Raw genomic sequence first — 72,089 nt, 5'->3', positions numbered from 1 at the left:
AGATCATGGGACTATCATCCCGGACTAGACACTAGATAAGTTAATGTATATAGCTACATATAGATTGAAACCATGGGATCATTATCCCGTATAAGATATAGTTGAAGACACAAAACCTTGGGATCATTATCCCGTATAAGATATAGATTTAGAAAGCCATGGAATCATTATCCCGTATAAGTTATAGATACGAAACCATGGGATCATTATCCCGTATAAGATATAGTTTAAGACCATGGGGAAAGACATCCCGTACAAGTTGTAAATACAAACCATGGGATCACTATCCCGAACTAGATTCAAAATAGTTTGATTAATACCATGGGATCACTATCCCGAAAGAGATATAGAAATAAACCATGGGATCACTATCCCGAACGAGACGTAGTCTCTGAACCCAAACTGTGAATAAGCTGATATTAATACATATTGTGAGTCAGGTAACCATACTAATACGACAACGTGACCTCCTTGATGTTTGTCAAATGTCGAACGATATCCAGAAATTTGTCACCCTAGGCGTGCCCGCCTAACTGTAGCTAGGAGTTAAGGTGTGGGATTGTCAGCCCCGAATAGATCTATTCACAAATTCCGTGCTCTCCCTCCAGGAGACTCTAGTTACACTTCCGGGGAGGATTTACTGATCATCCATAAAGGGTAGTGACTATCTCACAAACTAGTACTAAACTATTCACAGGGTTCTTGTAAGATATCGACATACAAAAGATTATGAAACATAGTACCGTAAAGTATAGATACATACATGAAATTATCTGACAAGACATTAAAATGATATGGAGATAAACTGAATCAGACATAGTTTATCTCATATCTTGATATAGACATCAGTATACGATAGAAAGAACAGTAAAGACCCCCAAATTATTCCCATAATAATTTGATTTGTTTGATTGTTTCCTTAACTAAAATCCATTTAGTTGAAATCGAATAGTCATTCCTTATGCTCATCATAATACATAAGGAGTAAGAGAGTTTATAAGTTTATCAGATATTGTTTGAAACATATCAATGTTGTGATTGGAAAACAGTTTTAGTTTGCTTGTATTCCCCCCTGAAAACATTGAAAACAGTGAAAAAGCCGTAGGGGTATGAACTCACCGAACGAGGTACGAGACGGTTTGGATGCTAAGAGCTGATCCGGAACTTGTAAACACATGAGGTTCCTAATTATCATGTAAAGATACACATTTGTATCTAATTAGGACTTAGTTTATTCATATGATAGGGACACTTGCTTCAAGTCGCGATAACACTCCGATACAAGTGTTTGGAGTGACCCGGGTGGCGTTTAGGGACATGAGTGACACAAGGGACTTGGTAAATGAGTTGGGACATCAAAGGAACACTCCCCATATGGGATTTTACGGCCTAAACACCCATCCCCATGAGTTTACGGCCGTAAACTCATGATGGGTGGTTTATGGTGCAAAGTTGACTTCCAACACTTAGGGGATAATTTCTAGACTTGGTTTAAGGACTTGGAATGATTACTAAACATCAAATAGATCCCTTTTATGGGAGTTTACGGCCTAGCTTAGCTCCATGGCCGTACACCCCTATTTTTCCAAGAAAATGATGTTAAATGGTGCTAGAACAAATCACATGTGATTGGTAGAATTAATCCAAGGCCTAACATGAGTTTGCAAGGGACTTTTGGGGTGTTTGTGGAGTTTACGGCCCATGAAACCCCCCTTCATGGCCGTAAACTCTAATACATGGTGCTCCAAGGTGTTTCAAGGTCTAGAACTTGCATAGAAGGACTTCTAAAATTCATCTAAGGGCATTAGGGGTGTTTAGTTTGCATTCTAACACCAAAAATTTTGGAGTTTACGGCCCAAGAACATGCCTTGGCCGTAAACTCTTAGAAACCCCATGAATGATGTGTTTTAGGCCCTTAAAGTATTTTTGGTTGGTCCCTTGATTTATTCCAAGGCTTTTGGTGGTGTTGGATGGCTTTCTAACACCTTAGAATAGGATTTATGTCAAGTTTTGGGGAGTTTACGGCCCAAGAACTCTCCTTGGCCGTAAACTCATCTAAATCCCCCAAAATTCATGTTTCAAGTGTCCAAATGCTAGAATCAAGGTCCTATAATTCATATCTAAGCCATAGAAGTGATTTGGAAGGGTTTAAGGGCATGAAAACCCTAATTATATGAGTTTACAGCCCAAGAATGATCCTTGGCCGTAAACTCCTTCAAACATCACAAAAATTATGTTTTACATGTTTAGAGTCCATATCTTGAAGTCCCATAGCCATATCTAAAGTCCAAACTAGTCAAGGAGGGGTTTAAGGGCTCAAAACCCTTCATTTTTGGTGTTTACGGCCTAAGCACCTTCTTAGGCCGTAAACTCATACATTGTGTCCCATTTCATGTTTAAATATCGAATTTGGAAGCTAAACAAGCTATAGATTAAGGCTAGGAAGGTACCTTAAGGATTTGAAGCCTTAAAATTGAGTTTTGGACACTAAATCTTTGGATTTTTGGAGAGAGGTTAGAGAGAGAGTAGTGAGAGAAGGAAAAATCTTCAAATGAAAGTTGAAACACGTTTATATAGTCCCTAAAATTTGCACGCGGTGGAATTCTACCCGATACCGACGCTAAACGCGGCTTTTGGTCGCCCCCGATTGAGTTTCCGTCACCCGACGGGAAGATTTTTAAAACTTGTGAAATAATTGTTTTTGGGCAAATAACATAAGTTCCTGAGTGATTTAGACACTCATTAGAATAAAATAAACATATAAGTTTATACAATTAATTCCAAAGAGAAGACGGAACGAATCCGATAACGGTGACTTTCCGGGTAGAACGGGTTTTGGCGACGAACAAATTTCGGGTTGTTACACACAAGTCCATGTTAGCGTGCCGGTTAACCACACGCGCTCCACTAACGACTTTTGAAAATGCAAATAATACAATTGATATCTACGTAAAATCTACTTAGTGAAAGCGTTTCCTCACCATCATTTTCATGAATCGGAGAGAAACTTTATGACACTTAGATTTTATAGTGTATGAGTTCCTATCCATGTGAATTTGTCAAAACCATAATCACAAGATAAGGTTAGTGATAAATTCAGCCTTACATGGATTAAACTTGTTCAATCTTAGTTTCTTGTCACCTTGGTAGCACAAGGCCCACCAATGCTTCCGAGTTGAACTCTGATAACTCACATGCAAATTCAACTTATTTGAAGTAGGTACAGAAATAAGAATTATGTCAACACTGATAGGTTGCAAACCTTAAGTCGTGTGCTAGTGATAAATTACAGGTTTTTACTCTTGATTAAATCTTGAAACTCTTTCAGGATCTTTAAGGCTCCCACTGTCCCCTTGACATATAAGTTTCCCCAGTCAAGAATCATTCCTTGACAAAACAAATATTCAAGGGATAGTGCGGATTCTTATCAAGACTAACACTTCACACAATTGGTCTTAGTTGGTCTTTGTCTCATCCAAGACATCACAACTTACCAACTTCAAATGAACAAGAGTAGGAAACTTTTACTCTTGATTTGACACGTGTTTTAAACCTTCTTAAAGACATGTCACTCAAATTACAATCTTGGAGTATGACTCTAAGACTTGTATTGGCACTAAGTATGACTCATCTTCTTGATTTAACCATTTCAACAATTCAAGATCCCTTCTTCTTAGTCATAAGAATTCACTAAGACTTCCTTAGAGAACAAATTTTGATATGGTTTCTTAATCATTAAGATGATCACAAAACTGATACTAAAGTACTCTCCCATCTTTTCAGATTTGAGGAACTTCTATCCTTCTACCTAATTTGATTCTTCTTATTCGCTCTGCCATGCATTGGAACCTTTTCCAATGTCTCAGAGTTACACTTAAGCTTGTAAGTATAATCATATTTAATGAGCTTTAGTAAACTATGACAAATAGTCTTATCAATCTTTTGTGGTGGACTTAATCAGTGCACAAGACTATGTACTCGATCCCTTAGTCCATTACTTGACTCACACATCCATGTGAACAAGTAATTAGTCTTAATTTTTCCAATACTTGAAAGTTCTCATTCATCATGCTATAGAACTTGCATGATTCCAAGTCCCGGTCCAATTGAGACTTTGGATGATGAGAATCTTTCCTTATTTGGTAAATTTAGACATTACCACAAATGAAGGAATCAATTTCATATTTCCACTCTTGCTATTAATGGAATCATATAAGCAACAATTTTTCCTCAAATGCCATTGTAAGGATATTTTAAAATAAATAAAATCAAAAATTTTCTTTTATTTTAAAACTTTGCGTAAAAACTTATCCTTACAATCCATATGAAAACTTGTTGTTATCTATTCCTAAGAAACATCTCATAACTCCTAATAAGTAGCTCAAGAATCCGATCTTCAAACTACGCGATAGAAATCCATCTATGCTATCAGATTCAACATATTCTTTCTTTAAGTTTCTTCACTTTTCTTTGATTCTTAAAACATCACCATGTGACCGAGTCACATCATGTATCAAGAATCTCAGAATTGAAACTTAGCAGAGTTAGATAGTGGAGTTTACCTGAAGTAGAGTCAAACTTATTGACTTTAACATCCTTAGGTAAATTTGGCAGCTTCGCAACTAATGACCCTTTCTTTGGCAATATAAACATATGGACCCTTTGATAATGGTACACGGGACTATCAAAGACTTAGCTTTTCTCTTTACCATTTGTTCAACCGAGTTGACTATGGCCGATCCCTTTCCATTGGGAAGAGAATGCTTTTCTGGATTTCCTGTGTCACTATTGTCAATGTCCATCAAGTTTTGAGGAAGTTGATCTTAACAAATAGATAAGATCATTAAGGGTCTTGTCATAGTCTGTTTCATAGGTGTTACAAAAGAACTCACTATATGACTTAGAAAGTAGTTAAACCTACAACTTTCTCAAGACTTTGACACCCAACTCTCCCGGCTTGTCAATATGTGACTACGTCTCCAAGATGTGACCACACCTAGACCTTCACTTGCCAATAGGGTTTGAGTGACTTTGAACTTTGTGGGTTAGGAGAATAATTTGAGGAGGTGAAAGAAGTATGATTTCCATGGGACATCATCTTCATTTATGAAGGCTTGTTTCAAGAGATTTGGGAAGATCATAAATGTCTAAACCAGCCATGTTTTGGGAGATATTCAAGATAGTTGATTTATAGTCCTTAATATGACACCCAATATGAAATATTAAGGCTAGGACCCAACAAACTATTTTATAACTTCGAAGAGGTATGCCGTAATCCAAGCTATAAAATATTTAAAGGTAGGTGAATGACGATTCACCAATTTCCACCATGAAAAACGAAATTAATAATTAGGTTTTTTTTTTAATTGGATTTGAAACTCCTAGATCTTTTGAGATTCATTGAACTGTTCAATGGCATGTTTCAATCTCGAGTGTGCCCTTCAGGTTTTGTGATTGGGATGCCGAGGATCACAAAACAAGGTGTGAAGTAACCATGCAAATTACTTGGTACCCTTAAGTGTTTACCCCTCAATCGATGTGCCGGTTAACCACACACGCTCCATCGATACTATGATAAACATTAAGTTACCCTTTGCCTACCTTGTTAAATACGAGTTAGTGTGCCAGTTAACCATACACGCTCCACTAACCGACTTAAACAAAGTGCAAAGTGTAATTTCATGGATTAGCACCTTATTCACATTTTCCTAAGTAACTAAGATTGGGTATTATTAAGAGTTTAGTTAATTAGTATTTATCATTAATACTTTTAATTAAGGGAGAATTATAGTCTTTTCAAACCCGTTTGGCTAACGATCCTCCACCAGTCAAGCAAGCGGTGGGTGAGAGTGGACACCCATTAAGTTGCCATTTTATAGGCAACAACCTTATACCCACCTTATAGACCGGCTTCGTGAATGAGGCGTACTAGTGGTAAGACTGACTTTACTCTTATACATATATATATATTATTAACTTATAATATTATAAAGTATAAGGGTTGAATTTTAACTCTTAAAATTCTAAGGGCTAACTTGGAATTAAAGTATTCATAAGAGAAAACTTTACAAATTCCAAAACTTGAGGGCAAGTTTTGAAAGTATTCAAAACTAATTAATTCCATAACTTATGTGTTTAAAGTAGTTTTAATCCAAAAACTTTCCAAGTTCCATAACTTATGGAAGACTTTAAACTAATAAAATAATTAACTTTTCTTTATTTTTATAACTTATGGAATTAATTAAGGTTACATTATTTTTTTTATTTATTTAATTAAGAGACTCTTGGTCCTCCATAACTTGAGGACAAATTATGGAGTCATAACTCCAATTAATTAGAACTAGACTCTTCATTTTTTGTAACCTTTGCCAATTTTATGAGTTTTATGAGTCTTTAATGTGATTCTTTATGTAACTTGAGGACAAGTTACACAAACATATTTTATACTAAACTCTTAGATTAAAATGGATTGAAAACAACTATTTCAATTAACTTTTCTATTAATCTAAGAAACTCATAAGAACAAGATAATTCAAATCAAACTTTTTCATGTAATTAGTCTAACCTTTAAACTAATACAAAACATGAATCTATTGACAAATATCTTTGAAAATGGATTATCATGAACATTACCACATTAAAAAACAAGTTTATAAGTTCAAAAACAACTTAGGGTAATGTTCCTAGTCCATTTCTAGCCAAAAACCTCGAAGATATGCTGTCTGGGGTCCAACTCGTCGAGTGCATGAACAAAACTCGGCGAGTTGGATACATTTTGCCTTGGACTCATCGAGTCCCTTCATGGACTCGGCGAGTCTGCTAGGCTGACAACATCAAAACTCGATTTTTCAGCTCCATTTGCAAGTATAACAAGAAAACAAGCCTAGGCTCTGATACCACTGTTGGGTTTTGAGCATTCTAACACTCCTAAGTGTACATGCAACCCTAAATACCTTGGATCTATGTTTTCTCTATTATACATGCAAATAAGAACTTCCAAGGTATTATCCTAATCTAGCATACAAAACTATCAATATAACAAGATAGAATACATACCTCTTGATGTAGAAAGTCTTCATGAATCTTGAGTGCCTAGTGCCCCAAGTGTGACACCTCAAATGGTTCACACAACACCAAATACACTTGGAATAACTTGAGAGAATTCTACACTTCATGAAATCGGCTAGCCCTCTCTAGAATAATCTAGTGGCCGATTTTCCTCAAGAATAAGATGCTTATATAGTTATACAATTAGGGTAAACTCTAATTGTCATGACTTTCCATTTCCTTGGATCCATGGGTTCAAATACACCATGGAGAATCCATGGAGCATCATATGGGTTTTGGCCCAACTAGATAATCCATGGAGCATTAGCCCACTATACAAGTATGGATGATTTACACAATCAACCCATATATTTAATTAGTATTCTTTTGATCACTTAATTAATCCTAGATTAATTCTTGATCAATACTAATTAATTAATCTTATTATTCTTATTATTAATATACTAGAACTTATAATATATTAATAACCATAAGTGTCTTATTTCTCTCATTATATTCTATCCAAGTGCATGATGCCATGCAACCCAAATGGACCATGCCGGGTCGGGTCAAGTCTTACCAATTATAGTTATGGACTTAGACATCAATCCAACAGTATCCAGGGTTGGTTAACTGTTTAGATTTATCAGTGTTGTTAGCCAAGAGTGTGGCATGATTGGAGCAAGTGATAGAAAAGTGGGGCAGGGAACAGACCATGGTTTCAGGGAAGGTGGTTGATCGATGTGAGGCCTGGGTTAGGCCACAGAATGCATTCCGGGAACAGAATGGGAGTTTGGAACCCCTAGAGGGCTAGAACAGACAGAATGTGAGAGATTCCTGGGAAGAATGGTTTAGGGCGACGTACATCGATTTTGAGCGGTCCGGATAGAATGAAGGTCGGGAGGCGTACCAGTCAGGCCGAAGGCTTAGGGAACGGTCCAGACAGGCTGAAGGCCCAGGAGGGCGGTCCACATATGTTAAAGGTTCTGAGAGTGATCCAGATAGGTTGAAGGCCTGGAAAGGCGGTCTAGTCATGCTGAAGACTCTGTATGTGTTAGTGGATCGATATGAGGAGAACGAGTAAATATGTCGACATGCAATAGTAATCGATATGGTCTGGCCCCAGGTATTGATCATGATGATGGAGTTAGCTGGTGGTCGTGCATGGGCCTAGTTAGTTATGTGAACGGATTCGGTGTATATGGGAGTTCAAAAATAGTAGTTTATATACATGGATAATGTAGAGCAGGGTTTATCTCAGTGGCACTTATAGGTACGGTAAGGGTTATTGAGTATATTTCCAGGAAGGGAAAGGTATGTAGCTCCGGAAGGAGTGTGGGTCCTCTGAAAGGGGAGGAGATGGAGTAGATGGATGACCGAAGTGCGTCAGTTATTGGTAGTAAGCACCGGGATTGTACCAGATATATGAACTCACATACGGGTTGGATGCCCGTTGAGGTTATGGCAATGTTGGATGATGCGCAGGCATGTTTTCAGTCTACTTGGAGAAGGAAGAGGTTTGTGGTTCCAGAAAGGAGATTAGGACAGAGGAAGATGAGACAGTAGGTTAACAGACTTGGGAGTAGTTTGGACCGGTGCTGAGGACTGTATAAGGATATTACAGTCGGAGGTCAAGGACCTAGAGATTGTGATAGGAAAGTGTAGGTGGGTTCCACTCCGTCGTATTGAACCGAAGGGTTCAAGGGTGACGCAAGGATAAGATCCATGGTTCTGAGTATAGTTGTGGTCATGAGCTATGGATGTAGTGGTGTTCCATCCTAGGGATGGCTGGACCATCGTAGGCGTGCTTGGTTTTCCAGCCCGATGTTGATTTGCTTAGATACGATGTGAACGAACATTATAGTTGGGTGTTCAGGAGGGTTGCTCAGAAGCTGTGAATTGTTTCATCATGTCAGCATGATAAGGGATTTGATCCAGGGAGGAAACGGGATGAGTTTCCATCGGTGCAAGTTGATAAAGGTAGCGCCAGTTGGTCGAAAGATAGTCAGCTAATACTGGATCGAGACCCTGTGGCTTAGAATGGTATCCAGTTTTTTCTGGTGGCAAATGAATGCGTAAGTCAGAAGTAAGGTAATGTCTTATGGTGGCATTTAGTCGATGAGTGTTGTTATCAGGGAAAGGAAGCCGGTGGCCGGCTTGAAGCGGTTATCAGGACCCTACAAGGGAAGAGATAAATTTTAAGTATTCGTAGTAGTGTTTGATGGAATCTGGGTTGGTTAACATCAGTGTATGGATTTTGGGAGCATCATCCGGAAGTTTGTGTTGCCTCAGGCTTCGAGGATGAAGCCTAATTTAAGTGGGGGAGAATTGTAACATCCCGTGTTCGGAACAAGAAGTGAAGTGTGCTAAGTGTAAACAAAGGACAAGACTCGACAAGTAGGTACGCTTACTCACCGAGTCGGAGCGGGTTTGGATCGCGAATTAAGTAACCAACTCGCCGAGTTGGATGCTGGACTCGATGAGTTGGTGCTGGAATGAGAAAACACTAATCTTAGGGTTTGCACCCTATTTAATACACTTTATGTCCTTCTCCCAGCCTCCTAATCCCCCTGAGAGTTCCAGAAACCCTAACCTTCGTGTGAGACTTCATTATTTAGGAGATTGGAACTTAGAAGAGGAAATTGGTGGGAAAGCCCTTGGGGAATTAAAGGCTTGCTGCAAAGAAGTGGTGTAGATCTAGGATCTACTTCAGTTGGAGCATATATTGTAGGTAATAATTTATTGCTTGAGCTCTTTTGTATCTAGATCTATTATCATTTGAGATTTGGGGAATTTTTTGTATGATTAAGAGCTATTTCGAGTTAGAGGCTTATATATGAGGTTGCTACTTCAGATGTAGGCTTGTGATGGTCCATAATGTCATAAAGTTTTAGTCATTGAGTTGTTGGTGAAGCCCCTTTGTCTAAAATCCAAGTCGTAGTGTGTTTTGAGCCTATATCTCCTTGGTTTCTCGTAAAGTTTGCACCATTATGTGAGGGTTAGATTGTAGAAGGGTGGATCTATGGATTGGAGCCCCTGCATGACACGAAAAGCACCTAAATGGCTTGAAAACTAGAGAGACTCGGTGAGTCATATGGGTGTACTCGACGAGTTGTATGAACATGTGCATGCACACGACGAGTGGGAAGAACAACTCGGCGAGTCTATTGAAGATTGCCTTGGACTCAACGAGTCTGTTCTGGGACTCGGCGAGTCGGGGCGCAGAACCCCAAACTCTTTTGGTTAAAGCCTTGGATTAAGTGAGTCGATCGGCAACTCAGTGAGTCGGACATGAAGGGACTCAAGGATCGTTGGACTCGACGATTCTTGGGGAGACTTAGCGAGTTAAGTTGTGTTATGAGAGTTTTCTGTGAATGGGAACTCGGCGAGTCGACGGGTTGACTCAGTGAGTAGAATCAACCAGGAAGGTTGACTTTGACTTTGACCAAGAGTTGATCAGTCTGACTTCCAAGGGTATTTTGGTAATTTTGGGTATTTATGGAATTGGTTCTTTGGTAGTGTTCTGTCGGGAAGATCGTGTCGGTGATCGGAGCAGCTTGGTTTTATCTCTTAAGTCGGCAATTGCAGGTGAGTTATCCTCAGTATATCGACATGGTCAATGGCACCAAGGGGCCCTTTATCAGATGGAAATCTGGGTATTGTTTGTTATGTTATTGCTTTGCTAGATCTGCATCCTGGTTTTTGGGATGGTATTTTGTTAGTGACCTGGTTAAGGTCGGTACCCTGTATTTAGGGAAATGCTATGTTAGTGACCTGGTTATGGTCGGTACCTAGTCTATAGGGTAATGTTATGCTAGTGACCGGTTAGGTTGGAATCCTGGTTAAGATGTTGATATGCTATGTAATCTGTTGGATTGTTTGTCTGGTTAAGGATTTGTTATGTGGTTAATTGTTGAATGTGCACATGGTTGTTTGACGGGGGTTGGGTTGAGGCAGGTCCTGCTTTGTGCTGTAGGCCAATATACCCAAGGCGGACCGGATATTCTGAAGGCCCAGCGAGCAGTCCGGATAGGCTGAAGGCCCCAAGAGGGCGGACCAGATGTGCCAAGGCTCGGAGAGTGGACCAGGCCGACTGAAGGCCTGGTGTGGGCGGACCGGTCATACTGTAGACTGAGAGAGTGGACCAGGTGGATTGAAGGCTTGCTGTGGGCGGACCAATCACACTTTAGACTCGATGTGCATGGTTATTCTATTTGTGATATGTTATGAGTATGCTTATGTGTGGTTGGTATTTTGGGGGTAACTCACTAAGCTTTCGGGCCTATAGTTTAGTGTATTGTTTCAGGTACTTTCGGAGATCGTGGCAAGGCAAAGGGGTGATCGTATTGTTGGATTATTGTCTAAGTCCATAACTATATTTGGTATGTACTTGACCCGACCCAGCATGGTCCGTTTGGGTTTCACTTCACCGACACAATTTACGTAGATAGTCTTTTGAAAATACTATATTTATGATTTATATTAAAATATTATAAGTTCTAATATATTAATATGGAATCATATTATTTAATTAGTATTTATCAAGACTTAATTTAGAATTAATTAAGTGATCAAAATGAACTAATTAAATATGGACTCTTATATATATGGAATGGGCCAAGTTCATTTAGGTTTGGCTAAGCTTTCATGGATAGTCCATGGAGTATTTAACCCATCGACATTCTGAGGTAATAAGACCATAATTGTATACAATTTTTAAAACATACACATAGCAAGATTCATGCGGTTATCATAACTCAAATAGTAGTATAACATGGCTAACATATTGGGGAACTACTTACTTGGTCGGTCGATCACGCGTATTACACTCTCCTCTTTTCCATTTTAAGAAGTTTATAACTTTTATATTTGAAAACAATTTTACCATTTCCTTAGTTTGGGTCCTGACGCACCCAAGAGTGTGCCTGAATCCCTTAAACCAAGGTTCTGATGCCAACTTTTAACAACCCAAATTTTCAAAAGTTAATTTTCATTTTTAATTAACCAAATCATTCTCACAAAATATGAAATATCAATCAAAATTGTTTTCAAAATCCATAATATTCATATTTTATTCCAGATATTAGAGTGTCCCATCAAAATAAATGTCGAAGAGTGTATGTCCGGTCATCAAGCCTTGCCCTTTCCCTTGGGCTCAGATGTACCTGAAACAAATCAACAAACTGTAAGTTAATTCTTAGTGAGTTCCCTAGAGCATACCCCACACAATCCACGTAATCACATAATCCATACTAGCTATAGAAGGTACATAAACCATATATGTCATGCATATCAACATATAAGGATGTTGTGGAAACCCTCCAAGGTCTTACTCAGGGTGCCACTGGAACCCCCGTGTGGTCTTTACCCACTGCCATGGGGACCCCCACATGGTCTTAACTGTCTTCCATTGAAACCCCTATATGGTCTTCTCTAACAAATAAAATATCATATAACTAAACATATAAACATAGTAGGATGTCATGGAAACCCTCCAAGGTCTTACATCGAATGTCATGGGAACCCCCGCATGGTCTTAGCCTACTACCACGGGAACCCCTCGGGGTATTCCATACTCGTATCATAAAGATAACTATCATATCACATATTGTAACGCCCCGATCTCAAGTTTGGATTTAAATAAAAGGTTCTTTGCTTGTAAGTCTTACTCGACGAGTTGGTTGCTCTACTCGTCGAGTAGCAGCGGGGTGGGACCGTGTGTTTAGTGACCTACTCGCCGAGTCCTGGGAGGGACTCGACGAGTAGGAGCTGGTAGAGGAAACCCTAAATCTCAGGGTTTTGCACCCTATTTAAGGAGGCCTAAGCATCTTTTGGCATCTTTACACTTTGTGAGAGCTCAGTAAAACCTTAATTCGTGTGGTACTCTTTTTGGTGTGTTTTATGCCTTGGAAAGAAGGTTGGCTAGGAAAGAAAATATTGAAGAGAAAAAGGGGTTGAAGCAAGGAAGGTGTGGGAAACAAAACATACCTTAGCTAGCATCTTTTGGAGGTATCAAGTTGCAATCTTTACTCCCGTTCTCTTCTAGATCTCTTTGTGGTTGAGTTTTGAGGTTTTATGGATTTGGGGAGTCAATTTGGTGAGATATGGGCTAGATCTGAAGTTGTAACTTCAGATCTGGACCCTTCTCAAGTTCTAGATTCATAAAGTTTCTGTTTTGGTTGTGGATGAGGCCCTCTTTGTGCATGAAACCCCATTAATAACTTAGATTTGGCATTAAGAGCCTTTTTAGTCATGCATGCACGTAAAGTCAACAACTTTTTGTGAAAAGCATGCCCTAGAAGCTTGGATCTACAATTTGGAGCCATTGCATGGCTTAAATGAGTCCGTATGGCTTAAGGACTGCAGGAACTCACCGAGTCGCAAGGTTTACTCGGTGAGTCACATGAAGATGGTCATGAACTCGAAGAGTTAGATGAACAACTCAGCGAGTCCGATGAAGATTGCTATAGACTCGACGATTTGTATGAACAACTTGGCGAGTCGGATGAGTTTTCCCCAAGTTATGAATGCGTGTATATCCTTCTTGTTTCCGGAAGAAAACTCGACGGGTGGCCTTAGGGTTTCGATCGAAAATCATAGGAACTCGACAAGTCACTCCGGTGACTCAGCGAGTAGGAAAGAAATTCAAGGAACTCGGCGAGTAGCCGAGGGTACTCGGCGAGTTAGGGTCAACATGGACTGTTGACCTTGACTGAGGACTTTGACTTTGACTAGGGGTTGTTTAGCTGGTTTATGGAGTACCTTGTGAGGTTGAGGACTTATGAGTATATTCGTACTATGCTAATAGGTGGTGGAGTCTTTGGCAAGTGATCCGAGAGTTGGGATTTATCTACCGAGTCGACATCTGCGAGGTGAGTTATCCTCATTGTATGAAAAGGGTCTAAGGCACCAAGGTCGACCTTGTAGTTGTTATGGTTATGATATGATATATACGATTATGATCTAATAAATCGAAATCAGGATAGACATTATGTTATGTTATGTGATCCTTAGGGGTTGGTATGTTAGTAGCCTGTTGTTATGATTGATGATCCGTAAGATAAATATATTTGATGTCTATATATGCCTGTATATGTTAGTTATGCGCACATGATTACTTGCTTGCTGGTTGGGTTGAGGCGGTCCTGCTTTGTGCTGAAGGCCAACATACCCTATAAGCGGTCCAGGGAGACTGTAGGCCCACATGGCGGCCCAGTCATGCTGAAGGCTCGGTATAGTTTCAGTTAGACTGTAGGTCCTATAGGGCGGTTCAATTAGGTCGATCACTCAGTATGCATATTGATTGATTGATTATTACTGATATGATATTATCAGCATGGTATTGGTATTTTGGGGGTAGCTCACTAAGCCCTCGGGCTTACAATTTACAGTTATTGTTTCATGTACTTCAGGAGATCATGGCAAGGAGAAGGCCTGACCATACCGCTCCTCATCCTTATGATATGACTTTTGGAACACTCAGATTGAATAATGATTTGAAAACATTTGTTCGTAAACAATACTATTGGGGTTTTATTTATGATTGAAAAGTTTAAATTTAGCGTAAAATTTATGGATGTTACAAGTTGGTATCACAGCCTTGGTTTGAGTGAATTGGAGGAACACTCGTGTGAATCCAGTCTCAAACCAAGGGAATTTTCGGAAAATGATTTTTTTTTAAAATGGTTTTCAAGGTAGAGGATGGAGGATGCAGAGGGTACGATCAGTTGGAGCCTGTAAGTAAACCCCAAAATACCATAAAGTTATTTGATATTATGATATGTTAAAACAACATGCTAGTGCTAGGCTAGGGATCTTCAGGAATCACATGATAGACTTGCCTGGTCATATGATGCCTACTAGCCTAGGGTTTGTTGTATATGGTATTGACATCATTAATGTAGTTGTTAGTGTATGCATCACGGTTGTGCTTAATCAAGATCTTATAGCCTGAGAATGTTGGATTCAGTCTTCGGATAGGACTGGATATTCGAAAGTCTATTGGGTCTAGTGTTACATGCGACTAGCATCCACTAGCGCTGCAGGGGTTGATGGAAGTTCCTTGGATGTGTGAGTTGAGGGAGCAGTGAGGACAGTTGCGAGGTAGGCAATGCTCCCCTAGGAGCGAGGGTTGAGTGCATATTATGTTGATGATAGTATTAGGGTGTTGTGGTGATACTTGAGACAAATATGGGTATGTGTTCAAGGTAGTATGGGCCCGTACTACTGAAAGCACATGACCCGTACGCGTAGCAAGGAAGTCACAACCCCTAGGGTTTGTGGTTTCTGTCTCCCGATATTATGTTTTTTATCTGATGTCTTGAGTGTATCTTTCAGTATGGTTGATATGTGCATAATTAGTTAATTATTTAGTATACATTTTTAATCATTTTTAATTAATTATGTTAATAATGTGGACAAAAGGTACTTAAAATGGTTTGAATTTTGTTTTCAGTCTAGAAGACATGCTTGGGAGTGAAAGGGAGCAAGGGAAAGCAATTGAATACCAAAGAATAAAGATGACGGACAAAAGCCCATCTACTCGGCAAGTACACAAGACTACTCGGCGAGTACACGAGAATATTCCAGAAGATAGTTACGATTCCTGATTCAAGACGGATAACTATGCACCGACTCGGCGAGTTGGTCCTACTACTCGCCGAGTACACCCTGTTTTGAGATATCTATAAAAACCGAGTCTTTATCCAATGGGACAACTTTCCTGGTGATTTTTGAAGGTCAAGCTGCGATTAAGAGGCCTAGAAGACGCTGAGGAATCCTAATCTTCAATCTTTTGAAGATTTCAAACAACTAGGTTAATCCTACCACGTAGATTTAGGAATTGAATATGTTTGATCTAGTTAAACTTGTTTTTGTGTTTGTTTCTACTGCAACTATGAACTAAATACGTTTTTGTTTCTGTTTGGGGAATACCAAGGAACTCCTATGGTTTAATTCTTAGTTTTTGTTTGATTGTTTATCTATTAAAGTAAGTTTGTTAAAGAACCTTATGCATTAATCACTACTATTTTCTGTTAATTGGAAGCCAATTAGGCTGCATGAACATCTCTTAGTTGTTAACCTCATATGTCTATGTGAACACTAAACCATATGCTTAGGAGTAATGATTATGAAACTAAGATTAATAAGACAATAGCAAGATTACTGTGTGAGCTTGTTTGAGAAACCATCAAACAAGAGGTTAATTTAGTAACTTAATTGACCACTACAAATCGTATTTAATCCAAATCATTAATCTAGGGAATTAATTAGTTTAAACACTTGATCACCGCTTAAATTAGTTAATTGTCTAAGGGTTAGGAGTAATGAACATGAACCTAACCACTATAACTGGTAGCCAATAACAATTAATCTATCATAAATACAAATAACCATAGGAGTGAATTGGTTGAACCTAAATAGAAACATCTTTATCAAATTTGGTGAATTAGTTGTTTGCTTTAGTTATTTAGTTAATTAAGTGTGCCTAAGTTTCTAGTCTTGCAAATCTAGAAGAAACCCCTTTTACTTTTATTAATTATTTTAGTTAAAATTAGTTATTAGTTTAATTTTCCGTCCCCTGAGTTCGACACCTTACTTACTAATCTATACCACTAAAAGACAGGTTCACTGCCTTTGTGTGCTAAATTTATTAACAAAAAGTAGGGATAAAACAAGTGCATTTTATACACATCAAGTTTTTGGCGTCGTTGCCGGGGAACGGTTCTAAATAATTAATCGAATTCCTAATTTTTTCGATCCTTTGTGTGAGTTTACTTGCATTGAGTTCATTTATTCCAATTTAGTATTTAGTAATTAGGTTTTAGCATCTGTTTTAGTTTTAATATTAAGTTTAGAATTTTTCAAAATCACACTGATACTCGCCAAGTGCAGTCGCACCTACTCGGCGAGTACCAGTTTATTTAGCAGTTAATTTTCATTTTTTTTAGTACATTTTTTTTGTTCTTTTTACGCTTTTATTCTATTTATTTCAGGACTTTCATGACCAGAGGATCAAACACCCCACTGGTACCCCCGTTTGAAGATCCCGAATCCGCATTGAAAAGGATCAAAGGAAAGGACGTGGAGAGTTCAAGTACACCAACGAAGTCGCCTTTGTCCAATTTGAAGACTGTTTTTGGGAAAAAGAAGAGCAGTAAATCAGGAGCATCCAGTGCCTCTTTGATAATCGAAGATCCAATTCAAGAAGATATCGAGTACGAGACCGAGGAAGAAGAGGAGCCTACATACGAGCACGAAATCGAGTCCGAGGAAGAGTTAGCTTTCACAATGGCTAACATTGATGAAATCCCCATGGGAGAATGGAAGAAGAGGATGCGCGACGACACTGGCCCGGGACTTGTGCAACCCGCAATTCCCGCGACTGCCACCTTCGAGCTAAAGGGTCATATCCTAGCTTCACTCAAAGAAATACCTTTTTATGGAAAACATCATGAAGATGCCTACAAGCATTTGGATGAAGTCAATGATGTAGCTAATTACTTCAATATTCCAAATGTAACCCGCGAGACTCAACTACTTCGTATGCTTCCGGTGACATTCAAGGGTGCTGCAAAAGACTGGCTCAAGTCACTCCCCCCCCCCCCCCCCCCCCGGATCAGTCACTACTTGGGCCAAGATGAAGGAAGAATTCATTGATCACTTTTGCCCACCTTCTAAGATAGCCAAGTTGAAGAAGGCCATTGCAAACTTTGAACAACAAGCTGAAGAGTCACTATATGAAGCATGGGAGAGGTACAAGTGCTTACTAAGAAATTGCCCACACCATGATCTAAACAGCCAACAAGAAGTCTCCATCTTCTATGATGGAGTCAATGTCACAACCAGGCAGTTACTAGACTCGCAAGGCCCACTTACAAAGAAGCCGCCCCCGGTGATTAAAGAATTGATTGAAGAATTCTCAAAACACTCTAGAGAATACCATAACCCTAGACATGATGTCACTAGGGGAGCCGCTTATGCTGCTACTGAAGACTTATCCGCGGTCATGGCTATGCTAAAAACCATGGATAGGAGAATGGATAAAATGGATCAAACGATCCATGCTATTCGGGTGGGTTGTGAAAATTGTGATGGGCCTCACCTTACTAGATACTGCGATTTAGATGAGAATGGCAACAAGAAGGCGAAAGCGTGTTACTCAAGTGGAGACCGATATGATGAAGATTGGCGCAAACAAAACAAAGAGTGGCTCCCTTATAAAGAGTACAAGAAAGCCAAGGAGGAGAAGTATAGACAAAAAGGGAGAGGGTTCTACCAAAAGGAGGATTCGGTCCAAGAAAGGAAGCCAAGCTTGGAAGAAATGCTCACTAAATTTGTAGTTGCTTCAGAAAAAAGGCATAGTGATCATGATGCTGCAATTCAAGAAACAAGAACCATGCTCAGGAACCAGCAAGCATCTATCCACAATATAGAAACATAGTTTGGGCAACTTGCTCAATAAATTAACCAAAGGTCATCGGGCGAACTTCCTAGCAAAACCGAAAATAACCCACGAGGTGCACACATAAACATTGTCACAACAAGAAGTGGGAAGATAATCACTCCCCTGGCACCTATTCAGACTGAAGCACCCAAGGATTCACAGAAGGATGAGGCAGAAAAGCAAGCAGAAAACCAAAATATACAATCTGATAGTCCTACTCGCCGAGTACCTCATATGGACTCGGCGACTACACCATCAAAAACCAATGAGCAGGTTCCTGAAAAGCCTTACCAGCCTCCAATGCCATACCCAGCCCGAGCTAAGAAGGAGAAGCAGGAAGAGTATCAGAAGTTTCTAGAGCACATCAAGACTCTTCAAATCAACATACCCTTCATTGAAGCCGTCATGAAAATGCCAAAATATGCAAAGTTCCTTAAGGAACTTCTCACCAATAGAAGGAAGATGGAAGAAGTGAAGAAGATAGTACTCAATGAAAACTGCTCTGCTGCGATGCTAAATAAGCTACCAAAGAAGAAGGGTGATCCGGGGACTTTGACTTTACCTAGCCAATTTGGCAACTTGGCTGCTATTCATGCCTTAGCTGATTCTGGAGCAAGTGTGAACCTAATGCCATACTCATTCTTTAAGAAGTTGGACCTCCCGGATCCAAGGCCAATTCGCATGGCAATACACTTGGCAAACAAGACAGTCACCTTCCCAAGAGGCATATGCGAAGACTTACTAGTGAAAGTGGATAAATTTGTCTTTCCTGCTGATTTCATCATTCTAGACATGGAGGCGGATCCACAAGTTACAATCATCCTTGGAAGGCCCTTCCTCAACACGGCAAGCACTATAATAGACATGAGAGACTCAAAGCTCACCTTGTGGGTCGGAGAAGATTCAGTTACATTCGGGGTGGACCAAGCTATGAAGTATTCTAGGAGTAGTGATGACACAGCATTCTCAATAGATATGCTTGAAGAATTATTGGAGGAAGACATAACTGAAGATTCCAACAAGTTTACAGCCTATGATCAAGCATTTGATCCAGAAAAAGATTTAATGGAAATAGAAAGACTGTTGGAAGAAGTAGAGTATGAAGAGTTAATGAAGCAAATTGACAGTCCTACTCGCCAAGTAGGACCGATCTACTCGCCGAGTTCCTCTGAAGAAAAGTCAGAATTCGTGAATGCAGCCACCAACTCGCCGAGTACCTTACCTGCACTAGGCGAGTCCATCACTCAGAACAAAGGAACGGAGATCAAAACTTTACCAGACCATTTGGAGTATGCTTTTCTTGAAGAAGGCAATCAAAAGCTAGTAATCATAGCCTCTGATCTGTCCAAGTCTGAAAAGGAAGAGCTCGTGCAAGTGTTAAAGAAGCGGAAACGGGCCATAGCATGGAGCATCACCGACATCAAGGGAATAAGCCCATCCTATTGCTCCCACAAGATCAATCTGGAAGAAGGAGCAAAGTCGTTTGTACAACACCAAAGAAGGTTAAACCCGAACATAGCTATTATTGCCTTCTAGATGGATTCTCGGGTTATTTTCAAATACCCATAGATCCAATAGACCAAGAAAAGACCACATTCACTTGCCCAAGTGGGAGTTTTGCCTATAGAGGCATGCCTTTTGGGCTATGCAATGCACCCACGACTTTTCAAAGGTATATGACAGCTATATTTCACGATATGGTAGAAAAATTCATGGAAGTTTTTATGGATGACTTTTCCGTTTTTGAATCTTCTTTCCATGATTGTCTCACAAATCTTGACTCAATGCTTGCTAGGTGTAAAAAAACCGACTTGGTCCTCAATTGGGAAAAATGTCACTTCATGGTCAAGGAGGGTATAGTTTTGGGCCACAAAGTTTTCAAAAAGTGAATTGAAGTGGATCAGGAAAAGATTGAAACCATTGCCAAATTACCCCCACCAACTAATGTGAAGGGCATTAGGAGTTTTTTAGGATACGCAGGTTTTTACCGGCGTTTCATAAAAGATTTTTCCAAAATAAATAGACCTCTAACACAATTACTACTAAAAGATGCACCATTTAATTTTACTAAAGAGTGTTTAGAGGCATTTGAATTTTTAAAGGAAAAATTAACTAATGCCCCGATCATTATTGCACCAAATTGGAACTTACCCTTTGAGATTATATGTGATGCTAGTGACTATGCATTAGGAGCTGTCCTTGGTCAAAGGGTTGATAAGCACTTTCAACCTGTATATTATGCTAGCAAGACTTTAAACCCAACCCAAGAAAACTACACCACCACTGAAAAAGAGTTGTTAGCTGTGGTATATGCTTTTGACAAATTCCTCCGTTACTTGGTTTTATCTAAAACTACTGTTTTTACTGACCACTCGTTTATCAAGTATTTGTTTTCCAAACAGCATGCTAAGCCAAGACTGATACGATGGGTGCTACTTCTTCAAGAATTCGACATAGAGATACGAGACAAGAAGGGAATGGAGAATGTAGCAGCTGATCACTTGTCAAGGCTGGAGAACCCGCAATTACAAGAAGATAAAGATGGAGACGACTTTCCGGACGAATACATTATGGTGTCAGTGAGAGAAGAGCCATGGTTCGCAGACATAGTTAATTATTTAGCAACAAAATACATCCCGAAGGACTATAGCAGTCAACAAAAGAAGAAATTCTTTGTTGAATTAAAATATTACTTTTGGGACGACCCATACCTCTTCCGGAGCTGTGTGGATGCTATCATACAAAGATGTGTATTTGGGAAGGAAAGTCGGAGAATACTAGAGCATTGTCATAGCGGGCCCATGGGAGGACATCATGGAGCACACTACACTGCAAAGAAGATCTTTGACATTGGGTTTTATTGGCCCACAATCTTTAAAGATGCAGCCCAATTTGTCAAAGAATGTGATGCTTGTCAAAGAGTGGGAAACATTTCATCTCGAAATGAAATGCCACAACATAGTATCCAAGTGTGCGAGGTGTTTGATGTGTGGGGAATTGACTTCATGGGACCATTTCCCATGTCCAAAGGAAACAAATACATATTAGTAGCGGTTGATTATGTATCAAAATGGGCGGAGGCACAAGCGTTACCAACAAATGACGGACGAGTAGTGGTGCGAATCTTGAAGAAACTATTTTCACGTTTTGGCGTTCCGAAGGCCCTAATAAGTGACCGAGGCACACATTTTGCCAATGATCAATTGGTAAAGGTGTTAAAGAAATATGGGGTTACCCATAAGTTTTCCACATCATACCATCCACAAACTAGTGGACAAACCGAAGTGATAAATCGAGCCTTAAAGCAAATCTTAGAGAAATCGGTGGGAAGTAACCGCAAGGAATGGTCAGATAAGCTAGATGATGCATTATGGGCTTTTCGTACAGCTTTCAAAACACCTATTGGTACTACACCTTATAGGTTAGTTTATGGAAATCAAAGCCATTTACCGGTAGAGCTAGAGCATAAGGCATTTTGGGCTTTAAAGAGGTGTAACTTCGACATGGAAGAACTAAAGAGCAACCGGTTGATGCAAATGAATGCCCTTGAAGAGCTAAGGATTGATGCATACTCTAGTTCATGGCTTTATAAAGAGAAGACCAAGAAATGGCATGACAAAAGGATTAAAGATAAAGAAATCCATGAAGGCCAAAAAGTGTTGCTTTTCAATTCACGATTAAATCTTTTCTCGGGAAAACTCAAATCAAGGTGGGACGGTCCTTTTCTGGTGAAGACGGTGTTCCCACACGGTGCTATAGAGTTGTTATCAAGAGATGGCACGCCCTTCAAGGTCAATGGTCATCGAGTCAAAAAGTATGAAGAATGAGTCCCCCGGAATGAAGGAATGGAAGAGTTGTTGCTAGAAGGGACTGCAACTACGTAGAAGGGGAGGAGTCTAGCTAATGACTCCATAAAAAGAAGCGCTTCACGGGAGGCAACCCGAGTCTCAAGTTTGCATTTTCTTTCCTTTTCTTTATTTTCATTTTTCTTCATCTACTTTTATGCACATAACTGCTTGAGGACAAGCCATGCCTAGAGTGTGGGGTGGATGGTTTAAAAACATGAAATAATACATTAATTTTTCTAAATTTACACAATTTTTTCAATCTGTGACATTTACTCGCCGAGTAGGCACGTATACTCGGCGAGTAGATGCCCAGTTAGGCTAATATAACGTTAAAAGGCATTTCTACTCGGCGAGTAGACCCTTTCTACTCGGCGAGTAGCCAGTTTAAAAACGGTGAAACATAAATCTGTAAAAAAATGGTTTTCACCATTCCAACCCCATAACTCGCCGTGCAGCAACTTCTTAAGCATCCACAAGTTTCTTTCGAGTTTCTTCAATTTTCTACTCAATTCTTACTATTCAAGAAAAAAGGTAACATCTTTACACTTTAAACTCCTGACAGGTTCGATTTTTATCATACATTTTTCCAGATTTTGAGTGATTTCAGATTTGGGGGGTTTTCCTCAAATTCTAGGGTTTTGATTTAGTCACAAATTAGATAATGTTAGGAGGATTTTCTTCAAGATCTATGGTTAGATAAGTAATTACAACAAAACCCTATGAAAAATTTGGACTTTTGGACAGTCTACAAAGATCCGACACTCGAACTGTCTTGGTGTTCATCCTACTCGCCGAGTAGGTTGTGTACTTGGTGAGTAGGTAACAATGCAGACCCAATTCTTTGTTTTTAATTACTGGGTGTTGTTTATTTGTGTGTTCTTGATGTTTGTATGTAGGTATCATGGCAAGAAGGGGTCAGTCTTCGCGTGGGGGAAGCTAAGGTGATATGCCATGGCTTTCTTTTCAACAAATCATTTCCATGTTGTCAAAAATAAGGACCCTAAACAGACTACAGGCACTCAGACAGAAGGAAATTCACCTTCCAAATGCAGTGGATTGGGGGTGGTTGGGAAATGTTGGATTGGAAGAGGAACTCACACCGTACTTGGTAAAGGATTTTAATTTGGGATATGCCACCATCACATGTGATGGGTGGTTGTAGTTATTCAAGATCCAAGAGCCGGTTTATGCTGAGTTGTGCTGGGAATTTTTTGCTACCATCGCATTTCGAGGTGGTAGTGAGTACTATAATCCTAACACAATCTCTTTTTCTTTGGGTGGGGAGCTGTGACAATGCAGCATGGTTGAGTTCTCATGGAGGTTAGGTATTTATGATCAAGACATGATGATGATGGACTACTTTGAAGCTTTCTTGGAGAATTGTCACAAAGAACTTCCCGAGGAGGTGGTAGCTTCTACATGGTGGAACACGATCGCCACCGAGTCTATATTCCTTCCACTGCACAAGAAGGCCGCATTCACTCTCCAATCCACCGACTTATTCACCGGTTTGTGGCTAGTATAATAAACATGCGGAAGGATGGGGACAAGGTCCCAACCCTTGACATCTTCTACTTATGGAGCATCATCACTCCTGACGCTTTTTGCAACCTTCCCTACTGCATTGCAAAATTCCTTGCTGAAGGGGCGGTCAAAGAGAAAATCAATTCAAAAATAAATGGAGGCATGTTTATCACTCGGCTGGCCAAGTCATTTGGGGTCCTGGATTTGCCACAAGCTCAAGCACTCACGGTTATCCACCCTCCACCATTCAACACTGCACTATATAGTAGGGCATGGATAGTTGAGAAGTTTGGCGACTCCTTCACTATTCCACATGAAGACGAGCCGGTAGTCCCTGAGGAGCCGGGAAGGCGGGTCCAACAACGTAGTGAGCAGGTGCGGGAAGATCCACCGGTTATTCCGGTGGAGGATAATGATGGATGGAACCAAGTGGAGTACCGACACTACTTGGATGATATTGGGCAAGGGGTGAATTACACTAATACGTCTTTTGAATACCTCTTTCAACAAATGCACATTGCCCCGAGACCCGAACCCGGCTATCCCTATATCACGAATTGGGATGAGAGGATGAGGAGAAGAGATGGAGAAGGAGGAATTTGAGCGGGAGGAGCTAGAATGGATGATGAAGATTGAAGAATTTGTTTAGTTCTTTTTATGTTTTATGCTTATGATGTTTTGTTTTAAACAATTGTTAAACACTTTGGATTTTTATGGTGGGTTGATTATTATTGTCACTATTAGTTGTTTATTTTTCAGGGATAGAAGATAAGGAAGCATACTAACTTGTGAGGGTCGAGAAAGGAATGAGAGATTTTCAAGAAAATTATGGAGTTTTGTCCTTAGGATTAAGTCCGTGAGAGTCAAGGGTCATAGGGAGTGTTGCTGCTGAAGGAACTAGAGTGAGGGTCAGTTTGCATTTCCGATTTCAACACCAAAGTTGAGAGAAGCATCGGTTAGATCAATTTTGGAAAAACAACTACTACTCGCCGAGTGCACAAACTCTAATCGACGAGTACATGAGATGTTACATAATATCATTCCGCATCAAGGCCTACTCGCCAAGTCCACGCTACTACTCGCCGAGTACCCTGCTAATTTTTGATTTCCACAATTGCTTTGAGCACTTTCACTGCAACATTCATACACTTTTTGTGAGGGATTGCTACTGGAGACTTTCTAACGACCTTGTTCCGTGGAATTTTCGAGCTGTCAACCACACGAGGCGCATGACACCCGTGCCATGGATGAGCTGTTCCCATGGCTAAAGTCAAGAAAAGGAGCTGAAGAAGAGAGTGTCAACCTATCGACTGCTACCCCAGGGGAGTTTGTTCTAACTTTCTCTATATTTGCATTTTTATTTTTGCATAATATGCAATGAGGGCATTGCATAAAATAAGTGTGGGGTAGGGGGTTAGTCACATTTTAGAAAATTTAGAATCTTAATTTAGGCTAATTTTAAAATTGTTGCATACCAAAAATATGACTTAGGGATTTAATTTAGAAAATTTTGGTAAAGCAATTAGGATTCCATGTTAGAATTATGTTGATAATTGCATGAAAACCCAAATGTTTAGTTGAGCCTATACACATTCTAGTGTATTTGTGGCTTCCTTATTTCAGTGAAATCATGAGACAAAAACAAGACCTCACTTAGCCTGAGGGATGCAATATGTTTAGCAGCCTAAACCTGAAATGTATCCAAGAAAATTGTTATCGTTAGCCAATAAAGGTTGAGGTTGAGCGCCCCTTCTTAAGCATGTAGGGATTTGAGTGAAAAAAGTGAGAAATACATGTAAAAAAAAGAGAATTACAAGAAAACTTGTAAGACTTTTGGAGCAAATAAAGTGAAGATCTAAAGATCAAAATTCCAAGAAATCCAAAAAGTTGAAGATACCAAAAATCAATCAATACAAGGTGGTGAATTCAAAGAGATCAAAGATCAAATTATCAAGGAATTGAAGAATTCAAAAGAGCTCCAATGTGGTATCATAAATTGTAATTGTCTAGATTATGTATGTTTGGGTTGCTCAACTAAAAACACCTTGAGGGTAAGAGGTTTTCTGAGGATGGATTCGGAGGGTTGCATAAAATGAGCATAGCTCGGGGTGAGTGGGCGAATGTTTATGAGGATTGTGACTATTTGGAGTATGGGGGTCCTTAGGAAAATTTTAGACACAAATGCATGCGTTGCGGTCTCGACTTAATGGCTGGGTTAGATTGGAGTTATTATATGTGATTCTAATATGCTTAAAATTTAGTTTTGCTTGGGGCCAAGAAAAATTCAAGTGTGGTGTATTTTGATATGTGCATAATTAGTTAATTATTTAGTATAAATTTTTAATCATTTTTAATTAATTATGTGAATAATGTGGACAAAAGGTACTTAAAATGGTTTGAATTTTGTTTTCAGTCCAGAAGACATGTTTGGGAGTGCAAGGGAGCAAGGGAAAGCAATTGAAGACCAAAGAATGAAGATAAGGGACAAAAGCCAATCTACTCGGCGAGTACACGAGACTACTCGGCGAGTACACGAGAATATTCCAGAAGATAGTTACGATTCCTGATTCAAGACAGATAACTATGCACCTACTCGGCGAGTTGGTCCTGCTACTCGCCGAGTACACCCTGTTTTGAGATATCTATAAAAACCAAGTCTTTATCCAATGGGACAACTTTCCTGGCGATTTTTGAAGGTCAAGCTGCGATTAAGAGCCCTAGAAGACACTGAGGAATCCTAATCTTCAATCTTTTGAAGAACTCAAGCAACTAGGTTAATCCTACCACTTAGATTTAGGAATTGAATATGTTTGATCTAGTTAAACTTGTTTTTGTGTTTGTTTCTACTGCAACTATGAACTATATACGTTTTTGTTTCTGTTTGGGGAATACCAAGGAACTCCTGTGGTTTAATTCTTAGTTTTTGTTTGATTGTTTATTGGTGATCTATTAAATCAAGTTTGTTAAAGAACCTTATGCATTAATCACTACTATTTTCTGTTAATTGGAAGACAATTAGGCTGCATGAACATCTCTTAGTTGTTAACCTCATATGTCTATGTGAACACTAAACCATATGCTTAGGAGTAATGATTATGAAACTAAGATTAATAAGACAATATGAAGATTAATGTGTGAGCTTGTTTGAGAAACCATCAAACAAGAGGTTAATTGAATTAGTAACTTAATTGACCACTACAAATCTTATTTAATCCAAATCATTAATCTAAGGAATTAATTAGTTTAAACACTTGATCACCGCTTAAATTAGTTAATTATATAAGGGTTAGGAGTATTGAACATGAACCTAACCACTATAATTGGTAGCCAATAACAATTAATCTATCATAAATACAAATAACCATAGGAGTGAATTGTTTGAACCTAAATAGAAACATCTTTATCAAATTTGGTGAATTAGTTGTTTGCTTCAATTATTTAGTTAATTAGGTGTGCCCAAGTTTCTAGTCTTGCAAAACTAGAAGAAACCCCTTTTACTTTTATTAATTATTTTAGTTAAAATTAGTTATTAGTTTACTTTTCCGTTCCCTGAGTTCGACACCTTACTTATTAATCTATACCACTAAAAGATAGGTTCACTGCCTTTATGTGCTAAATTTATTAATAAAAAGTAGGGATAAAACAAGTGCATTTTACACACATCAATGGTGGTGACGAGACGTTTTGTTGATGGGCCCGGATCAGTATCGGGATCCGGATTAGGGTGAGGGTCGGGAGACCGAGGTTCAGAGGTGCCGGTAGCACCTGAGCCCGTGGTACAGATAGGTACAGAGGAGTTGGATGCCAAGATCCAGGAGATTCTGCACGATGAGGTTGTGCGGCCTTTCGAGCGTAGCTGTCAGAGATGTTTGGGTCGATTAAGACCACGATGGTCGAGTATTTCGATGAGCGATATACAGCTCTAGCTGGGACAGCGACCGCTGCAGCCACATCGGTTGTAACTGCGGCAGGGATCGGAGGAGGAGTCGGATGGGCTTTCCAGTACCGGGACATCGATAACACGCAGCCCCCAGCATTTGATGGTACACAGGATGTGATCAGGGCTATGAGGTGGTTGTCTGATGTGGGGGGTTGTTTCTTCATGTGTTCATGTCCTGTTGACCAGAAGGTCATGTGTGCCTTGAACCAGCTGAGGCTTGGGGCAAAGGATTGGTGGAGATTGACGACAGGGCCGTACACTGATGACCAGCGAGCTGATGTTACGTGGGAGTAGTTCTGGGATATGTTTCGCACCCGCTACGTTCCACGAGTTAAGCGGGAGCGGCTGGCTCAGGAGTTTTTGACTTTGAGATAGGATGGGGAGTCTGTGATGGAGATTACTCGTATGTTCACGGAGAGGGCTATGTTTTGCCCGGAGTTTGCCTCAGAGCAATATTAGATGACTCGTTATCTAAGTATGCTCAAGATGGATATTCGACAATTTGTGGCTACGTAGCGTTGTGATACCCTCCTGGATCTTCAGGAAGCCGCGAGGTGGGGTGAGTTAGAGATTGAGTTGTAGTTGCGGGAGCAGCTTTAGGTTCTGACACAATCTTAGCTGGCACCTAAGCGGTCTAAGACTGCTGATACACGGACTGGGGGTTAGTAGAGTCACACTTGTGGAAAGTGTGGCGGGTGTCATTCTAGGGTTTGTCGAGCGGGAGGTGATTGCCACAAATGTGGCAAGGAGGGACATTATGCCAGGGACTATCATCAGTCCGCCGCTCCAACAGATATGAGGATTTGTTTCCATTGTCATCAGGTTGGTCACGTGAAGACCAACTGTAAGCAGGTCGACGTTAAACCGATGCAGGGTTCCGCATCGACTACTTTAAGGATTGGGGATGGGAGGCCAGTCAAGGTGGAGCCTCCGAAGGCTCAGGGGCGCTCCTTCCAGCTTACGGCCGACGAGGCCAAGGCAGCATCGGATGTGGTTGCTGGTATGTTTCTATTTCTCTGTTTCAGTTATTATATATGTGTTATTCTTATTGGTTGTACCTATGTTTAGGTATGTGTTTAGTAAATTCCTTGCCTGCTTTGGTATTATTCGACTCGGTGGTGAGTCGATCATTTGTATCTAAGGCTTTCAGTAGAGGGTTCAGTGTGTCGGTGGATGACCTTGAGTGTCCGTTGTGAGTGTCGATCGCCAACGAGCGCGGGGTTTCTGCTTCTTCGCTCTACCGGAGATGTGAGTTGGAGATTTTCAGGGTATCCTTCCCGATATACTTGATCCTTATTCCCATGAGGGAGGTATACATGATATTAGGGATGGATTGGCTCAGTCGATTTGGCGCCATGATCGACTTTGAGGGACAACGAGTAGTGGTTCGAACCCCAAGTGGGGGAGAACTCGTGGTATATAGCGAGGGCACAAGGATCGGATCAAGGTTTTGTTCGGAGGCCAGGGCTCGGCAGTATATTCAGCACGGGTGTGCCGATTATTTAGCATATGTGGTGGATACGCGGGATAGGGGGTAGCCCTCGGTCTCAGAGGTCCCAGTGGTTAGGGAGTTTGTTGACGTGTTTTCGGAGGAGTTTCCCGGAGTGACTCCAGAGAGGCAGGTTGAGTTCAGGATTGATCTAGTGTCGGGTGCGGCCCCTATCGCCAAGGCGTCGTACCGTTTGGCACCACCTGAGATGCAGGAGCTGTCATCTCAGTTGTAGGAGCTGTTGGGTAAGTAGTTTATTCATCTGAGTAGTTCACCCTGGGGAGCACCGATCGTCTTCGTCAGGAAGAAGGACGGTTTGCACAGGATGTGCATTAACTACAGGGAGTTGAAAAGTTAACGGTGAAGAACCGTTATCCACTCCCGAGGATAGATGGTCTTTTCGATCAGCTGCAGGGTGCATCTTGGTTCTACAAGATCAATTTGAGATCCGGATATCACCAGGTCAGGGTGAGAGAGGAAGATGTGGAGAAGAACGCGTTCCAGACTCGTTATGGTCATTACGAGTTCGTGGTGATGCCGTTTGAGCTCAACAACGTGTCGGTTGTGTTCATGGATTTGATGAACCGAGTCTACAGACCGATGTTCGATCGCTCGGTTATTGTGTTCATAAATGATATCCTGGTGTATTCCAAGACCCGAGAGCAGCACGAGGAGCATCTCAGGGAACTGCTGGAGGTTCTGTGGCAAGAACGGTTGTATGCCAAGTTCTCGAAGTGTGAGTTTTGGTTACGAGAGGTCCAGTTCCTCGGATATCTCGTTAACCAGGAGGGAATTATGGTCGATCCGGCCAAGGTGGAGGCGGTTATGCAGTGGGAGATTCTGAAATCTCCCTCAGACATCAGGAGTTTCTTGGGTTTAGTAGAGTACTACCGGAGATTCATTCGAGATTTCTCCAAGATTGCAGTACCCCTCACTCGTTTAACGAGGAACGGGGTGGATTTCCGGTGGGGCCCTGAGCAGCATTGGGCATTTGAGACCCTCCGGCAGTGTTTATGTGAGGCGCCGATGTTGAAACTCCCCGAGGGAGTCGAGGATTTTGTAGCATTTTGTGATGCATCCATCTCAGGTTTAGGGGTTGTCCTCATGCAGAGGGACGAGTGATAGCTTATGCATCGCGGCAGCTGAAGCCGCATGAGACGAGATACCCTACGCACGATCTGGAGTTGGGAGCGGTGGTTTTCGCTCTCAAGATTTGGATGCATTATCTGTACGGTGTTCGTTGCACTATGTATACTAATCACAAGAGTTTGAGACACATCATGGACCATCCAAACCTGAACATGAGGCAACGCAGGTGCTGAAGGCCAACATACCCAATGAGCGGTCCGGGGAGACTGTAGGCCCACATGGTGGCCCAGTCATGCCGAAGGCTCGGTATAGTTTCAGTTAGACTGTAGGCCCTGTAGGACGGTCCGGTTAGGCGCATGGCCCAGTGTGCATATTGATTGATTGATTATTACTGATATGATATTATCAGTGTGGTATTGGTATTTTGGGACTAGCTCACTAAGCCCTCGGGCTTACAATTTATAGTTATTGTTTCAGGTTCTTCGGGAGATCATGACAAGGTGAAGGCATGACCATACCGTTCCTCATCCTTATGATCTGACTTTTTGGGACACTCTGATTGAATAGTGATTTGAAAATATTTTTTGTAAACAATACTATTGGGGTTTTATTTATGATTGAAAATTTTAAATTTGGCATAAAATTTATAGATGTTACACACATCATGCAGTCAACTAGCATTCCACATAACACATAATCGATCTGCTTTAGTGCCTTCGACCCATTGGTATGGTGAGGAGACTCACCTCTTAAAAATGTTGAACTGATAAGATAAGATCCGATAAGTCCCAACACGTAGCTCCAACTCAACTGCCTACAAACGTCATGTGACTAGCTTGTCAAAATCCCGAAATACCAGAAATATCCTAATGATCAAACTTGGTCAACCATGGTCAAAGTTAAGGTCAATAGTCCATGTTGACCCGACTCGTCGAGTGTATCTAGTAACTCGTCGAGTTCCTCCAGTGTTCAAAAAACTAAGGAAAACCCTAACCAACTCACCGAGTTAATCGTCAGACCGAAAACGGGAGGAACCCGACCGAACTCGTCGAGTTGCCTTATCAGCCCGCCGAGCTTACTTTGCAGATCGAAAATGGGAAAACCCGCAGTAACTCGTTGAGTCTTCGGGGCGACTCGTCGAGTTTTCCCCATGTCTCAACATAACCAGTCCAATCCAAACCTCCAAACTACAGATCCCGTCCCTTAAGACCGAAATACCATGTAAAGTTGCAAACTATACATGCATGCATGGCCTTAAATGGCTTAAACACTAATGCTAGGGTTCAGACAATGTTTAGGACATGGAAAAGGGCCTAGGCTATGTAAAAGGGGAAACTTTATGTCATTGAAGACCTAGAGGCGTCCAGATCTGAAACCTTATCCTCATGATAAGTTCCAATCCAGGAATGACATCATTATGCACCAAAAGTGACCATTTACTTCCATAAAATGAGATCTAAGCAACTAAAGATCAAGATAGCGACTTTATACCTCAAGATGACAGAGTAGATGTCGGATCTACTGCTTCTCTCTTTACTCCTCCTTCTTCAAGCTTCAAAATCCTTCACAACCACACCAAAATCACACTCCAAAGCTCTCTCACACACTCAAGAAGGTATAAGGATCAAACTAGGGTTTCTCTGGGCTGTAAGAACAATGAAAGATGCTACAAATGAGCCATAAGTTCTATAAATACAGTACAAATCCCTGAAAATTAGAGTTTCTCTTTACAGCGTCTACTCGCCGAGTCGGGGCCTTCCAACTCATCAAGTAGACCCTAAGTCCCGCGTCCAAAAATCGATCTCTACTCGTCAATTTGGGCTCCCCAACTAGTCGAGTCCCAGTACAAAACTCTAAAAAAAATTAAAAATTAAATGATGCCTGGAACAAGCATTACAACTCATTACAAACATTGTTTTAACTGTTGTTATATATACAAAGAAAATACTTTTTGGATTTTTTAAAAGTATTAATGTGGTTAGCAGAAAACGTGTAATAGTTACCAACCTTTGTGTTGACCCTCAAACTTACATGTATTCTCATGAAATCATTAGACAAGCTTTCAGACAAAAGATTGGTCATGGAATATAGACGATCTAGCTATCTAGTTTTTGTTATCTGCTTACTTGTTTAAGGCAACTACTGTACTATTATTATCTGTAAGAACCCTATATGCAAACTTAATGATGAAATGTAAATGTTGTTTTGTTTATCGTTGTGTTTGTGCTATATATTCAGTTTATCTGTGATCCATGAACTTAGTCGCACTCCTGACATGTCCCGCATCGATCGAGGGTGTGACAGTAGAGGTTAGAGTCCCCACCACCTCCTGTCATCTATGTATCAACGACATTGATTGCATAAAATTTCCTCGTTGTTTTCTCGTTTGTCCATGAGGTAATGTCGGTCCTTAATTGGTGTGCTATCTTGAGGCACTTGTCCAATCGGTTACGAAGATTCTTAAATTTGCTGCCAATTGGGGCGTTGTCCTAAGAAGAGAAAGGTGTTCCTTGACATTACCTATAGGTACCCTAGAGCATTTGGAAAGGACGTAACGATAAGTTTTCAACAAGATTCACTGTACTCCTTCAAAAACGATGGTTACATCATCACTGTGGTTTTCAATTGGGTTAACTTTAGGGATAATTTTCATATTTGTAAGTGGGCTTAGTAGGTTTGTTGCGCGTTCATCATTTTGTAAAACTCTTTGTTGTTTCCTCTATGCCTTACCCTTTTTCTCTTCGACAAGGTTTTTATGCATTTATATATTTTGCCGTTTCCAAAAAGAAATTAATTAAAAAAGTGGGGTAACTGGCTGACAAAAATAATTGACTTTAATTTGAAACTAAAATTCTAACACTACAACACTTGAGATTCGAGCTACTCACCATGTGTGCAAATATACCACTTGATAAAACGGTTATTACGACAATAAAATTTTCTAACATATTACGTTAATATTTCATTTGATTTTCATAGTTCGATAATTTATAAGTACAAAAACTATTTTATATGATTGCTAAATGCATAGTACAGATTCCGAATTTGACCAAGTTCAACGATTTTGAACATTTGAAAATCGAATGATGCATTGATTACTGTTAAAACCCGCGTTCAATTTTCTACGCTTAATGCTTGTACAAATCTCGCTTTCGTTGCTTGTACATTGATTGTCAACAACACTAATTGACTCACTTGTATCCGATACCATGTCCCGAATTACACCTAAGCATTCCTCCAAGCTTTCCTATAGTCAAGAACCCACATGAATGAAAATGTAGTATATTACTTATATATTGGTAGCAAAAGTAAAGTTCATTGCCTTTTTTTTTTTAAGAATTTAAAAACATCAAGATAGCTTACTTTGTTTAGATATTTACAAGAGGAAATTGCAGCTTTGAATTGAGAATGTTGAAGAGGAAGGATGAGATCTTGAGATGCATGAAGAAGAGCAGATGCTGCAATCACTGATGGTCTAAACTCTAATAACTTATTTTCTGTTATAAAAAGGAAAAAGAAAAAACGAAAATTATGAACAATACATTAATTGAACTTTATGAAATATATATATTCCATCTGATAGATAAAGGGAAGAACAAAGGGACAATACAACGGAGATTTATTAAATTTTCTCCAGCCTTTTTCGCTATTTATGTCAGGTTATCAAATAAAGATTGCACATTAGCTGATATGATAATGATAATTAAAAATTATTCAAGAAATGCAAGTTGCAATCTGCCTATTATGTGGTTAATGAAATGTGGAAAAATCAAGTCAGAGTTTCAAAAAAAACTGAAAAAAGAAATGTGCAGAAATTAAGGTGATTGGTATTACCACAAGGAGATCTCAATAAGATCTGTGAAGCTCGATCTTTAATAGCGTTTGATAAGCATGGATCTTGGAGCTGGAACAACGAAAGGAAGAAATACAGGAACGAAAATGGTGTAATTGATCGCATTCGCCATTTAAGAGAGGAGAGAATCAGAACCTCCATTCGACTAATTGATTTTGCATCGTAAATTGAACATTCGTATCCCTAAATCCATCAACATTGCAACATAATTACAGAAACTCCTTCGATTTTAACCAACACACACGTCAAATCGACTCACCTGCAACTTAGGAGTAGCTAAATCGTCGATCTTCATTTTTACAGCGAGAGAAAGGCACGAAATCGCCACAAGCCCAACGATCCAAGGCTTCTCTTGATTCTACAACATTAATATCACACAAAAAAAAACACACACAATTTAGCATCGTTTGTCAATCAAAAGCGTACAATTAAACAAAAAGCACTTCGTTCTTACCACAATTTTTTGAGTAGAGAAGAATCGATCCATGTAATTAATTGCGAGATAAGTTACGAACGGATCCAAATTTTCAGAAAACTGCGTCATTACAACAAAAGATTGAACAAATCAAAACCAGAAAACCAACACGAAGCATCAAATTACACCGGAATTAAGTCGACACCTTCGTAATAACCGTCAACGCTTCCCGGCGAAAATTGGCGGGAAAATTGTGAAGAACGAGAACAGATTCATCGGCAAACAGAGACGGAACTGTATCGGTTTGATGCTCTCTGAAGCTCGTCAATGGATTTTCAAGATCAAAGAAGAAATCCATTACATTTACAATATTTGTGAATATTTTTACCTTCGGACGACAGCCATTGAAGAAGTTGTATTAAATTTGGTTTCCGAAGAGAGTAAACAAAAGTGGAAGTGCAGGCATTTTTGGAAGAAAGTCCAGAACTTGTTCTTCAGTTTTCAATTCACCAGCTGTTATGTCGAATATATATATACATACCCATCTATGTCTACCCCACAAAGGTAAAGTCTTATCCTAGCATTAATATTTGTAACTCATGCAGTAAAACTTGTACACATCCATTAGCATTGTTTTATTTTTCGGATATTATGAGTTAGGAATATTGTCTTTAAAATAATAGAACGAGAATTTAGATAATTAAAAAACATCAAAATAAACATGTGATCTAATGAAAATAAAATATATACAACCAAAGAAAGACTTAACTCATGGTACTAATATTAATACAAATTAATCTTACTTTTCACTTAATTTTTATAAATTTTTTTTTTGAAGAAATTAAAACATATGTAGTCTTACTGGATAGCTCGACAAATCAAAATAATAGTTATAATATATACAGGTTTTATTTGTTTGGAAAACTAGTTTATTTTTTTGCTTAAATAATAATTTAGGAAATTTATTATTATTATTATTATTATTATTATTATTATTATTATTATTATTAGATAAAATTAAAAAAATAATCACTATAGTTTATCATTTTCTTTTATTTCATATACTATTCAAGTATTTTTAAAATAATAATAATAATAGCAATAAATTATTATTATTATTATTATTATTATTATTATTATTACAAAATTAAAACCTTTGGATTTTTGCAAATTTGACCGAAAATAATAGCATAACCATATCTACAATTTGTTAAAAATAATCATTATGATTTACAATTAAAACCAAACAAACTAAACCAGATTAAAATCACAATAGTTATATTTTTAATAAGTTTGGAACATATTAAAAGAAAATATAAGACCAGGGGCACCATTCAAGTAATTTTGTCTATTATTATTATTATTATTATTATTATTATTATTATTATTATTTATATATATATATATATATATATATATATATATATATATATATATATATATATATATATATATATTAAGATTGTGAAAAAATTTAATAGTAAAGTGGAGGATCTTTGTCTCATTTGGTCCCTGTAGTTTTGTATAAATGTTAAAAAAAACGTCTCATTTTGTTTTTGGGCAGTAATTGTCCTCTATTTATTGATATATGTTAAACTGCATCTCATTTTTGTGTGTCTTTTTTTTGTCATAATGTAGATTGTTGGTGGACACGTGGTTGGTTGTGTACCAGGTTTACCACCAGGCTTACCAGATGTGATCTACCGTTTCCTTAGGAAGTGATACTTGTTCTGTACACGTGACCACCCAATATATGCCCTAAATTCATTGGACCTAAAAAGCTTTGTTGACTTCCAATGTCCACACTGCTCTCCTTCACCTTCATTCTCTCACTACCTGCCTCATCCGTTGTTTGCGACTCTGGGATGCATTTTTACTCCTTCAACGACATATGCTCCGCTCCTTTTTCCGTAAATTGATTGAAAGAATTGTTGGGTGCTACCGTCAACCTTCTTCTACCTTTGAAACAAAAAAATAAGGCCTCTTCTTCCACAATATACAGTTCACAGTCTCTCCACCGTCTCTCTACAATCATCGGCCTACGCCACCTCCGGTGAGTTAGCTACAATGGCAAGTCCTGAACTAATTTTCTTGGTTACAAATTCTTAAACTTCAAATTTTTAGGGTATGTGCTAATCCTCACTTTGTATCTATTTGGATTTGGTTCGTTCGCGCCTCACTGTTACCAGGAATTGAGAGGGAAGGGGAAAGACGAAGTGAGAGATTGAGGGTCAGTCGAAGAACAGGTAAAAGTTGGAGCTAAGTGGTTTTCTGGATTATTCGATGCATATTATTCTTCATCATCTGCTCCGCCTCCTTCTCTAACTTCTCTTTCTTTTGGAAAAAGGATCTGTATCAACTTCAATCGACTCTTTCTTTTTCCACCTACTCCGTATTTTTTCTGTCTTCTCTATTTTGTTTTTGATATTGGAACTTTCTCTTCTTATCAACTTTGCTCACCATATGTTCAATGAAATGCTTTTCAGTCATTCATAACGATTGTAAGAAACTCATGACTCTGTAATTGGTATATTTCTCAATTTTTTTATTCATTTTATAGGGTTTAGACTCCAATTAACCATACAGAACAAACGGGATATTTATTTACCCTTTCTCCTTCATTCTTCCTATTAATGGGATTTACTTAAATAGTTGTTGAAATGAAACAGGTGATAAGCAAGTCTGAATTTCGGACTGAGTAATCAATTTACCTGATCAATGGGCAACTCAATTTTTACAATTGAGTTGGTTACTCATATTGAGGTATCTTTTACCTTTGCTTTCTGATGTAGAGATGTTTGTTAATGGTTTCACAACATATTTGAATCTCTAATTACAATTTCAAGGACATGGTAGTTTAAATGAATATCTAAACCTAAATACTCTATCTTCTCCAAATCTTAGTGCTATGTGGGTTGTAACTACAAGCATTTAATAGGGAGAAACAAAAGTAATTGGATGAGAATTTACAATTGTGTCCTCAGGTTGTTAATCGAAAAATGAGTATGGACTTGAAGTCGATATATGGAGTCTTGGTTGCACTGTGTTGGAGATGTTAACAACACAAATTCCATACTCTCGCTTGGAAGGGGTACACTAAATAAAAATAATAGAAAATATATCTTGATTCTTTTGATATTTTGTTTATAAATTTATAATTTATAATTGTTGTAATCGGAGAAACAGTAGCCAGCCAAATCACCCAAGAACTGGTACTGTGAATACCACAAAAGTAAGACGCATGATACAACTAATTGTTCAATATTAAAAAAAGAAATGGACGAGAAATAGCTCAAAGGGGATTTTGTAGAAATAACGTGAAGCTTGCGTGCCAAATTTGACGCCAAAAACGCTAAAAATATGCCTCGCGAGGGGGTCCAGCCTAAGGAGATATTCATGATACGTAGTAAGAGAAGCAGGGAAGAGCGACAAAGGGAGCAAGGGACTACCAGGACCTCGATACGTACACTCACATTCTCTGTACAAGACCCCCTCCCGGAAGGATGGAGGGACGATAACCCACTAGTAATCCAAGCCTCCATCAGTGATGTAACTATCCACGAGGTCTACATTGACACGGGAAGTTCGACGGATATCATCTATGAGCACTGTTTCAGGCTTCTCCCAAACCGTTGGAAAGACAACCTACGGCCTATGACTGGGAGGTTGGTCGGATTCACCGCTAGGCACAATTCACCTTCCTTTGACCGTAACTAGCCACGATAAGCAATGTAAGAAAACCGCATTGATTGACTTTGTGGTCATCCGACATTCGGCGAAGCACAACATCATTCTAGGCAGAACAACTCAATTAAAGCTAGGGGCGGTCCCATCAACCATGCATAGGGTCATGAAGTTTGATACTCCAATGGGTGCAGCTACTGTACTGGCCACTCAAGCTAAAGAATTGCAATTGTTCACAATCATGAAACCAGCAGAGATAACTAAAGAGGCCAATACATGATCCTGCGAAAGGAAAGGAAGTGATCAATGAGAGACACCCTGACCAGCCAATCAGTATTGGGCGCGATCTCCCAAGTCACATAAGAAGAGCGATGGTCGATTTGCTCAACCGATATAAACACGTGTTTGCATGGACCCCTACGGACATGGTGGGGTAGAAAGGAAAATCATTGAGCACAAACTCGTAATGAAACCGGGAGAAAAGGAGGTTAAGAAGAAGAAAAGGGTCCAAGGAGGGGATCAGAATAGGGAAATCAACGCAGAGGTGGCCAAACTAGCAGAAGCTGGAATAGTAAGGGAAACAATATTCCCAAAATGGATAGCCAATCAAGTTATGATCCTCAAGCAAGATGGGTCATGGCGCATGTGCATAGAATTTTCCGACGTAAACAAAGTATGACCTAAAGACTGTTACCCCCTCCCGGAAATTGACCAGAAGGTGGAGTCATTGCAAGGATTTAATCTAAAGTGCTTTTTAGATGCATATAAAGGGTACCATCAGATCTTGATGAGAAAATAAGACGAGGAAAAAATATCTTTTTACACGGATCATGGCACTTTCTGTTACACCAAGATGCCTTTTGGTCTAAAGAATGCAGGGGATACGTATCAACTCCTGGTCCACTCAATCTATGCCAAACAAATTGGGAGAAATATTAAAGTGTACGTGGACGACATAGTGATCAAGAGTTCACACGAAGACAAAATGTTGCAAGACATCGAGGAGACCATCCAAACCCTAGAAGGGTGAAGATGAAGCTGAACCTAGCCAAATGCACGTTTGGGGTGGAAGAAGGGAAGTTCTTGGGGTATTATGTCACCAGGCAGGGTATCCAGCCCAACCCGACCAAGGTGGATGAGTTCATCGAAATGCCAACCCCAGGCACCCTTAGAGACACGCAGGGCCTAAATGGGAAGTTTACAACTCTGAGCAGGTTCATCTTGAAATCAACTGACAAGGCCATGCCGTTGTTCCACACGCTGAAAGGCTGCATCGAGAAGAGAAACTTCCAGTCGACGAACGAAGCAGAAGTAGCGCTCAAGAAAATCAAGGAAGCGCTACACAAGTTACCCACGCCGGCATGTCCCATCGCGGGAGAAACATTACAAATGTATCTTTTCACCTCAAACGTAGCGATATCCTTAGTATTGACTGTAGAAAGGGAAGGAGAATAGAGACCGGTATACTTTGTAAGGAGGGCACTACAAGGGCTAGAACTCAACTAACCCACCCTGGAAAAGTTAGTCCTGGCACTCATCTACGTGGCGCGGCGACTGAGGCGATATTTTCAATCACATCAGATCGAGGTTCTAACAAGCTGCCCCATCAAACGAATACTGACTAAACCGGAGACATCAGGTCAGTTGATGAAATGGGCAATTGAATTGAGAGAACATGACATAAGTTACCGCCCAAGGACGAGTATTAAGGGACAAGCGTTGGCCGACTTCCTGCTAGAAATTCCAGACGAGGGGGGGCTCGGTTAAGGAAAAAGTGTGGGCAGTTGAAGGAGCCCCGACTGATAGTAATTCATGGACACTATATACGGACGGAGCATCCAGCAGGGAAGGCTCAGGGGCGGGGCTAATCCTGACTAGCCCAGAAGGGGAAGAAGTGACTTACGCCCTTCGTTTTGATTTTAATACGTCAAACAATGAACCAGAGTACGAAGCTCTGCTTGCAGGATTGCGCCTAGCCAAGCAAATGGGCACGGAGGCTGTAATGGCCCTAACCGACTCAAGGCTAGCAGCGAACCAGGTCAACGGAAGTTTCAAGGTGAGAGATTAGAGAATGGGAAGGTATGTGAAGATGGTAAAACCACTAGTCGAATCGTTTAGGTAGTTCATAATCAAGCAGATACCTAGAAACGAAAATAAAAGGGCGGATGCCTTAAGCAAATTGGCATCTACGTCCTTCGATCGCCTATCAAAGAAAGTTTTGGTAGTGGTACTCCGAGAAAGAAGTATAGAAAAGTAGCAGGTGAATGCCCTAACGACCACCAAGCCTACTTGGATGACACCATTCAAGGAATACCTACAAAGGGGGGGGGGTTACCATACGATCACGGTGAGGCCAGGAAGATACGTATAAAAGCGCCCTCACACGCATTGATAAATGGAGAATTATACAGGAAAAGGTTCACAGCGCCATGGATGAAGTGTGTAGACCAAGCCAAAGGAAGAGAGATGCTATAGGAAGCACACGCAGGACAGGTGGGTGCACACGAGGGAGCACGGGCCCTAAAAGGCAAAGTACTGCGAATGGGTGTATACTATCCCACTATACAACAAGATGAGTTAGAAGTGGCCAGGAAATGTGGGGAATGCTAGTTTTACACCCCAATCCAAGCAAACCCCCCAGTATCATTGCATAACATATCTAGCCCGTGGCCGTTTTACCAATGAGGCATAGACATAGTGGGCCCATTCCCGGAAGCACTAGGGAGGCTGAAATACATGGTGGTGGCTGTAGATTATCTCACAAAATGGATCGAAGCAAAGTCGTTGGCGTGCATATTAGGGAGACACATGATAAAGTTTGTATGGAAGAATATTATGACAAGGTTTGGGATGCCTAAAGTACTCATCAGCGACAACAGCCTACAGTTTGCTGATAACCCGTTCAGGGAGTGGTGCACCACCAAAGGGATAGATCAACGGTTCACATCAGTGGCACACCCACAAGCAAACGGACAGACAGAGGTGTTCAATCGAACTATCGTGAATGGGATCAAGAAGAGACTAGCCAAGGCAAAAAGGAACTGGGCGGAGGAGATACCGAAAGCGCTATGGTCATACAGGACCACACCACGAACGAGCACGTAAGAGACCCCGTTCAGCTTGACATATGGCATAGAGGCTATACTCCATATGGAGATAACGGTGGGTACACTAAGGGTGGCTAGCACGGATGGATAAAGCAATGCACAAGACCTGAGGATAAACCTGGACATCCTAGATGAAAAGCGTGAAAAATCAGAAATGCGCCAAGCTGCATACAAGCATGCAACAGAAAGGTATTATAAACAAAGGGTAAAAAGATAAAGCATTCAGAGTAGGGGAGTATGTTCTAAGGGAAAACAAAGTAAGCCCAGCCCAACCCCAAGGCAAATTGGGTCCAACATGGGAAGGCCCTTACATAGTCACAGAAGCGAATCGGAATGGTGCATATGTTTTGGAAACAATGGAAGGAAGGCAGATTCCAAGAACGTAGAACACCATAAACTTGAAGAAGTATTTCTTTTGAAAATAAAAGATCTAACCCTTGTCGATCGACGTGCCGCTTAGTGTAGAACATCTCGAGTACTTATTATGCATAAGTCCATGCTTAGTGACATGAGTCTCATACTTAGTGTATTTAAAGTCCGCGGCCAATGTAATGGGATGATCCAAATGCTAATCTTTAATACTTAGTGTATTAATTCTTAACGATTGAAAATTTGCATGTAAAGCTCGATTGTTGGGTGCTGAGAGCACCCAGTAACGATACTTAGTGTGTCAATAATAACATGGGCAAAGCAAAGCGCCTAGCGCATCAGAGCATTGTATGTTTTTTACAAGAGAGAGAGAGAGAGAGAGAGAGAGAGATAGAGCAAAAACAAAACAATAAACAAAGCAAGCAACAAACAAGTAATGCTTAGAGCACATGGTTACATACCTAAGATAGTAAATATTATTTAAATGTTCATGCATTATAAAAACCAAAGGCATCATATGGCTACCAAAAGGAATATGAAAGACGGAAACCAAAAACAAGTAAAGAAATTTTTCACACCCCAGGAGGGGTAGCACACGATGCCGGAGCATCATCAAAAACATCATTCTCATTACGTGCAACTTCACTTCCCACAACAGCCACCTCACTTTCGTTACCATCACCAACATTCTCCCCCAATGCTATGATCACCATCATCCTCACCACCCTTATTACCTCCTCCAACATCAAACTCAACTACCTGCACAACCTCATGACCAACCGCACTCTCCGGGGTACCCTTTGAGCCACCGAAAGAACATAATTCCGGGAGACCCTCAATACCAAACTCCCCTAAACCCAACAACGATGCATGGTCCATACTAGCAAAGGACAACAAAGCATCATTCACACTAACCACTGGACCAACAGAAGTAGAACCAACACTAACATCCCCACCACCAGCACCGACAGATGTTTTTTTGAACAGACTCAACCCCGACCACAAAAGCAGCATGTCGGATGAGACTTATTGCATTAGAAAAGTATGGATGCTCAATAAATTTATCAATAATACGAATGACACCAACGTGCACCAACCAATCCAAGTCCCGACGAGAAGCGCCCACATCCGATTGCAGCGAAGAAATAAGTTTATCGAGATCAGCGACATCACGCTCAAGATTTTCCTCCTGGATCATCAAAACTTCATTCACTTGAGTAAAGGAGTCGATCTTAACTTCCAAAGCGGCCCTATTTTCATCAAGGATGGTTGTCTCAGAAGCCAACAATTTGCACTTTTTCTCAGACAAATGGAGGTCCTCCCCAAGGCGACGCTCAAGCCCTGTCACGTGTGACTCGCAGGTAGCATGTATGGTCTCCATTTCGACAAGGGCATGGACACCTCGGGAACCTGCGTCAAGGTAAAACAGGGCCTACGTGGCAACATAAGCCATGTTATGAGCAAGCGAAGGATTACTCATAGCCTCCATATCGCCAATTGCAGCTGGAGGAAAAGCATGGCGGGAAAATTCAAAGGCATCGGCACGAACAGAGAGACAGGAATCATTGCGGAGATCCCAGGAAGGAACGAAAATTGAAGACCCAATAGAACTGTCTCCAGAAAAACCACCTAAAGAAACTGGAACTTGACTAGGACTGCTAGAACCTTTAACCGGGAGAACTTCAAGGGAACAAATGGAACACCTGGAACAGGAATAGAGGAGAAGGTTGAAGCAACGAGCTGTTTAGTCACCTTGTCGATCCCTTCGGACTGTTATGTGTCGTCATCAGGGATCACAACCACACCGGTTGGTGTGGAAGTCATAGAACTCAACAAACGAGAGAAGTTGTGCATGGTCTGAATTCTCTTGGTAGCAGTAGGCGCGCTGGAAACCAGCTCACCTATGGCTAAGACAGCTTTTCTCTCCGCCTGCATCCGTCAGACGTCAGTGATAATCCCTTCTTTGTTGTCTTCTCTACCTTCCATGGAGGAGGAGCGAGTGCTACCCAGGGGCATGATAGCAGAGATGGGGTGAGTGTGTAAGGGATTCTCCTCCGATACTAATGAGCCTATAAGGGACAGAAGGGGCAGGAGTTAAGGCAAGCTGATCCATCCGGCGAGGTGGAGGAAGCTGATCAACTAGATCCACCTCGTGATACTCCAACTTGCCCTGATAACGCTTCCGTAACACGTCATCCATGGACAGGGAAGATTTAGCACCTAAGCATGTTAGAACAAGGAATATAAATCATATAACAGTAATAAGGTGAAGAAAGAAAATAGAGGGGTGAACACTCACCGTCAACGACGGAGAAAAACACCGCCATTTTGCCACGATGCCTCCAAGAAGGGCTCATCCCCATGCCAGAAAGTAGAGCCTCAGAGTAATCTCTAGGGGATACTTGCACACTCTTCAGGTAATCAGCGACACCTTGGTTGTGAAGGAAGAGTTTGAGGTTGGTATCGGAAAAAGCATCCGCACGGTACCGACCACTTCCGACCAACTCCTAGTTCACCCATAACCATTTATCCTGCCAGTTTTTAGGGGTCCACCCGTAGGGAACCAGAGCATGCCCCTCTCACCGGACCGAAAAGGTGCATTTGTCTCCAGTGACACAGAATCGGAAGAAAAACATGAAAACTAAGTAGTCTGGAAGATACTCGTTGGCTCTGCAGATCATTTCAAACGCAACCACTTTGTTGATTGCATTGGGAGTCAGCATTTGAAGACTGCAACCATCTTTCTGGAAGACCTCTTCTTGAAAATATTTTAGAGGAAAATGGATGCCAGCATCTAGGGTTTTCAAATAAACCCCAATCTTGCTAGAGGGAGGGGATGAGATACTGGAGCCGGTGAAGGAAAGACTACACCTTCCAGGGAAGATAAGCCATATTTGATCTCTAGTTCACGATACGCAGTGAGGGAAGGGAGGATACCGGGAAGATTTTCCATAAGAAAGAAAGAAAGAAGGAGATAAACCCAGAAAGAGGAAGACGAAGAGGGAAGGAGGAAAAGATAAAGAGAAACCATGTAAATGCTCCTATAAAGAAATGATGAAGAGGTGGGACATTTAAATGGATGACACAATGACGTAATTACCAGTCACCATGCGCAGTCACGTCACCTTTAAAGACAGAACGACGAGTAAAGAAAAACCAACACACATAAGCTAGCTAAGTCCAGAACGTCGTAACTAGTGCTGCAACGCTACGACTATTGGACTGGGGGACTTGATGACGTGCCTAGGGCACCACGGCAGAATCACGTCTAGCCTAGGAGTCGGGCACACCAACCAGGCTCAGCCCAGCAGGCTTAGCGCCTGCTGGCGCTCCCGGTAGCGGAACGCATAAGTGGAAGGCTCACGCCCGCCAAGGGATGCTCCCAGCTCCAAGACAAAAGATACGGTTAGGGGACAAGTAGAAAAATCAGGCCATTACCATTAGAGTAAATGAGAGTGCCCTAACGGTTGAAGGCGCATGGCCCTCCAATCAGCGCCCCTGATCTTGTCTCCCCAAAAAGCAATCTTGTCTGGTACGGATCAGGCAAGGGAGTTAGGTATAAAAGGATATGCTCCTAGACCCACGAGGTAAGCTCTCTTCACTCTATAAAGATCAGATACCCACAAATCCTAAACACCTTCTAACTTGACCATTGGAGCGTTCTTCCAAGTGCTCCTCCCGTAAAGCGACTAATGGCTTTCCTTCTTTGTGATCTTGTAGAGGCAGCTGAGGATCCAAGTGAACAATATCAACCGAACCAATTCAAGGTCACATCACCAGCCATGCAAAGGAATAAAGTTACTGACTTTATGGAGTAACAGCTATTAGGGAGTCCAAATCTATGATATCAGCTAATGTCTTAACTGATTAAGAGAAAATGAGTGTAAAGAGTGAAACCGGGACGTATAATGGGTGTAATCCCGGTACGTGCAGCGTAGGGGTTAAGCATCCCCGATGCCTGCATGGCAGTTGAGTACGCCTAGCATAGAGAGCTAGTACGTGCAGCGTACTCCCTGCCGTTGACTTTTAGGGTGTGGTCAATTAGTGGACTATTAAGCCCATAAAGGGGTAAAATGGTCTTTTACCCTTATGTGAGTTGATAGAAGGATTATTTTAGCTTTATTAGAGTCGTGATTAATTAGGGATAATTATCGTATGTGTTAGGCAGGGGCTAGACCGGTGAATCCGAGTTTGAGATTATCCAGTTCTTACGAGGTGAGTCTTCTCACTATACGTAGCATGAGTGGTATATATGAGTGACCGGAGGGTCTTATGTGTTTACTTGATTTATGCATTTTGTTTGTGTGATATATATGCTATATTATGTGTTACTGAGACCGGACCGGAGGGTCCAACAAGTAATGAGACCGGACCAGAGGGTCCAACAAGCCGTGAGACTAGAGGGTCCTCACCGAGATGCATGACCGGAGGGTGCATGCCGATCTATAGGCATGAGAGGCTTATTATTTGCGTATGTCATATTTTATGGAACTCACTAAGCTTCGTTCTTACCGTGTTGTGTGTTATGTGTTTCAGGTACTTCTCAAGACCGCGGGAAGACGCCGACGTGATTGTACACACTTTTCCAAGATTTTGTGAATATTTTGGGATTTTACTTTTGTTTTGAATTTATTGACACTTAAGATATTTATATTTTATGAAATTCAATATATGAGTTTTACGTGTTTTAAAAATGAAATTTTGGTTTGAAAATTTACATCGTTATAGCTTCCCTCTATGCTGGTTTGGAGTGTTCAATGTTATATAGGTCTAGGGTCGAGATCAGTTTAGGGACATGACGTGGAAGGCCTACAGATAGGATTGGTGACTCGGCCAATATGCTAGACTCAGCTTTCGGAATCGCTAGAGAAAGTGGGATACTGTTGATGCTTGTGATTGACATCAGTTATTTGAACCTCAAGATATGAGTGGAGAAATATTTCAAGGCGTCTGAGATTATTAGTCTCACTGGGATTCATAAAGTGTTTGTCTGAGCTTTAGGAGTTATGTGGTCCTTGGGGATATGGGACCGTAATAGAACACTTGCACGGACAAGAAACAGGTTGTCAGCAGTTGGTTATTAAAGAGTAAGAAGGACCAGGAATCCTTCAAATCTCATGTATTGTGAAGAATTATTCTAATCTAAGTGAGAGAGGATCGTGTAGGTATTCAGGACAGGGATATGTATGAGATCGGGATGGGCTTCTCGTCCTCATTGATGGAAAATGGCGGCCCAAGTGGCTATTTGGTTTGAGGGTTGTGCGAGTTTGGATTTCGGTAAAACTCCCCATCGTGTGAATCATGTCTTCTTAGGGGCTTAATAGCAAAATTTGGGAAAGTAGGTTGGGACTCCAGTCCTGAATCGAGTTCAGTTTGGGTGATCGATTGGGTGTATGATTGACTCTGCATGCATTTTGAATCGATAGATTAGGGGTAAGGTATTGGGCTACGGTTGTGTTAGGATGAAATTTTTGTAAGACTACGGGGGAGACATAGCAGTCAGTAATGGTCAGTTGGTATGAAAGCGTTGTAAGACTACAGGGGAGCCGTAGCATTCACCAGTAGACAAATAATGCGGGAGGCGTAGAAAGACTGCAGGGTAGCTGCGACATTCATGGAATTGTTCGGATGACTTAGGTCAGGGTGGGATAGTTTGCAAGGTTGTGAGTAGGTCACAACATAATTGCAATCAAGAAATGGTAGGTCGAAGGAGATCGGGTATGATGTAAGACTATAGGTATTCTGGTAGCATTTACTTTTTCTTGCGTCAGATTCAGTGGCGACAGATTGACAGCCTATCACGATCAAATTGATCAAATGAATTGGAGGAGCCATGAATGGTTGTATAGACAGTGTGATTATTGTCGGACGAGGTATCCTTTAGAGGCCGCGTGGGACTTCTGAGTGTGTTTCGAGGGATTATCTAAGCTTCGCTCAGATACAAGTGTACTACATAGAAATTTGGGATGTGCCTCTATTTTCTAGTGGGAACCTTAGGTTATGAGAAGTTGTGTAGCCATTTGGGAGATAAGTGTAATGAATTCGATGATGATTCGGTGCGGGAAGTCTGTTATGAAGACAAACCCTCTCGAGACTGTAGAATTCAGAGGGAGTAGATGTGATCTTGTAGCATAAAATTCATTCATCTTCAGGTTCTAGAACCTTGCGAAGGTTGGTCATGGTTACCCTGGGAAGGCTACTATGTGCCCAGGATTATGACCATGTCGCCAAGTTGTAAGGCGTTTAAGGGATGGTAAGGAATGTTTTCGAGAATGAAATCTAATTTAAGTGAGTGAGAGTTGTAACATTTTGTTTATTTAATAAATAAATAGATAAAAATTGATGAACGAATAGTCGCACTAAGTTCGTATTATTTAGTGGATTGTTGGTTTTGGGGAGCCGAATGTTATAATTCGGATTATTGGGGGGTTAAAGTGTAATTTCAGGACTTGTTTCACAAAGGATTTTAGAATTCAGGGGGGTGTTTGGTATTATCGGGATGTATGATGTAAGGATTTGTGGAGGCTGGGGTTGATTGGTAACATTTTGGACTTGATTTGTATAGGGTTTCTGGAGGTAGGGTTAAAAGGGTAAACTATGGCCTTGTTTTGAAAAAGAATAGTACAAGGAGGGACTGAGTGTGTAAAAATCATATAGGTTTGGATTGGATAAAGGTATGAAACCTGTCACCTTATTACACATGGGAAACCCTTACCCCAGTGGTAACTGTTTAGCTGCCACCCTCTCCACCCCCTTCCCTCCGGCCGCCACCCTTCTTCACTCCCATTTCCGATTAGCTAGCGACGACAGCGACACTAGACTTCCACCATGTGTTGTTCAAGCGAGACTGAGTTCAACAATTCCAAGGTTTTAGTGACAGGGCTGTCAGGAGTTGAACGACCGAAGCTGCTACCGTCACTGCCAGTCGAGTCCAAGCACTGCCGTTACGACTTCACTTCTGGAGAAGTCGTGAACTATCAAGGAAGGACCGCCATACACCAAGGATGGGTTGTTCTTCTTGGATCTGCGGTGCTTCACGCAGTCACGACCGTTGCATGTTGCTCCGGTCAACAACTACCACCCTGAGGATGGTTGTAGAGTGCATTCCAGCTTCCATATCGCATGTATGTAGGGGTGTAAACGAGTCAAGCCGAGCCCGAGCCTAACCAAGCTCGAGCTCGGCTCGGTTAAAATTCTAAAAGCTCGAGCTCGAGCTCGGCTCGTTTCAAGCTTAATATTCAAAGATCGAGATCGGCTCGTTAGGATTTAACAGGCCCGAGCTCGGCTCGGGATCGACTCGTTTGGCACACGAGCCTAAACGAGCCTAAGCTCGGCTCGAGCCCGACTTTTCTATTTGTGCAAGCAAAGCTCGTTTAAGCTTCTTGAGCTCATTTAAAAGCTCGTTTATTATACATTCTAGCAAAAAAAAAAATACTAAATAAACTTATAGATTTAACCAAGCACACAGTACCAAATAAGTAAAATAACTCCATATTACAAAAAAAATATTTAAACTTCAAATTAATAACTACCAAGTGACTAGATACTGCAAAATAAGACTTAAAGCACAAGATCAAGTCTTTCAAAAACACAATTCTTGCAAAATAAGATTTAAAGCACAAGATCAACTCTTTCAAAAACACAAGTCTTCCTTGATGCAACGGATGTAATTTCAGTCCACATTAAGACATCTATAAACTGCAAAAAATTAATTTCAACTCAATATTTTCTGAATTTTATTGAAAAAGAAGAAAACATGTTTAGAGAAAATAATCCCAACCTTTATACAAAAAGCATCACGTTCCACAATCTAAGCGTCTACAAGCTTATCCATTTGCCCTTAGTAAAGAAGCATAAATTCCAGGTTAAATGCAAAAAATTCCAAATCTTTGCAACAAAAAAAGGTTCAGATTAATGATAAAGAAAATCAAATTATACCGTCAATTAGTTTGTTGTAGCAACAGGTAGTAAAACTTCAGTAGGAGATTCCTCCTTCTGTAAAAAAAAAAAAAAAACAAAAACAAAAAAAGAGATAACTAACGATTAATTTTTTATAATAATAAAATAGCAATTATTATTTGCTTTAGGTTTTTGAAATACACCTTCAACTTTTTCTTGACTCCATGTAAATGCCTAATCCAATCTCCTCCGCAAATCAACATTTGTACTGTAGTGCCAATGAAGATCGATAGGGATCAATAACTCTACCCCTAGCACTAAAAGTTGCCTCAGATGCAACGGTAGAAATCGGAATTGAAAGTACATCTCTAGCCATCATGGACAAAACAGGATACTTTAATTTGTGCACATTCCACCACTCCAATGCATTAAATGATTGCATTCCCCCTTGCACTTGCTCCCTATAAACACCTTCTTCTAAATACATATCTAATTCTGACTTTTTTGGTCTCTCTAAATCTACATTCTTTATAAACTCTCCAAATGCCTCCCACCCCGATCCAAGTGATGTACAATCATTTGATCCTGAAATGATGTTTCGTCCACATTCACTTCCATGGGTTGCAGCTTCCCTAACTAATGTATCATGTATCACTACATACTCCGTATACATTTCATAAAGCGCATTCTTTACTTCTATAATGTTCTCATCAGGATTTTGATATATTGTTGGAAAACTAAATTCAACTAACTTCATCTTGAACCGTGGATCTAAAACAGAAGCTATCGCCATAACAAGATGGCACTCGCCCCAATACTTATCAAAATTTTCCTTCATCTTTTTCACCATATCACGGATAAAATCATTCTCAGACAACGCTCCTTTATCCAAAGTTTGCTTCACTCTGAACACTTCAATAAGATATAAATTAGCAGTTGGGTAGTCACTGCCTGAGATGATGTTCGTACACACCTTAAAAACTTTCAAAAGGTCACATACACTTTCCACATTTTCCCAATCTTCTTTGCTTGGCAAATGATTGAAATGAGGTTCATACTCTGCATATCTAAAAAAGCACAAAGTATTAGTGAATATGGACAAGTATTTAGAAGAAAATACTAAAAATTGTAATCATGTAATGTATACCCTGGAAAAGCATCCTTAAACTTTAAAGCAGAAGATAGCATTTCATAGGTTGAATTCCATCGTGTCGGCACATCAAGAAATAATTTTCGATCACGTATTTGTAGCTGATGCGCAACATTTGAAAATGTTTGACGTCTACCCTCTGAATGATTAATATACTTTATACCCTCATGAACGTCCTCGATAACACACTCAATTTTTGTAAGACCATCTTTCACAAGAAGATTCAATATGTGTGCACAACACCTTATATGAAACAATTTACCACCACAAGAAAGTTTTCTTACCCTCGAAAAAATTTCTTTCAATCTTTTTACAGCTCTGTCATTATAAGCTGCATTGTCTACTGATATGGTGAATATTTTATCTTCAATTTCCCATTCTTTCAAACATTTGTAAATACATTCAGCAATATCAAAACCAGTACGAGGAGGAGGAACATGCACGAAACTCAATACGCGTTTTTGTAATCTGTAAGAAAAGGTAGAGATACAAAATTAAAAATGAGAGATTAAAAATGAAAAAGTAAATACTAAATTTGATAAAGTCATTAAACCTCCAATTTTGATCAATGAAGTGTCCAGTAATAACCATATACTCAATTTTTTGATGCGAGGACTTCCAACAATCAGTTGTTAAACATATTTTCGAGGCAGTTTTTGTAAGGGCTTTCAACTTCTTCTTCTCGTGCTCATATACCTTAAAACAGTCTGATGTAGCTGTAACTCTGCATATTTTTTCAAACAATGGATTGGCAGTCTTCATCATCTTCACATACATGTCATCTTCCACGGTTTGAAAAGATTGCTCAGTAGACAGTAACCAATTAGCTATGGCTTCCCTCATCTTGTTAGCATCATATTTTGCATTTGGACCTATTAATATTTGAGGCTTACCAAATTCTGAATCCACATTGGCGTCACATGGCGGAAAATTTAACAATTTTTGGTTTTTTTCGTGTTCTTTATGAGGTAAGCAGCTTCTTAGGTGTCTAGCCATTGTGGATGTAGGACCTGATCCAACCATAGATAATCTTGTTTTACAGTGCTTACATTCGAGTTTTTGCGTACCATCTTTGAGGGTAACCACAACAAAATCATTCCATACTTCTGATGTTTTCTGTCGCTTCCGCTTCAACTGCACTTCATCTTCACCGGTTTCTGGATGTTCTTGTCTCACATTTGCATTCTGAGTGGATGTATTTACATTTGGAGAGGTTGTCTGCTCCTCACCAGCAATATGAGCACCGGTTTCACCTAACCCTTGCATTGGACTTGATGGATTTGAAATCACACCATTATCCATAAGATCTGTCAAAAACAAAACTGATTAAGCAAAAAAATGCACAACTTAAAAGTTATGGGAGTTTGGCAACGTTTGTGTAAAATGGAAATCAAAATTAAGTCACATGTAATCTTTGTGTTAATTGTTAAATGGAATTGAATATTGTAATTTCATTAATTTGGTCACTTTTTGATCAACTAAAGATTATACCGTCAAGAGTAGACTAGAGAAATACAACATACTTGGATACTGATTTGCAACAAATTTTTGGAGGTTTGATTAGAAATACTAGATAATATACGTATAGAACAAATCAGATATTATAGTTACTATTTGGGAATCGAGATGATAAAACAACATGAAATCAACTAACTGAAAAATCATACCTCAAGAATGGAGAATGGATACTAGAGTGGCGTAGGCTGGAGATGATCGTCGTTTTCGGTAACGAGTACGGGCCAAGCTTCAACAGATGATATTGAAAAATGGAACCGCGAGGAGGGAAGTCAGGAACCCTAACCCTTTTGCGTGAAAATGAGAGTGAAAATTGAGAAGTCAAAAGCGTAACTCTTAAGTCGTAAAGATCTCTCCTACTTTATTTGTATTTTACATAAATGATAAATTGAAAAATAGTATTTAGTTATTTACTTTTTGATATATCATAAAAATATAATATTAAATTATAAGAAAGTAAAATAACGTGAAGTCATTAGCATTACTAGACTTCTAAGTTATATACAGATCATAAACTCGTAACTAGTAATATTATTTTGATATATAAAACAAAAATATATTTTCAAATTATAAGGTATAGACTAGTATATAAAATAAAAATACAATTTTAAAAATATACTTAGGCTCGATTAGGCTCACGAGCCTATACAAGCTTGATAACAAAAGCTCAGGCTCGGCTCGTTTAATAAATGAGCCTTCAAGGTGAGCTCGAGCTCGGCTCAGGCTCGTCTAACTCGAGCTCGAGTCGAGCTATTATCGAGTCGATCCCGAGTAGCTCACGAGTAGCTCGGCTCGCTTACACCCCTACATGTATGTGTGGGTATCATGGTGTTTTGTTCATTTTGTGGGTGTATCTAGGCCTGTAAATCAAGAATAGGCATTACCACCGTCGTAAGGCGGTGGTTTCCATCTCCTGCCACCGTTAACCACCATGTTAGGTGGTTGTGTATATATGTGTGTGTGAGTGAGTTATACTTATATATTCAATTGTATACGTGTTTTGGTGTGTGTATGAGTGTTTTTGATGAGTGTGATATTGTATGCAATCGTTTTTGGCTAGAAAATCGAGAATAGCCACCACCACCACCATAAGGTGGTGACTGCCGCCATGTACCACTACCGGCCACCACAAGGTGGCTGTGTGTGCATTTTATTATTATTTTTGATGTGGTATTTTGGGGTAAGCATTATAAAATGTAATTAGAAAATAGTATAATGGAAAGAAACTTAAAACAACCACCGTAAGGGGGTGGCTGCCGCCTCCTTCCACCAGCAGCCATCGTGTCAGGTGGTCGTGTGCCTTGTTTGTATTGTGACTCGTTCAGATGTTTGGACAAAGTGACTAAAACGGTAATGGTTCTAATAAACCCCATTGGGACCAAAGAAACCCTAATGGGGCCAATAAATCCCTAATTGACCTAAAGGCCCAAACATGTGACTAATGGGCGTAATGAACCTTTATTGACCAAAATGCCTAACTATTGGGCCTATTGAGCTACGATGGGGTTGGAAACCCTAATTAGGGTTTAGAAAACCATAATATTGGATTTATGGGCTTTGGATTATCGGGACCCACATTTCGGCCAATTGTATTGGACTATGTATTAAGCTCAATCACACCATATGATTTATTTAGTAGAGTAGTGGACTTAATGGATTATGTCCTTAATGGGTTAAGTAAGAAACACTTAACCCTAATTGTCATTTTATGTGAAACCCCAATTTCACTTGGGCCTTGAGTTGGGCCTTTCTATTGGTCTTCGATGATTGGGATATTGATGGGCCATCCAAGAACAATCATATTGACTATAATAATTTAATGGGCTTTAGGGTAATGCCCAAGTGAAGGTTTGGGCCCAATTTGGAAAATTAGGCCATATTTTGGGCTTTGGCCCAATACTTGACTCTTGGGTATTTGGAGTGTGAGTTGGACCTTGGGCTTGGAACCCAATTATTAATTGGGTATTGTTTGATGTTGACAGTGCAGGAACCTGTCAACCAGTACTGGAGTTTTATCTGCGGGACTTCGGCAGTGCTAGGTAAGTCTCCTCACCATACAAATAGGTCTAAGGTACCAAGGCTGACCCATTTTATAATATGATATGTGATAGGCTAGCTAATGATTGGATTATGTAGAAGACCTGAGGGGGTTCCCGAGGCAGTAGACTAATACCATGTGGGGGTTCCCATGGTAATTAGTTATATGTGTTATACGATATGCTAGCTATTATGTGATATGTGGCATGCTAGATATTTCTGTGATATTTGTTGTGCTACTTGACTCTGTGTTGCTTGCACAGAAGACCTTGGGGGCTTCGTGAGGCAGTGAGATATAGGACCATGTGGGGGTTCCTATGGTATTCGGTGTAAGACCATGGAGGGTTTCCATCACACCTTTATATGTATCGCTTATAGGGTTTGTATATATGTATTGGTAATTGATTATGTGTTATGTTAATATGATATTGGTATGGGATACCTTAGGGGGTTCCCGAGGCAGTTGGATATAAGACCATGTGGGGGCTCTCATGGCTTTCCTGGTTAAGACCATACAGGGGTTTCCATGGCAGTGGGCTAAGACTACGTAGGGGTTCTAGTGGCACCCAGTGTAAGACCTTGGAGGGTTTCCATGACTTTCCTATATGTTTATATGCATGGCCTATGTAGTTGATATGATTTATGTGGTTATGTGAATAAGACCTTGGAGGGTTTCCATGGCATCGCCTATATATATATATATATATATATATATATATATATATATATATATATATATATATATATATATATGCGTCGTTATGCGATTGTTATGGTTATGTAGTTGTTATAGATCATATGTATTATGTGGTTACGTGGATTATGTGGGGTAGGCTCTGGGGAACGCACGAAGCTTCGTGCTTACTCTTTCGTTTATGGTTTCAGGTATCATCGATTTGTAAAAAGAAGGGCTCGGATTGATCGTAGTGCACACACCTATGATTTCCGCAATGAATGATTTTTGGATAAACTCTGATAAACGTTTTACTTAATGATGAATTGAAATGTTTGAAACAAATGGTATCAATGTTTTACCTATATTAAAAATGAAAGTTTTACCCTTGATTTTTGGGTCGTTACATTGGAAGTGTTTACGTATGACCAATATGACCGGCTGTAGTAGATATATCCAGTTATAATGGTCATATGTGAACATTTAGAAAAAGTTCTTTAGCTAGATGTGTACAAAAAAAGATAGTTACCCAGATTTGAACAAATCGAAAAGGGAAGAGTAAATTAGACGAATGGTGTATGTGGCTTGGGTAATTTATTGTCACACCCCAAAACCGAGAACGGCGGAAACGTTCTGGGGCGGAGGACGTCATATAATGTATCACAACAATGCAAAGTAGTAAACAAGCAACAACATCATCCATTGCATTAATAGTATAATTTTAATTACAAGTGTGTTCTTTCATAAAATAAGACAACATAATAAAATAAGACGAGTCTGAACTGCTCCGTCTTCACAAACCTGGTCGTCGTACCTATCTATTTGTGACCTGAGAATACAAGTTATTTTGAAAGAGAGTGTCAGTGAAAAAGCTAGTGAATTCATAAGTATTAATGTGTCTTTTATTTGTAAAACTGTAAAGCAATGAGTTGTAAACCTTTGGAAAATATTGTATAAGTATGAGCTGTTTGAAAGCAGTTGAAAGCGTTTGAATACCCTAGCAAATCCCTATGATTTCCATTAGTATAAAGAGTAGCCTTCTACTAAGACCCGAATGTTTTGAAAGTAGTCTTCTATTGGATTAGTGTCTAAGTCCGTAACTACTTTAGTATGTACTTGACCCGATGGTGCATGGTCCTTTTGGGTTGCCTTCAGGAAAGCAACTTGATAGGATGAATTATGGAGAGAAAGGATTAAATATAATTTATTAATATATTATGAGAATAATATATTAAAGGAGAAATCATATTGTTTAATTAATATTAGTCAATAATTAATTGGTAATTAGTTTTGTGACTAAAAGAGATTAATTAAACTTAAGGGACTGGAATTGTAATTATAAGATAATTGCAATTTGGGCTATGGATTGTCTTAAATTAAGGAGTGGACAAATTGTATGGGGAATCCCATAAGGAAATTGTCCAAGGCCTTAATTAAAGGAGTCTATGGGTTGCTTAGGGCTTAAGCATCCAAATTAGGGTTTCCTTGTTAGATAACCCTAATAGCCTCACTATATATAGAACCCTTAAGGCTCAAAAACGTGGGGAACTTCTCTTCTAGGGTTAGAACACGTTTTGGGAAGCCTCCATCCTCTCTCCTCTTCATCCTATTGCTTATGGTGTTTGTGAACCATTAGAGGAGTGACATTTGTGACTCTAAGCTTTCTAGAGTCAATACAAGGAGATTTGGGATTGTTATTGCTACATAACAATCAAGGTATGATCTTAAACCTATTCTCATGTTAATATGATTACTTGAATGCAAGAATTATGGTTTATAGTCTTGGATAACTTGCATGTACAATAGAGAAACCTAGATCTAAGCATTAGGGTTTGTATGAGCACATATGATGTTCTTATGACCAAAACCCATCAGTGGTATCAGAGCCTAGATTGGTTTCTATTGTATTGATGCCTTGTATGTTGAAAACATTCGATTTTTGTGGTTCTGCATCACAAACTCGGCGAGTCCATGGGGGTACTCGGCAAGTTCGAGCGTCAGATGGAGCTATTTTCAGGATTTCTTGTTGTTTATCTTTGAGATACTTGCCTTTATCATAATAGATCAATATAAATCCGATTTTATGATATATATGAGTATATTCTTGATCTAACTAAAGATATTTATCAATTAATAAAAATATTTGTTTCCTTATGTGATAATTGATTAATTATTTTGATTAAATTGGTAAATTGTTTTGCAAGAATTAATTAAATAAATCGAATATGGATAATTATGCGATTAAATGTTAATTTAGATTATTTGTTATTTGATCCTTGTTGTTATGAAAAGTTTCATATTTTCTCCTTTAGGTTTTATAGTTTAAATTTGAACCCAAAAGTTTTGTTGTTTTGAAATTTAAATGGTTGAAAAAGGTTTCAAAACTTGCCCGCAAGTTTTGGAATTTAAATTTTGATTAATAGTTTAATTTTGATGTATATTTAAATTCTAAACCCTTATGTTGTGAAATGTTTTAAAACTTACCCTCAAGTTTTGGAATTTAAAAGTTGATTAAAAGTTTAATTAGGAATGTTAATTTCTAAGACCCTAGTATTGTTTTGAAAAAGTTCAAAGCACACCTTATGCTTTTATTAATTAATTAAGGAGTATAATTAAAAGTGGTCTAATAAATCCATAATAGTTTTGGTTTACAATTTAATTGAATTAAAGGTATAATTATTAAATTTGATCACCAAGTATTTTCAAAGTGTAAAATACACCCTATACTATATATAACATTAAAAGTCTCACATTATATATATGTACGAGTAAAAGTCAGTCTTACCATTAGTAGGCCTCATACACGAAGCTGGTCTATAAGGGGTGTTTATGGAAATTGCTTATAAAATGGCGATTGAATGGGTATCCACTCTTACCCACCGCACTCTTGACTAGCAGAGGTTCGTTAGCCGAACGGGTAGGATAGGACGAAACCTTTCATTATAAGTATAATGAAATACAAAAGTAACTAAATGTTTTTACAAATTCCCAATCTTAGTTACTCAGTCAAAGTGAATTGATGCAATTCCATGAAATTACACTTTGTGCCCTTGCGAAGACGTTAGTGGAGCGTGTGTGGCTTACCAGTACACTAAATGGTTCTAAGCACAGGTAGCAAAGGGTGACTCAATGTTTGTCATAGTTCGGTGGAGCGTGTGTGGTTTACCAGCACATCGAATAGGTGACTGTAACATGTGAGGGCACCATGTAAGTTTGCATGGTTATTCACACCCGCTTTGTGATCCTCGGCATCCCAGTCACAAACAAGAGGGGCATATCGAGATTTAAACATGCATTGAAATGTTCAATGAATCTCAAAGGATCTAGGAGTTTTCATAGATTTAAAACTTAAATTTCTTTTTGTTTTTCATGGTGGAAATTAGTGAATCGTCATTCACTTACCTTCAAATATTCTGCAACTAGATTACGGCATCCCTTTTCTAGGTTGTAGTGTATTGTGTTTTGTCCTAGTCTTAGTATCTCATTTTGGTGATTTACTAAGGACTCAATCGATCAACTAACTTGAATTCTTTTTCTCCCGTTTTGTAGATGTCAAAGTGCGACAACTATGGTCTTCCCAAATCCCGTGGAACAAGCATTCAACATGAAGATGGTATTCCACGATTCGATCGAGGAACAAGATATCATGTTGCACTTCCTCCACCTCCTCCGATTGTTCTCCCTAACCCACAAGATCGAAGAATTGAAAGGTTCAACATCACTAAAGCCCTATTGGAAATGAAACATGAAGATGGTAAACCCGTGTGTGCCCACATTCTAGGAATGAAATCACACATTGATAGGTTGATAATGTTGGGTGTGTCATTCCCGAATGCGTTGGCTGTAAATTGGGTTTTGCAGTCACTTCCTAAATCATATAATGAGTTCAAAAGAAAGTATTATATGACGGATCATGATGACAACCTCATTGACCTAACTTACATGCTCATTTCTGTGAATCAGAAATGATTTGGCGAAGCAATGAAGCGTATTTGTTGGGAAAGTCAACCGGCCATGCTTCCGAGGACATTCTAAGAGAAGCGACCTGTGTTTGGTACCAAGAGAAAGGGTGTTGGATAGAAGTCTGCCCCAAGAGCCTGAAAATTCCAAAGATGGGAGAGTCAAAGAGTATGACTGCGCTTCAGGTAAAATCCGCTATCTAACTTCATTAAGTTCCTATTCATTGATTCAAAATACATGATGTGATAAGATTGCATTTGAATGTTTTTGTAGGATCGGTGAAAAGAAAGGAAGCGTGGTGAAAGAGCAAGATGAATCTAATCACAAGAAATGAATCTTGATCGCATGGACTTGAAGATTAGATTTTGAGCTTAGATAGTTATGATAGAGTTGTTAGAAATTTTCCTTTTGAAATACATAGTTTTCAATGGATTTTGCATTGTAAGGACAAATGTTTTCCGCAGCTTTTATAAATAAAATAAATTTTGGTTTGAGCTATTTATTTATTTGTTTACTTCCTTGCAATGAAATCGTTATGAAATTTGATGTTTGAATATTTCTACAACAAATGGATATGATTCTTATTTATGGTGTTTATGGAAAAAGTCGAGAATTTACCAAATAGGGAGAGTTTCTCATCGCCCAAGTTTCAATTGGACAGAAATTTGGAATCACGCAACTTGGTTGCACGAAGAATGAGAAATTTCATATTTGGAAATTAGACTAATTCATTGACAAAGTGTTAAGTGAAGGACTAGGAGATCGAGTACACAAAGTTGTATGGTGGTCAAAGTCCACCATAATAGTAACAAGACATTCATCATGACTTATTAAAAGTTTAGTAAATATGATTATACTTATAAGATTAAGTGTAATTCAGAATTGATTAAAAAGGTTTAAATCAATATCAAAACGAATAAGAAGAATCAAGTAGGCAGAAATATAAAAGTTTCTCCATTCTAAGAAGAAGGGAGAGTAGCTTTTACGCTTTATGATAGGTCTTAATGATTAAGAACCATATCTTAATTGATCCTCTAAGTGAGTCTTAGCACAATTGTATGTTTAAGAAGAGGAATCAATAATTGAAGAAATGGTTAAATCAAAAGGTCAATCATACTTCATTCCAATAACAAGTCTTAAAGTTAAGATTGTGGCAATAAGTGACAAGTATTAAGAAGGTTTATGACATTAATTAAATGTGGAAAGTTGTGATGTCTTGGATAAGATAAAGACCAACTAGGACCAATTTATGAAGTGTTTTTATTAAAACTACACTAACTCTTGAATATTTGTTTGTCAAGAAATGTTTATTGACAAGATAATCTTATATGTCAAGGAGTCAGTGGGAGTCTTAATGGTCTTGAAAGTTTTCAAGAACAAATCAAATAAACCTTATCGATCATCACTAGCACACGAGTTGAGGATTACAACCTATCGTGTTGACATTATTTTGTTTTTGTGTTGTTTCCAATTGAGTTAATTATGCATGTGAGTTCTATGAGTTGTCATTTTGAACGCACAAAAGGCAAGGCACCTTGATCTATGAAAGGTACATTGATAGGAAAAGGTGAGCTGCTTAACTACTTGGAAGACGTGTGTCACACCCCCAAATCGGAACGGCGGAAACGTTCGGGGGTGGATGACTTGATGTGGTAACGTAACAAATGAATACATAGTAAAGAAAGCAATACAACCATCATATATATAATTGAAAGTTTACATTTGTTTAAAAGTATACATGTTCAAAATCAATTACATAATGATGTCAAAATATGAAATTAAACTGGCGTCGCAGCGTCCCTTCTTCAAAATCCGTTTGTTACCTGTAATTACTGAATCCCTGGGACATACAAGTAGTTTTGAAAGAGTAGATCAACATTTAAGCTGGTAAGTTTCATAAGTATTTAATGACAATGTTTGTATGAAATGAAATGTTTTTGTTCTTTGTTTGCATGTTCCTAGAAAATCCTATATTTTCTACTAATATAATTGTAACCTTCTTTCACGGCAAATGCTTGTTTCTAGTAAATGTATGTAAGTATAAAGATTTCAATTTGTCTGAAAAACTCCGTAAATCATTCTGTTTTTAATACCCCATGTGAGTTTTATAACCATGCTATTGACAAGGAATGCCTATACACAACGTTCTTCAGGCGTTGGAACGTTCTGACGTTTGTCACCCCAAAAGGTGGACTGTAGCTAACAGTCAAGGCGCGGGTTGTCAAGCCCGTATAGATATATACACAAACACCATGCTCCTTCTCCAAGGGATTCTAGTATATAATACAGGACTTGAAATGTGTACTCGAACGTACGTGAAGTTAATGTCTCATAGAACTTAGTATAAAACCGATTTACGTGTGAAAATGTTCGTTCGTTATTGTATATGAAAGTAGCTTATCGTAATAGTATTTCCATGTATGTAAAGTTTGTAGTATTCTCGTCAAACTATACCTATTATAGTTTCCTAAAAGTGTGTTTCATTTGTTAAATAAACCCTTAGTGAAAATGTTCACTTGTTACGAAAAGTGTTGTTTTTGTAGTGCCAAAACTGACACACTGAATGTAATATAAGCAAAGTATCTTATTTATATAAATACTTAAATCGTTTCTCATTTCAAAAGATAAAATGTTGTCATGTTATACTTTGCATATAAAAGATTTCCTTTGATATTTTCAAATCACATATGATTCCTTTGATAAAACGCGTAATGTGAAACTTTATATAACACCCAATAATAACCGAGTGTTTTACTTGTATTCCCCCCCTCCCCCCTAAAAGAATGTAAAAGTACTCATAAAACATTTAAAACGTGAATTATAGGGGTATGAACTCACTTGTAAGATCGGAGGTTACGAGATGAAAAACCGAACAGAGTTTCGGCTTGCGAAGGTGGATTTCCTCGGGATTCTCGGGAATCTTCGGGGCACGAACGACCTTCGGGACTCGAGCAAAGTGATCGGGGCTTCGGGGTAGTGCGGGCACGGAAATCAAGGCAATATCATGAGAGAAATGAGAGAGATGGGGTGTTTTTCCCGGAACCCTCGCACCTCTATTTATAGGGGTCTGAGAAGCCTCGGTACGCGGGGCGTACGCTCGTACGCGGGGCGTACTCGTGCGTCACGCGTGACTGAGTCCTCGACTGCCTCGCTTCGGATGGGACGGGTCGGACTGCTCGGATAGGGGCGACGTGGACGAACCGAGACCAAGGCCTTCGCGTACGCAGAGCGTACGGGGTTACGCGACGCGTAACTCGGATGAGCACGCTGACTCCCCCTTCGGATAATACCGGATTTTTGATTTAAATAAATATATAATTTATTTAATAAACTTCAAAAATTCATATCTTCTTCATACGAACTCCGTTTTCGACGTTCTTTATATCCCCGCGAAGGTGAGACCATACTCTACAACTTTCGTTTAGTATCCGTTGGCAAATTCCGAAATTATTTTTATTATTTATTTTAAAAAGTCGCGTTAAGAAAATTTCTTTAGAAATTCATAACTCCTTTATCTGACGTTGGTTTTTGCAAGACTTTTTACCGCTGAAATACCATTGATGGGACCTTTGATTCTCATTTAGGTCATTCGGTGAAAAGTCGCTTGATCTCTGATTCGAGTTTTTAGTCGTCTGCCGTTAATCCGAACTTGAAAAATTCCTAACTTTCTTATACGAAGTCGGATTCGAGCGTTTTTTTTTACGTACAATCATGGTTTAATGACATCTATCATAAAAGGCAATTTAATTGTTGATTTTTGGATATTTTATTTTTGAAGTAAATTTTGTTTTACTACTAACGTGGTTACAATACTTGACTTTTTAGGTCGTTTACATGTAGTTGAAATATCGGGTTGTCACATCATCCCCCTGTTAGAGGGAATTTCGTCCCGAAATTTAAAGTAACAAAGATACAAGTGAATCAGAGAAAAAGATGCGGGTACTTTTGTTTCATCTGATCCTCGCGTTCCCATGTGAATTTAGGTCCTCGCTTGGCGTTCCAGCGGACTTTCACGATGGGTATGCGACTTTGTTTTGTTTGTTTGACCTCTCGGTCCATGATTTCTACCGGTTCTTCCACGAAGTTGAGGCTCTCGTTGATCTCGATCTCGTCGAGTGGGATAACAAGAGTATCACCGGACAGACACTTTTTCAAATTCGATACGTGGAAGGTTAGGTGTATGTTACTTAGTTAATGTGGTAGATTAAGTTTGTAAGCTACAGGGCCGATTCTGGCGAGTATCTCGAAAGGCCCTATGTACCTTGGGTTTAGCTTTCCACGCTTTCCAAAGCGTATCAAGCCTTTCCATGGCAAGACTTTCAATAGAACATGGTTTCCTACTTGGAATTCAAAAGGTTTTCTCCGTTGATCAGCGTAGCTTTTTTGTCGGTCTCTAGATTCTTTTAGCCGTTCATGAATCTGAACGATCTTCTCTGTTGTTTCTCGTATGATTTCCGGACCGGTGAGAGTGCTTTCAGTATCTCGTCCTTTAGCTAATTGTGTGTTGCCAACTTCGGTCCAGCACAGAGGGGATCTGCATTTGTGGCCATAGAGGGCTTCGAATGGAGCAGCCTTTATGCTCGTATGATAAATATTGTTGTATGAGAATTCGACAAGAGGTAAGTGGATATCCCATACCTTTCCAAAGTCAATTACATAGGCTCTCAGCATATCCTCCAAAGTTTGTATCATTCTCTCACTTTGCCCATATGTTTGTGGATGGTAGGCTGTACTCATGTCCAATCTAATCCCTAGGGAACTTTGTAGTGACTGCCAAAACCTTGATGTAAATCTACTATCTATATCGGAGATAATGGACATCGGCACCCCATGTAATCGTACTAAATCCCTTATGTAAGTTCTTGTAAGCCTTTCCATCTTGTCAGTCTCCTTGATTGGTAGAAAATGCACTGATTTGGTCAATCTGTCGACGATGACCCATATGGTATCAAGTCCACCTATTGTCTTAGGCAACTTGGTTATGAAATCCATAGTAATCCGTTCCCATTTCTATTCCGGTATCTCTGGTTGTTGCAGTAATCCTGAAGGTTTCTGGTACTCGACCTTAACCTTAGCGCAAGTAAGACATTTACTTACAAAGGTAGCAATCTCTGCTTTCATGTTAGGCCACCAGTACAGTTTCTTAAGATCCAAATACATTTTATCTGAACCTGGGTGAACGGAATACCTCGTGTTGTACGCTTCAGTCATGACCACTTCCCTAAAACCACCATGTCTTGGTGTCCAGATATGGTCCATGAGATAATAGGCTCCGCCACCCTTGATTTCTAGATTCTTTTCCATTCCTCTCTGGGATTCACCCGTCACATGCTCTGGTTGTAAAGCTTCCAGTTGAGTCTCCTTAATTTGTGTGGATATGTGGGAATGGATGGTCATATTCAGAGATTTCACTCTCCGACCAGTGTATTCTTTTCGACTGAGTGCGTCAGCTACTACATTCGCCTTGCCAGGATGATAATGAATCTCGCATTCGGAATCATTGAGTAACTCGACCCATCATCGTTTTCGCATGTTGAGCTCCTTCTGATCGAAAATGTGTTGCAGGCTCTTGTGGTCGGTGTAAATGGTACTCTTCGTTCCGTACAGGTAGTGTCTCCATATCTTTAAAGCAAATACCACTACTCCTAACTCAAGATTGTGTGTTGTATATTTTACTTCGTGTGTCTTAAGTTGACAGGAGGCATAAGCAATAACCTTCCCTCGTTGCATAAGAACACAACCAAGCCCTTGATTCGATGCATCGCAATACACTACAAAATCTTCTAGCCCTTCGGGGAGGGATAGTATTGGTGCGGTGCATAAGGCTTGTTTCAGTGTTTGGAACGCCTTCTCTTGTTTCGCTTCCCAGTCAAACACCATGCCTTTCTGGGTTAATATAGTAAGAGGTTTCGCGATGCTAGAGAAGTTCTTTATGAATCTGCGATAGTAGCCAGCTAGACCTAGAAATTGACGAATCCTTGTAGGTGTCTTTGGTGCCGACCAGTTCTCAATGGCCTTAATTTTGGAGGGGTCCACATGTGTCCCTTTTTCGCTAACAACGTGGCCCAAAAATTCGACTCTTCGAATCTAAAATTCACATTTAGAGAACTTCGCATAGAGCTTCTCTGATCGTAGTGTTTCTAAGACTCTTCGTAGGTGCTTACTATGTTCTTCCTTACTTCGGGATTAGATAAGTATATCATCGATGAATATGATGACGAACTGATCAAAGTAAGGACGACACACTCTATTCATTAGGTCCATGAATATTGCTGGTGCGTTGGTTAATCCAAACGGCATCACTACAAATTCGTAGTGTCCATAACGGGTTCGAAAGGCTGTCTTGGGAACATCTTCCTCCAGCACTCATAATTGGTGATATCCGGATCGTAGATCTATCTTCGAGAAGTAGCTCGCTCCTTGAAGTTGATCAAATAGGTCGTCAATGCGGGGTAAAGGGTAACGATTTATGACAGTGAGTTTGTTCAGCTCTCGGTAGCTAACAGTTTTTTGATAGTGAGTTTCTTCAGGCGTTTAAATGTTCTGACGTTTGTTACCCCAAATGGTGTACTGTAGCTAACAGTCAGGGCGCAGGGTTGTCAAGCCCGTATAGATCTATACACAAACACCATGCTCCCCCTCCAAGGGATTCTGGTATATAATACTGGACTTGAAATGTGTACTTGTGCGTACGTGAAGTTTAATGTCTCACAAAACTTAGTATAAAACAGATTTACGTGTGAAACTGTTGGTTTGTTATTGTGTATGAAAGTAGCTTCTTGAAATAGTATTTCCATGTATTTAAAAGTTCGTAGTATTCTCATCAAACTATACCTATTGTAGTTTCCTAAAAGTGTGTTTCGTTTGTATAATAAACCCTTAGTGAAAATGCTAACTTGTTATGACAATTATAGTTTTTGTAGTGCCAAAACCGACACACATAAATATAGTATAAGCAGAGTGTCTGATTTATATAATTACATAAATCATTTCTCATTTCAAAAGATAAAATGTTGGCGTGATATAATTTGCATATGAAAGTTTCCCTATAATAGTTATGAATCACATATGATTCCGTTGAAAAAACGTGTATAGTGAAAGTTTATATAACACACAATAATAATCGACTGTTTTACTTGTATCCCCCCTAAAAGCATATAAAAGTACTCATTAAAAGATTTACAAGTGTGAATTATAGGGGTATGAACTCACTTGAAAGATCGGAGGAGGCGGGATGAAAACCGGGCAGAATTTCGACTCGAGAAAGCGTATTTCCTTGGGATTCTCGGGAATCTCGGGTGCACAAACGACCTTAGGGACTTGAGCAAAATGATCGGGGCTTCGGGGTAGCACAAGCACGAAAAACGATGCAAGAACGCAAAAGAAATGGGAGAAATGGTGCCCTTTCTTTGGAGCCCTCACATCCCTTTTATAGGGGTTGGGAACCGCCTCGGTATGTGGGGCGTACGCGTGTACGCTGGGCGTACACGTGCGTCACGCATGACCGAATCCTCGACTGCCACGGAGCTTGGATGGGATGGGGCATAGCCTCGCATAGGGCGCGACGTGGAGGATCCGAGGCCAAGGCCTCGAGTACGTTGGGCGTAACCATGTACATTGGGCGTACTCGCGTGACTCAGCCTTCGGATAATACCGAAGATTTCAATAAAAAAATATATATTTATTATTAATAAACTTCAAAAATTCATATCTTCTTCATACGAACTCCGTTTTCGACGTTCTTTATATCCACGTGTAGGTGAGACCATACTCTACAACTTTCGTTTAGATCCCGTCGGCAAATTTTGAAATTATTTTTATTATTTATGTTTAAAAGGTCGCGGTAAGAAAATTTCTTTAAAAATTCATAACTTCATTATCTGACGTCTGTTTTTGCCAGACTTTTTACCGCTGAAATACCATTGTCGAGACCTTTGATTCTCGTTTAGGTCATTCCGGCCAAAAGTCACTCGATCTCCGATTTGAGTTTTTAGCCGTCTATCGTTAATCCGAATTTGGAAAATTCCTAACTTTCTTATACGAAGTCGGATTTGGGCGTTCTTTTTACGTACGATCACGGTTTAATGACATCTAACATAATAGGTAATTTAATTAGTGATTTTTAGATATTTTATTTTCGAAGTAAATTTTATTATAACGAACGTGGTTACAATACTTGACTTTTTAGGTCGTTTACATATAGTTGAAATATCGCGTTGTCACACTATTTATGATTTCCTTCTTACTATGAGGGTAGATAAGTAAGTCATTTCCAAAAAGACAATGATGAACTGATCCTCGTAGGAATGGCGTACCCTATTCATTAAGTTCATGAATATTACAGATGTATTGGTCCTATCCGAGAGGTATCACTACGGACTCGTAGTGTCCGCATGAAGTTTGGAAGGTTGTCTTCGGGAAACCCTTCACTAACACTCGTAACTAGTGATATTCGGATCTTAGGTTCATTTCCAAAAGGTATGTCGTTCTGTGCGGTGGGTCAAACACTTCACCTATGTGCGGCAGAAGGTAATGATTTCTAGTGGAAGTCCTGTCAAGGTATGCACCATGAGGACTTCCCAGTGGATCACCCATCCTAGTACTACTCTCGCCCAAGCACGCTTAACTGCGGAGTTCTGATGGGATCCGGTGCATTAGTGCTGGTATGATCGCACCCGCTGAAGTCTGTCTTCTTGAAGAATAAGACTAGAGCTCTCATAGGTGAGAAGCTTGGTCCTTTCATTCTTTTGATGAGATTTCTTTAGAATGAATTAGAAACATGAGGTACTCCATGAATGAATACTTCAGTGTTCTGGAATGATAGTTTTGCTAGAAAGACGATTTCGGAGAAAGAGATGTATGGATGAGACCGATATTGCGAGGGTCGAATTTACTCTAGTTGTATGATAATGTCGGAATCATATGGAAACTAAAGACATTAGATTTGAACATAAGGTGTTACAGACAAAACACAGCAGTGCAACCTTTAACAGAGTTACTGTACTTTAGATTTACTACAAGACTATTCCTGCGAACAAGGTATACTACAAAAGACAAGTATTCGCAGCATGAGCATCCCTTAACTAACGGGATCTCGGAAAAGATAAGACTCTAGTTGCACTAGTTTTAAATAGTTTATAAGTCTGTTACAAAGAAATGCCAAAATTACTTTAACGTCGGTCCAGAGTAGTCTCTCCTGCGGAGGTGGTCGGTAGCATACTTCCGTCTGTGCCAGCATTTATTGCCTCTGGGCAGTTCCTTTTGTAGTGACCCACCTTGCCACAACCGTAGCAAGCCTAGTTCACACCGGTGTTTGTCACTTCGTTGCTCAGCCTTGTTAGGCTTTCGCAGTAACGTACGGTGTGTCCCTTTCTATTGCAGTTTGAGCACTGCGTCTCTCGACAAGGTCCACTGTGGTGGTAGTTGCATTGGCTTCACTTTGGGAGATTTCAAACATATTGTCTGGCTGGGTTAGGAACAATTGGGATACACAAAGAGATAGTAGTAGGAGGTACCGATGTCGTGGCTGTGAAGGTCTAACCAGTGGTTGTTTCTTGTTCGCCCTTCAAAGCAATTTGTCCCTAGATTTAGCCCAAGACTTCCATTTGTTACTCGTGATCTTGGGGCTCGGGGTGTCGTGGTAGTTTGTTGCTCGTTGAGGTACTTGATCGTTACCTGGATTGGAATTGTTGTTAACAATCCCACTAACATTTGCATTATTACTGTTAAGGTGATTCAGAATAGCTGACACGGCAGCCGAGACTATAGCTTGAAAGGTAGTTGTATCAATCTGTAGCGTTGGTGATTGGTTGATGGGTTGATCGTTTTTCTGTGGCGACATGATTCTATTTCACGGAAAGAAAATGAATTTGTGAGCGAGTATGGTTGAACCTAGACGTAGTTCGATTGATCATGTATAGAATAGAAGTATGTTCTCTAAGGTTTGACCTACATCCCTATGATGCAGTCCTAGCAAAAAGTGGAAATAAGTTCGTACAATGGTCTCAAGACTTTTGTCGTTCGCGCCGAGGTATTATAGGCTGGTGGAAAATATGATCCAACCACTGAAAGAGACTCGGAAATGTCTTCGGAGTTTAAACTACTATAGTCTAATGACTTGACTAAGGCATGATTCAGATAGAATCCAATGAAAGTATGATGAGAGTATTTGCACAAAAACATGACACGGAAGTTAGCTGACTGTCAACATCAACGATGTTTAAGATGTAACTAGTTCAGGGAAAATTGACCTTGAAGCAGGTCTTATATCATATTCAGAGTAGCAAAAGTTTTGGCCGCATAAAGGCCTAACTAAAAGTACTTACAGCACAAGGCAGTTTCATAGAAAAGGCTACATAGGACATAGACAGGAACACGGTTCTTTAAAACAAGAAGGGAAGTAAAGTATCTCCTACTGGCGACAATCATCCCTCTGGTGTACTCTTAGTCCAGCCAGTTGGCGTTTCATATCAAGCAGGTGTCTTTCGTACACCCTCTGGCGTACTCAGAGTTCCATGACTTCGGCTCGTGATTCAGCCAGGGCTTGCATCAGGATTTCGTGGTTTCTCTCAGATCTCTCACGAGCATGTTCAAGGTGGTTGGTGCGAAGGATATGCATTCCTCCATTTGTGTCAACTTCTATGATACGATGTAGAATGCTCCTACCCTAAATTTCGTTACGAGCAACTCTACGTATCAGGATTGGTAGAACTCTGTCTGCTATGCTCCATTCATTTACGTTGTAGAAGCTTCGGTCTCCATTAAACGGTATAGGTTGATCTTGATCTTCGCTCCATGCTTCCAAACATTCAACCCAAGGGGCGTCGGGCCATGAAAATCCGGACGAGAGTTAGGATTTGGAATGGGAGCTACCGGGGGTAGGTTCTCAACTTCGGGTTCGGAGTTAGCACTATCCGAAAGGTCTTCATCATGGTGATCATTCAAAGGGATTAGATGATCATTCTTTGGTTTTTCTCCAAACCATCCAGCAATGAATTCGTTCGCAACGTAGGGGTTGCCGTAGGGATGGAGTCCAGCCATGTTATCTATGCGAGAATTTGGGTAAGGAAATAATTATTAGACGAACTATCTAGATAATTATTAGAAAATCTTCATTAGTTACATCGCTATTTGTAAAGTGCATACCGGTCATATGTAATCAACACAGGATAGGCCTTCGAATAAGTGACCTTACCTCCAAATTCACAAGGAATAAGGGTAAAGCAAAATTTCACAGATTCTAAGTCTATAACATCCTAGTTACATATAGCCTTAGTGTATCCACTTAGCAACTATCAACTTAGTAATGAAGATCCTTTTTAGTTCTCAAGTATGTAATTATAGTAACACAAAACACCCCTATGGCATTTTAGACTTAGATTTTGTTATAATGTTCTCATTGTAGTGGTGGTGGTAATTTTTTAGACTTGTGGACACATCACAACCATTCTTGGGCATGTGCTAATCACTCATCGGAACTGTTGGATAAGGTGTCTAAGTCCATAACTATTTCTGGTAAATACTTGACCTTACCCGACATGGTCCATTTGGGTTGCATGGCATCATGCAATTGGATAAACTAAATGAGAGAAATAATACATATGGTTTATTAATATATTATAAGTTCTAATATATTAATAATATTATTTAATTAGTTTTGATCAAGAATTAATTTAGAATTAATTAAGTGATCAAAAGAATAACTAATTAAATATATGGGTAGATTATATGAATCTTCCATATCTTATATAGTGGGCTAAAAGGCTCCATGGATTATCAAGTTGGGTTCCACCCATAAGGTGCTCGATGGAGTTAACCCATGGATTGAGAAATGAAGAGTCATGTTACATTAGGGTTTTACCTAATGCAACAAACTATATAAGGACCATGTCTCTCCCCAAAATCGGTTACACTAGTGCTACACAAGAGAAACAAGAGGGCTTGGCCAATTTTGAGTGTGTTAGAGTATTCTCTTAAGTTTATACTTTGCATTTGGTGTTGTGTGAAGCATTTGAGGCATCACACTTGAGGTGCTAGGCTCAGAATGTTTCAAGGAACACTTTCAACAACAAGGTATGAAATTCTATCTATTATTTACAAAGAGAATTGTTCCCCATGTATGCTAGATAGGATCATAGCCTTGGAAATCAACTTTGCATGATAATTAGACAAACATAGATACAAGGTTATTAGGGTTGCATGTACACTTAGGAAGTGTTAGAATGCTCAAAACCCATCAGTGGTATCAGAGCCTAGGCTTGCTTGTTTGATTTTTGTGCAAACTGCTTGAAAAATCCAGTTTTCTGCTTTCTGCCCGTATGAACTTGCTGAGTCCATGGGGGGGGACTCGAAGAGTCCATGTCCAAATGCAACCTACTCGTAGAGTCAGTTCATGCAATCGACAAGTAGAGGCTGGAATTTTCAGAATTTCGGTTCTTGTTGCTAGAAATGGACTAGGAATATTACCCTAAACTGTTTTGGTATTTTAAAACTTGTTTTAGTTGGAGTAATGTTCATGTTAATCCATTTACATCAACAAGTTATCAAAATTACAAGTTTTTAAGTGTAATTTTTGATTCATGAAAGTGTTCATATTCATGTTCTTGATCTTATGATGTTTAGATGATCATAGGAATTATTTGTAACCTATGTGGTAGATTAATTCATGATCTTTATGTGTTTTAATGAAGTCCATAACTTGTCCTCAAGTTATGGAAAACCAAAAGTCACTTTGCTTTAATACCATTAAAATAACACATGGGCTATAAAAATGAAGAGTTTTCATTTTTAATACCCTAATAAACTCATAAGTTACAAGAAATGAAAAGTTTTGAAAGTTTACAAAACTTGCCCTCAAGTTTTGGAACAAGTAAAGTCTTGATTAAAACTTTAGTTCCAACCCTTAGAATTTTAAAAGTTAAACTTCAACCCTTATACTTATAATATTATAAGTTACTAATAATATATATATATATATATATATATATATATATATATATATATATATATATATATATATATATATATGTATAAGATCAAAGTCGT

At 39.5% G+C, this 72,089-nt stretch overlaps 2 protein-coding genes and 2 non-coding genes across 4 annotated transcripts; all 4 read right to left on the bottom strand.

The window, feature by feature from the left end:
• Nucleotides 1-17,734: 17,734 nt before the first annotated feature.
• Nucleotides 17,735-17,841, bottom strand: LOC145027969 (small nucleolar RNA R71). Its single transcript, XR_013675729.1, has one exon. It is a non-coding gene; the product is annotated as a small nucleolar RNA R71 (small nucleolar RNA).
• A 15,526-nt stretch (nt 17,842-33,367) lies between these two features.
• Nucleotides 33,368-35,139, bottom strand: LOC145001539 (putative cyclin-D6-1). The gene is made up of 6 exons (XM_078960913.1): nt 34,857-35,139; nt 34,691-34,771; nt 34,496-34,594; nt 34,218-34,419; nt 33,747-33,880; nt 33,368-33,630 (listed from the first exon to the last, which is right to left on the bottom strand). Exons 1-6 carry the CDS (start codon nt 35,007-35,009, stop codon nt 33,439-33,441), a joined length of 861 nt encoding a protein of 286 aa, XP_078817039.1. The 5' UTR covers nt 35,010-35,139; the 3' UTR covers nt 33,368-33,438.
• Nucleotides 35,140-49,755: 14,616 nt separating this feature from the next.
• On the bottom strand, nt 49,756-53,308 carry LOC145014191 (zinc finger BED domain-containing protein RICESLEEPER 2-like). Its single transcript, XM_078972564.1, has 5 exons — nt 53,260-53,308; nt 51,414-52,167; nt 50,858-51,328; nt 50,039-50,777; nt 49,756-49,806 (listed from the first exon to the last, which is right to left on the bottom strand). The coding sequence occupies exons 1-5, from the start codon at nt 53,306-53,308 to the stop codon at nt 49,756-49,758; spliced, it is 2,064 nt and encodes a 687-aa protein (XP_078828690.1).
• A 14,295-nt stretch (nt 53,309-67,603) lies between these two features.
• LOC145027415 (5S ribosomal RNA) lies at nt 67,604-67,722 on the bottom strand. Its single transcript, XR_013675334.1, has one exon. It is a non-coding gene; the product is annotated as a 5S ribosomal RNA (ribosomal RNA).
• Nucleotides 67,723-72,089: the final 4,367 nt, after the last annotated feature.

This window comes from Lactuca saligna, chromosome 1 (assembly GCF_052625555.1).
Source record: "Lactuca saligna cultivar CGN05327 chromosome 1, ASM5262555v1, whole genome shotgun sequence".
Classification (NCBI taxonomy): Eukaryota; Viridiplantae; Streptophyta; class Magnoliopsida; order Asterales; family Asteraceae; genus Lactuca; species Lactuca saligna.
The sequence above is the reverse complement of the archived record's forward strand: the minus strand, read 5'-3'. Positions and strand labels throughout refer to the sequence as shown.

What these genes read in the sequence shown, in the direction of transcription:
- LOC145014191 (XM_078972564.1), bottom strand. Translation starts at nt 53,308, where the DNA reads ATGGTGGTTAACGGTGGCAGGAGATGGAAACCACCGCCTTACGACGGT. An exon ending in ACCACCGCCTTACGACGGTG is followed by an intron (nt 52,168 to 53,259) that starts GTAATGCCTATT and finishes TGTTTTTGACAG; the next exon opens with ATCTTATGGATAATGGTGTG. An exon ending in TTTAAGGATGCTTTTCCAGG is followed by an intron (nt 50,778 to 50,857) that starts GTATACATTACA and finishes GTGCTTTTTTAG; the next exon opens with ATATGCAGAGTATGAACCTC.
- LOC145001539 (XM_078960913.1), bottom strand. Translation starts at nt 35,009, where the DNA reads ATGGATTTCTTCTTTGATCTTGAAAATCCATTGACGAGCTTCAGAGAG. An exon ending in TCTCTACTCAAAAAATTGTG is followed by an intron (nt 34,595 to 34,690) that starts GTAAGAACGAAG and finishes TTAATGTTGTAG; the next exon opens with AATCAAGAGAAGCCTTGGAT. An exon ending in CTTATTGAGATCTCCTTGTG is followed by an intron (nt 33,881 to 34,217) that starts GTAATACCAATC and finishes TTTTTATAACAG; the next exon opens with AAAATAAGTTATTAGAGTTT.